Here is a 71,373-nt window from a genome sequence, read left to right as displayed (position 1 = left end):
CAGTTGAGTGACGTTGAAGCTGATGACTTCCCTGTGATTCCCAAGTCGCATCACCATTGGTGGCGTCTGCTTCACCACTTGCCCCCCTAGCAGCTCCCTGCCATCCACCGTGACAACCTGCAGGGGCAGTGTGGCCGGCAGCAACTGCACAGCGTGCCTGTCGACAAATTCCTGCCCTATAAAGTCCGCGTTGCTGCCGGAGTCGATGGTGATTGGCACGTCCATGGTGATTCCATTGGGCAGCTGGAGAGATGCTGTGAGCCTCACTACTGGTTTGGGCGGGAGGGGGTTCACTGGCTGTAAAATTTCTGGGGACTGCGTCACTAATACGTCTGGCTGGGCCCCAGTGCCTCTTCCTCCAGCCAGACATCGTCGTTTCCCTGCTGTGGTCCTCCCTGCTGCGTTGCTGCAGTCACCATTGCTGAGGCTGCAGTAAGCTTGTGGGGCCTCTGGGGACACTCTTTCGCCATATGCCCTGGCTCCTCACAGACGTAACACTTCCTGGTCCCTCTAGGAGGCTTCGCCTTCACTGCTGCCGGTGCTAGGGCTCTGGTTGCTGACTGAGCCCTTGCACCTCCAACCTCCATAGGTTCGGCTCCTCCTCCTGGCGGAGGCGTGGATTGCGCCCGCGCTGCTTCTCTGGGAAAGAAGGAGGGGCCCCCGGCTGGTTCGCGCCCTCCACGTCCTTCGTCCTTGCTCCACGGACGTCCTTCCAGCCTCACCCCCACTGCCAGTGCCCTCTGAACGACCTCCTGGGTGGTTCGGGGTCTCTCCCCCCTCGCTATCTCATCTTTAATCGAGTTGTGCAGTCCCTCCCAAAAGAGGTCTCTTACAGGAGCCGAATCTCTGTCCCATTCCAGGGCGCTGACCAAGGCGAAAAAGCGGGCATGATACTGTCTGACGCTGGCCCTCCCTTGTCTCAGCCCATGCACCTCCTTCCGTGCAAGATCAATGTCAATACTTGATAAGAAACACCCATCCATCGCTTTAATAAAGGCATCCGCATTCTGGAGCGCCGGATCGTTATCTCTCCATAAATTGCGCAACCATGCTTTCGCCTCCCCATGCAGATGGGACATGATGAACCCCACTCTCTCCTGTTCATCTCTAAAGTCTTTATGCAACAGTTGCAGTGCGCACAGTACGTCGGCTCTAAAGTTGGGATACTGTTGCAGGTTCCCATCGAAGTGAGAGAGCAGCCCGCCTGTCCGTCTCGCCAACCCAATTCCCTCCTGCCGGGGTGTTTGCTTTGCCAGTACGTCTAACCTGACCTGGAGATCCCTGCAGGCGGCAGCTGCCTCGTCCTCTCTCTTCCTGGATGCAAGAACCTCGGCGTTCAGTTGTGCCACTGCTTTTCTGAGGTCCTCTATCTGCTGCTCAGCCGTCATGTCTCCTGCCGTTCGTGAGCTCGCTAGTGGGCGCCTGTTTCTCTCCCCTCCTCGAGGCTGCAGATGCCCACAATGTGGTGACGGAGCCTACTGTCAGAGCTGCTTCCAGATCCTAGCTCACAGAGGATCACGCTAACCAGCGGTCATTAAGTAAAAGTCTTTATTGAATTACAGTTTCCATTCTCACGCTGCTGTCTGCAACTCTACGTCTACTAGCTAGATCGGCGAGGCTCCGTCTGAGTCTCCGCCCCGTGCGCACCAACTTAATATCCTAGCCTTGCTCCACCTTTTCCTCCTGACTGTCCTCCTCTGGGTCCCTCTACCCCCCGGGGCTTCTTCCTTCCGGGATTCTTCTGACGCTGACCCGGACCCTTCTGCCTCCTTGCGCCGGGCTTTAGGACCTGGTTCCCTTTCGGGGCTGCTCACTGCGCCGCCTTCCTCTGCATTTGAACTTGGCGCGCGCGCCCAACCTTCCACTTTCCTCTTAACCGTTTCTTCGCTCCCCGATGGAGGTGTGGCCACTCCTGACTCCTGCCCTCCCTCCTGTGGTGAGCTGCCAGCGCTTCCCCCCTGGCTCCTTTCCTCTTCCCTGCTTCCTGGCGGTGACGCTGGTCCCGATTTCCAGCTGCTCCCCCCTGAGTCTCCTCTGGCTCTATCTTCCTGGGGTGCCTCCCTAGACTCCCCCCTTGCCCTGGCCACTGGTGCTCCTTTCTGTGAATCCTCTGATTCACTGGAAAGACTGGGAGATCTCGGGTCGTCGTCATCACTCATCCTTTCCTCTGTCTCCTCCCCTTCGCTCTCTGTTTCCTCCCTTGCCCGTGCCTCTGCACCTAAACCCCTGACACCTACGAATACCAGAGAAGTCGTCCAGAGGGCGCTGGCGATAGGGGTGCGCCTGGAAGAACGCCCTTGGAGCAGGGATGAGGGACGTATGGCACGCACACCAGCCAAAACAACTCCCTTCCTTCCCAGAGAGACAGGGCGCGCGCAATCCACGCCTCCACTGGGGGGGGGAGAGCTGATGGAGATAGGTGGTGCCAGGGCTCAGACAGCGACCAGAGCCCAAACACCGGGAGCAGTCAAGACGAAGGCTCCTAGAGGGAGCAGGAAGTGTTACATCTGCGACAGTGCACAGCACATGGCCAAAGAGTGTCCCCAGAGGATCCAGAAGCACACTGCAGCCCCAGCAACAGTAAGGGGAGCAGTTCAGCAGGGGGAACAGCTGCAGGGAAACGACGAAGCCTGGTTGGAAGCAGAGGCACTGGGGCCCAGCCAGGTGAGTTAGTGAAGCAGTCCCCAGAGATTTTGCAGCCCACAGACCCCCTCCCACCCAAACCAGTGGTGCAACTCACCGCATCACTCCAGCTGCCAAATGGACTCACCCTGGAAGTCCCTATTACCATTGACTCTGGTAGTAATGCAGACTTTATAGGAGTGGACTTCATCAGGCTACATCGCATAGCGCTCCTACCAGCCACGATGCCCCTAAACGTCGTCACTGTCAATGGCAGGAAGCTTCTGGGTGGACAGGTGGTACAACAAACACCGCCTATGGTAATGCAAATTGGAAATCACTGCGAAGTCATCAGCTTCAACGTCACCCACCTGTCGGACACGCCCATAGTGTTGGGCATGAGTTGGCTGGATAGACACAGCCCGGCATTAGCATGGTACCAGCGGCAATAAACCTTCTGCTTCTCCTACTGCGCAGAACACTGCATCTGAACCAGCCAGGAAGAGGAGGAACAAGGGGATGAACCACAGCTACACCTGGGCATGGTGCAGGCGGTACCCAACAAGTACAGGGCGTTTTTGGAGGTCTTCTGCGAGAAGGAAGCGGACAAGCTGCCTCCCCACAGGCCCTACGACTGCGCAATTGACCTCCTACCGGGGGCGACGCTGCCGACTGGAAAACTGTATTCCATGTCTGAAGACGAACTGCAGGAAATCAGGGAGTTCATAGATCACAACTTGAAGCGGGGATTCATCCGAGAATCCAAAGCAGTGGGGGGCAGTCCCGTGTTTTTCGTGAAGAAGAAAGACATGCCCCAACGGAGATTGGTAGTTGATTACAGAATTATCAATTCCTTTTTTTATAAATTTTTTATTGGTTTTACAGCATTTTTTAAACAATACAAACAAATAAACAGACAAACAAACATGTATAAATTCATGACCTTTTTTTCATAGCCCTCGCTTCTCGGACTCCCCCATACCTCCCCTTTCTGCATCCCAATTTCCAAAATTATTTCAGCAGCTTCTAAATAATTTTAACAAATATATGTCCTATTAGTCTTTTCTTCAACTTAATCTTATGTCACTGTAATCCCTTTTTCTTTCTCGACACCTCGACATTTAACCTTCATCAATTTTATAATAGTTCTTAAGATAAATTTTGAATTTCTTCCAATCCTCTTCCACCGTCTCTTTCCTCTGATCACGGATTCTGCCAGTCATCTCAGCCAGTGTCATGTAGTCCATCACTTTCATCTGCCATTCTTCCAAGGTGGGTAGATCTTGTGTCTTCCAGTACTTTGCGATAAGTATTCTTGCTGCTGTCGTAGCATACATAAAGAAAGTTCTATCTTTCTTTAGCACCAATTGGCCGACAATGCCCAAGAGAAAGGCCTCTGGTTTCTTAGGGAAGGTACATTTAAGTACTTTTTTCATTTCATTATATATCATCTCCCAGAAGGCCTTAATCTTTGGGCACGTCCACCAAAGGTGGTAAAAAGTACCTTCAGATTCTTCGCATTTCCAACACTTATTATCAGGCAAATGGTAAATCTTTGCTAGCTTGACTGGGGTCGTGTACCACCTATAAATCATTTTCATAATATTTTCTGTCAGGGGTTCAGGAGCAGAGGCGAGGGCAAGGGAGGAAACTGAGAGCGAGGGGGAGGAGGCAGAGGAAAAGATGAGTGATGACGACGACCCGAGATCTCCGAGTCTTTCCAGTGAATCGGAAGATTCACAGAAAGGAGCGCCAGTGGCCAGAACAAGGGGGGAACCTAGGGGGACACCCCAGGAAGAAGGGTCCAGAGGGGGCTCAGAGGGGAGCAGTTGGAAATCGGGACCAGCGTCACCAACAGAGAGCAGGGGAGAAGAAGGGCGCCAGGTATCAAGCGCGGGCAGCTCACAACAGGAGGGAGGGCACGAGTCAGGAGTGGCCACACCTCCATCGGGGAGCGAAGAAATGGTCAGGCGGAAAGTGGAAGGTTGGGCGCGCGCGCCAAGTTCAAATGCACAGGAAGGTGGCGCAGTAAGCAGCCCAGAAAGGGAGCCAGGTCCTAAAGCCCGGCGCAAGGAGACAGGAGGGTCCGGGGGGTCCGCGTCAGAAGAATCCCGGAAGGAAGAGACCACGGGGGGCAGAGGGACCCAGAGAAGAACGGTCAGGCGGAAAAGGTGGAGTAAGGCTAGGTTAGTAAGCTGGTGCTCAGGGGGCGGAGACTCAGACGGAGCTTCGCCGGTCTAACCCATAAGACGTAGAACTGCACGCAGCAGCTTGAGAATGGAAACTGTAACTCAATAAAGACTTTTATAAAGTGAACGCTGGCTAGCGTGATCCTCTGTGAGCTAGGATCTGGAAGCAGCTCTGACATTTTCCTTTAAGGCATTGCATGCCGTAAATTTTATCCCGGTGTTCCACAACCATTCCCAGTCAGCAAACATAATGTTATGACCAATGTCCTGTGCCCACTTAATCATAGCTGATTTAACTATTTCATCTTGTGTATTCCATTTCAGCAGCAAATTAAACATTCTTGACAAATTCTTAGTATTGGGTTCTAACAGTTCAGTTTCTAATTTTGATTTCTCCACCTGGAAGCCAATTTTCCTATCTTGTTTATACACCTCCATTATTTGATAATAATGGAGCCAATCTCGTACTTTGGGTTTCAATTTCTCATGACTCTGTAACTTCAGTTTATCTCCATCTTGTTCCAAGATTTCCCAATACTTTGGCCATTCGGCCTCCATATTGAGCTTTTTCAGTGCCTTAGCCTCCAGGGGTGACAACCATCTAGGGGTTTTGTTTTCCAACAAGTCTTTATATCTTATCCAAACATTATATAATGCTTTTCTGACTATATGGTTTTTGAAGGCCCTATGCACTTTAATTTTATCATACCATAGATATGCATGCCATCCAAATGTATTATTGAAACCTTCTAAATCCAAGATATCTGTATTCTCGAGGAGCATCCACTCTTTCAGCCAGCAAAACGCTGCTGCTTCATAGTACAATTTCAAGTCCGGCAGGGCAAATCCCCCTCTTTCTTTTACATCTGTCAGTATTTTAAATTTTATTCTGGGCTTTTTGCCCTGCCAGACAAATTTCGAAATGTCTTTCTGCCACCTCTTGAAACAGTCCATCTTGTCAAGAATCTGCAAAGTTTGAAACAAGAATAACATTCTAGGCAATACATTCATCTTGATAACTGCAATTTGGCTGAACATTGGCAATTTTAAATTTGACCATATTTCTAGATCCTTTTTGATTTCTGACCAACATTTTTCATAATTGTCTTTATACAAGTTCAAATTTTTAGATGTCAGATGAACCCCTAGGTATTTCACCTTCTTAACCACTGTCAAACCTGTTTCATTCTGGAATTTCTCCCTCTCCATGACTGTTAAATTTTTTTCCAAAACTTTAGTCTTTTGTTTGTTCAGTTTGAATCCGGCCACCTGACCAAATTCTTGAATTATCTCCAACACTCTTTTTGTACTAGTATCTGGCTCTTGTAGAGTAAGTACCAAATCATCTGCAAAAGCTCTTAACTTATAATGTTTTGCTCCGACCTGTACACCTTTAACCTGCTGGTCATCTCTAATCATATTTAGCAACACCTCCAGAACCGAGATAAAAAGTAATGGGGAAATTGGGCACCCCTGTCGTGTCCCTTTTTCTATCTTAAATTCTTCAGTTATCACATTATTTACAATCAACTTAGCTTTTTGTTCAGAATATATCGCACCCATGCCATTCTCAAATCCTTGGCCTACCCCCATCCCATGAAGATTCTTTTTCATAAAGCTCCAAGAAATATTGTCAAAGGCTTTCTCCGCGTCCACAAATATCAGCACTGCTTTAGTGTTTATATTCACCTCCAATAGCTCCAAAATGTCTATTATATTCCTCACGTTATCTGATAAGTGCCTTTTTGGGAGAAAGCCTGCTTGGTCCTTATGAATCTTCTCCATCAGCACTCTTTTCAATCTTTTTGCCAAAATGTCTGCAAAAATTTTGTAATCCACATTGAGTAATGATATTGGGCGGTAGTTCTTAAGTTGAGTCTTTTCAGTCTCTGTCTTTGGTATGAGTGTAATATAAGCTTCTTTCCACGATTCTGGCGCCCTTTTCCCCTCTAAAATCTCGTTACAGACTTCCTTTAACGGTTGTACCAACCACTCCTTCAAAGCTTTATAGTATCTGGAAGTCAGTCCATCTGGTCCTGGAGATTTGCCCAGTTGCATGTTCTGAATGGCACCCTCTATCTCTTGTTCTGTTATTCTCTGATTTAGATCCACCTTACTTTGATGAGAGATTTTTTTGTAGTCCATATTTTTTAAGGAATTCATCTATATCCTTGTGAGTATAATTTTTTAAAGTAACTCAAGAAACAGTTTCTAATCTCGTTAGGTTTGGATATATTCTTTCCATCCACTTCTAGATTTGTAACTGTATTTAGTTTCTGTCTTTTCTTCAATTGCCTGATATAACAATGTGTCTGATATAACTTAATCTCTCTCAGAATCTCCTGGGACTTTGGTTTTGATCTCAATTTCTTCTCTCCTTCTTTTATCTTTTCCAAGATCTTTTCCTTCTTCTCATTTTGCTTTCTCTTTTTTACTGAATTTTGTTGAATTAGAAATCCTCGCATCACAGCTTTACTTGCGTCCCAGATCACACTTTTTTCTACATCAGTTCTTAGATTTATTTCAAAATAGTCCTTTAAAGTTTTTTGGGCCTTTCTGTGGATCTCCTCATCTCGAAACAGGGTGTCATTCATCCTCCATCTAAATTGACCAGCTGTTATAAATTTCATCTCCATCTTCACGGCGTTATGGTCAGAGCAAGTCTTTGGGCAGATTTCTATTTTCTTGATCTTTGGAGCCAGCCCACTAGTGATCCAGATTTGGTCGATTCTGGTCCAGGTCATCATTGCTTGAGAGAAGAAAGTTCCCTCTCTCGAGAGAGGGTTCCTTGTTCTCCAAATATCTATTAGGTCCATATTTTCAGTCATTTCAAAGAAGGTCTTCGGAAGTCTCCCTTCCTTGGAGATTATCTGTCTTTGTGCCTTGTCCATATTTGTAGAAACCACTTGTCAGGGGTTCAGGAGCAGAGGCAAGGGCAAGGGAGGAAAGAGAGAGCGAGGGGGAGGAGGCAGAAGAAAAGATGAGTGATGACGACGACCCGAGATCTCCGAGTCTTTCCAGTGAATCAGAAGATTCACAGAAAGGAGCACCAGTGGCCAGGGCAAGGGGGGAGCCTAGGGGGACACCCCAGGAAGAAGGGTCCAGAGGGGGCTCAGAGGGGAGCAGTTGGAAATCAGGACCAGCGTCACCAACAGAGAGCAGGGGAGAGGAAGGGCGCCAGGTATCAAGCGCGGGCAGCTCACAACAGGAGGGAGGGCACGAGTCAGGAGTGTCCACACCTCCATCGGGGAGCGAAGAAACGGTCAGGCGGAAAGTGGAAGGTTGGGCGCGCGCGCCAAGTTCAAATGCACAGGAAGGTGGCGCAGTAAGCAGCCCGGAAAGGGAGCCAGGTCCTAAAGCCCGGCGCAAGGAGACAGGAGGGTCCTGGGGGTCAGCATCAGAAGAATCCCGGAAGGAAGAGACCACGGGGGGCAGAGGGACCCAGAGAAGAACGGTCAGGCGGAAAAGGTGGAGTAAGGCTAGGTTAGTAAGCTGGTGCACAGGGGGCGGAGACTCAGACGGAGCTTCGCCGGTCTAACCCTTAAGACGTAGAGCTGCGCGCAGCAGCTTGAGAATGGAAACTGTAACTCAATAAAGACTTTTACAAGTGACCGCTGGCTAGCGTGATCCTCTGTGAGCTAGGATCTGGAAGCAGCTCTGACACCACTTGTCAGGGGTTTAGGAGCAGAGGCAAGGCCAAGGGAGGAAACAGAGAGCGAAGGGGAGGAGGCAGAAGAAAAGATGAGTGATGACGACGACCCGAGATCTCCTAGTCTTTCCAGTGAATCAGAGGATTCACAGAAAGGAGCACCAGTGGCCAGGGCAAGGGGGGAGTCTAGGGGGGCACCCCAGGAAGATAGAGCCAGAGGGGACTCAGGGGAGAGCAGTTGGAAATCGGGACCAGCGTCACCGCCAGGGAGCAGGGAAGAAGGAGGGAGCCAGGGGGCAAGCGCTGGCAGCTCACCACAGGAGGGAGGGCATGAGTCAGGAGTGGCCACACCTCCATCGGGGAGTGAAGAAACGGTTAAGAGGAAAGTGGAAGGCTGGGCGCGCGCGCCAAGTTCAAATGCAGAGGAAGGCGGCGCAGTAAGCAGCCCGGAAAGGGAACCAGGTCCTAAAGCCCGGCGCAAGGAGGCAGGAGGGTCCGGGTCAGCGTCAGAAGAATCCAGGAAGGAAGAAACCCCGGGGGGTAGAGGGACCCAGAGGAGGACAGTCAGGCGGAAAAAGTGGAGCAGGGCTAGGATATTAAGTTGGTGCACAAGGGGCGGAGACTCAGACGGAGCTTCGCCGATCTAGCCATTAGACGTAGAGTTGCAAGTAGCAGCTTGAGAATGGAAACTGTAACTCAATAAAGACTTTTACTTAATGACCGCTGGCTAGCGTGATCCTCTGTGAGCTAGGATCTTGAAGCAGCTCTGACAGTAAGCTCCGTCTGCCAAAAATTGTGGGCATCTACAGCCTCGAGGAGAGGAGAGAAGCAGGTGCCTACTAGCTAGCTCACAAACGGCAGACAACATGACGGCTGAGCAGCAGATAGAGGAACTCAGAAAAGCAGTGTCACAACTGACTGCCGAGGCTCTCGCATCCAGGAAGAGAGAGGAGGAGGCAGCTGCCGCCTGCAGGGATCTCCAGGTCAGGTTAGACGTGCTGACAAAGCAGACACCCCGGCAGGAGGGAATTGGGTTGGCGAGACGAACAGGCGGGCTGGTCTCTCACTTCGATGGGAACCTGCAACAGTATCCCAACTTTAGAGCAGACGTACTGTGCGCACTGCAACTGCTGCATAAAGACTTTAGAGATGAGCAAGAGAGAGTGGGATTCATCATGTCTCATTTGCATGGGGATGCTAAAGCATGGCTACGCAATTTATGGAGAGATAAGGATCCGGCGCTCCAGAATGCAGATGCCTTTATTAAAGCGATGGATGGGTGTTTTTTATCAAGCATTGACGTGGATCTTGCCCGGAAGGAGGTGCATGGGCTAAGACAAGGGAGGGCCAGCGTCAGGCAGTACCATGCCCGCTTTTTCGCCTTGGTCAGTGCCCTGGAGTGGGACAGAGATTCGGCCCCTGTAAGAGACCTCTTTTGGGAGGGGTTGCACAGCTCGATTAAAGATGAGATCGCGAGGGGGGAGAGACCCCGAACCACCCAGGAGGTCGTTCAGAGGGCACTGGCAGTGGGGGTGAGGCTGGAAGAACGCCCGTGGAGCAGGGACGAAGGGCGTGGAGGGCGCGAACCAGCCAGGGGCCCCTCCTTCCTTCCCAGAGAAGCAGCGCGGGCGCAATCCACGCCTCCGCCAGGAGGAGGAGCCGAACCTATGGAGGTTGGAGGTGCAAGGGCTCAGTCAGCAACCAGAGCCCTAGCACCGGCAGCAGTGAAAGCGAAGCCTCCTAGAGGGAACAGGAAGTGTTACGTCTGTGGGGAGCCAGGGCATATGGCGAAAGAGTGTCCCCAGAGGCTCCACAAGCTCACTGCAGCCTCGGCAATGGTGACTGCAGCAACGCAGCAAGGAGGAACACAGCAGGGAAACGAAGCAGTCTGGCTGGAGGAAGAGGCCCTGGGGCCCAGCCAGACGTGTTAGTGCCGCAGTCCCCAGAGATTTTACAGCCCGTGAACCCCCTCCCGCCCAAACCAGTGGTGAGGCTCACCGCATCTCTCCAGCTGCCCAATGGAATCACCATGGACGTGCCCATCACAGTGGACTCGGGCAGCAACGCGGACTTTATAGGGCAGGACTTTGTCGACAAGCACGCTATACAGTTGCTGCCGGCCACACTGCCCCTGCAGGTTGTCACGGTGGATGGCAGGGAGTTGCTAGGGGGGCAAGTGGTGAAGCAGACGCCGCCAATGGCGATGCGACTTGGGAATCACAAAGAAATCATCAGCTTCAATGTCACTCAACTATCGGATACGCCCATTGTATTGGGAATGAGTTGGCTGGACAAGCACAGCCCGCCGCTGGCTTGGTACCAGAGGCAGCTGGTCTTCGGCTCTTCCTTTTGTGCTGAACACTGCATCGTGCACCGGCAGGAAGGAGAGGAAGAGGAGTCACAGCTGCTGCTAGGCACGCTGCAAGCGATTCCCCACAAGTACGCAGAATTTTTGGAAGTTTTCTGCGAGAAGGAGGCGGACAGGCTACCCCCTCACAGACCATATGACTGCAAAATTGACCTGCTGCCAGGGGCGGCGCTGCCTAAAGGGAAACTGTATTCCATGTCGGAGGACGAGCTGCAGGAACTCAAAGAGTTCATCGATCATAATTTGGAGCGCGGTTTCATCCGAGAGTCCAAGGCAGCGGGGGGCAGTCCTGTATTCTTTGTTAAAAAGCGAGACACGCCCCAAAAAAGACTGGTCGTGGACTATCGCATTTTAAACAGTGTGACCAAGCCGTCGGACTTCCCCATGCCCCGAATCGACGACCTCCTGGCGAAGGTGCGGAAGGGAAAAGTGTTCACCAAATTAGACCTGCGAGGGGCGTACAACCTCATTCGCATGCGGGAGGGAGATGAGTGGAAGACGGCCATGTTCACGCCACTGGGTACCTACGAATACAGAGTTATGCCTTTTGGACTGCAAAATGGCTCCCACGTTTTTCAAGCTTTCATGCATCACGTGTTGGCGGGACTTCTCTACAAGACGTGCGTCTGTTTCTTAGATGACATCCTGATCTTTTCGGAATCGCAGCAGGAGCATGACAGGCACGTCAAGGAAGTGCTGACCAGACTAAAGCAACATAGGCTCTACGCCAAGCTGGAGAAGTGCCAATTCGACGTGACGGAGGTGGATTTTCTGGGCTACAAGTTGTCTGACAAGGGGCTCGCCATGGACAGCGCCAAGGTTCGAGCGGTATTGGACTGGAAGAGCCCACGCAACCGGAAAGAGGTCCAAAGGTTTGTCGGCTTTGCGAACTTCTATCGCAAGTTTATCAAGGGCTTCGCTATGCAGACAGCGGCCATCACAGACACGCTTAGCTCCAAGAAAAAGAAGTTCGTTTGGACAGAGGAGGCGGAGCAGTCCTTTCAGGCACTCAAGCGTCTCTTCGCGTCGGAAGAGCAGCTGCTTCACGTCAACCCCAGCAGGCCGATGAGGGTGGAGACAGACGCCTCGGACAGAGCTGTGGGGGCGGTCCTGCTGCAAAAGGACCAGCAGGGGGTGTGGCGACCGGGAGCGTTTTACTCCAGGAAGCTCAGCAAGTCCGAGCAGAACTACACCATCTGGGACAGGGAGTTGCTGGCCATTCATGCAGCGTTCAAAGCGTGGAGGCACTTCCTGATCGGCGCCAAGCACACGGTGCAGGTTTGCACGGACCACAAGAATCTGGAGCACTGGCGCACGGCACAATTCCTAAACCAGAGGCAGATACGCTGGGCTGAGTTTTTTGCGAACTTCGACTTCGGCATAGAGTATGTCCCGGGGGACACTAACATCATGGCGGACGCCCTCTCCCGTAAGCCACAGTATCTGGAGGACGCAACGCCAGCGGCAGCCATGCACATCTTCGCACCAACAGTATGGGCGTGCGCCGCGGCCACCGTGGACCTGGAGGCGGTGCGACGAGCGTTGCAGGATGACTCCTTCGCGCAAGCAAAGATGGCAGAGGTGCAAAGGGGCAAGGCTGTGGCCGACGGTTTCCAGCTACGAGATGGATTGCTCATCCGTAAAGGGGCCATCTACGTGCCGGGAGACGACCTTCGCGCCAAGGTGCTGCAGCAGCTGCACGACGCGCCCACGGCCGGGCACTTTGGCAAGGAGAAGACGGTGGAATTAGTAGCCAGGGATTTCTGGTGGCCTGGAATGAGAGGGGAGGTCGCAGACTACGTGGCGAGGTGTGACACCTGCCAGAGGGCCAAACCAGTGCACAGACCGCCGGCCGGACTGTTGGAACCGCTGCAAACTCCGGTCGAACCTTGGGAAAGGGTGGCTCTGGACTTTGTCACGGATCTGCCCAGCTCGAGGGGCAAGACGGCAGTGCTGGTGGTGGTGGACCTGTTTTCCAAGATGGCCCATTTCATTCCGTGTGCTAAGGTGGCCACGGCGGAGCAAACCGCCAAACTGTTCATAGACCACGTGTTCAAGGTTCACGGTCTGCCACGGTCTATTCTGTCCGACCGCGGGCGGCAGTTCATCTCGAATTTCTGGCAGAAGCTGATGGGCTTCCTAAACGTCAAGATCAACCTGGCGTCGGCGAGGCACCCGCAGACCAACGGGCAAGCGGAGCGGGTCAATGCCATCATGCAGCAGTACCTGAGATGCTATGCGAATCAACAGCCTGCGACGTGGGTGGATTACCTGCCGCTTGCCGAGTTCGCCTACAACAACACGAAGCACGTGTCCACGGGGGTCACGCCGTTCTTCGCCAACAACGGGAGGCACCCCAGAACCTTCCCGGGACTGGAAAGAATGGGGGAGGGGGAGCCGCAGACGGCAGATGCGTTCGCGTCGGAGCTGCAGGAAGTCCACGATCAGCTGAGGCGCCACCTGGAGCTGGCCAAACACGCATACAAGGTACAAGCGGACAGACACAGAAGGGTTGGCGAAGAGCTCCACGTGGGAGACTGGGTCTGGTTAGCAGCCCACGCAGTGCCGGCCAGGTCGTTGGCCAAGAAGAAACTAGGGCATAAACAACTGGGGCCCTACCAAGTCGAAGAGCAGGTCAACCCGGTAGCTTTCAGACTGGCACTTCCGGAGGGTTCCAGAATGCATCCGGTGTTCCACAGATCGGTGCTCACTCCCTACAAGGCACCGCACAGGTTCCAGGAACCCGGAACGGCGCCGAGTCCGGCCAGAGACACAACAGGGCACGCGGGAGTGGCACAGAAGGAGCGCATCAACGAAGTCACGGAGATTTTGGACTCCAGATGGGGGGAAGAGGGGGTAGAATACTTTCTCGCCAAGGAGGGCACCCCGGCCAGTGCGAACAGCTGGGTGCCGGGCTACGCCTTGGACGAACCTCTACTCAAAGACGAGTTTCATGCCCTCTTCCCACATAGACCTATGCCAGCAGACTTTTTCGACGACTGGCTTTTCACGCCAACGCTTTCTGCCAGCACGTTCCGGGGGTTTGACTCGGACGAGGACCCGATACGAGACGCCCGTTCCCCGGAGGGGTCACCCTCGGGATCTGCCTCAGAACCCTCGTATTGGTGGGACGATAGACCAGAGGAGCAGTGGCGCAGGAAGTGGCAGGAAGGTCCAGGACGAGCAACGCCGCCAGGAGGAAGTGAGGGAGAAACGGACATGGACGTTTTCGGGGACGACCCTGGTTTCGAGCACGGCGGCACAGAGATGGAAGCGGAGGTGACCGTCGTCGACGAGAGCAGGGAGGAAGACCCGAGAGACTTCAGATGGAGGCCCGCCACGGGAAGCGAACGATATCCGACGTTCGTCCCTTTGCAACAGCAGCACCCAGCTCCAGCACCGGAAGGAGGGGAGGGGGGAATGGGGGGCTTCGAGGGGGGGATGGATGTCAGGGGTTTAGGAGCAGAGGCAAGGCCAAGGGAGGAAACAGAGAGCGAAGGGGAGGAGGCAGAAGAAAAGATGAGTGATGACGACGACCCGAGATCTCCTAGTCTTTCCAGTGAATCAGAGGATTCACAGAAAGGAGCACCAGTGGCCAGGGCAAGGGGGGAGTCTAGGGGGGCACCCCAGGAAGATAGAGCCAGAGGGGACTCAGGGGAGAGCAGTTGGAAATCGGGACCAGCGTCACCGCCAGGGAGCAGGGAAGAAGGAGGGAGCCAGGGGGCAAGCACTGGCAGCTCACCACAGGAGGGAGGGCATGAGTCAGGAGTGGCCACACCTCCATCGGGGAGTGAAGAAACGGTTAAGAGGAAAGTGGAAGGCTGGGCACGCGCGCCAAGTTCAAATGCAGAGGAAGGCGGCGCAGTAAGCAGCCCGGAAAGGGAACCAGGTCCTAAAGCCCGGCGCAAGGAGGCAGGAGGGTCCGGGTCAGCGTCAGAAGAATCCAGGAAGGAAGAAACCCCGGGGGGTAGAGGGACCCAGAGGAGGACAGTCAGGCGGAAAAGGTGGAGCAGGGCTAGGATATTAAGTTGGTGCACAAGGGGCGGAGACTCAGACGGAGCTTCGCCGATCTAGCCATTAGACGTAGAGTTGCAAGTAGCAGCTTGAGAATGGAAACTGTAACTCAATAAAGACTTTTACTTAATGACCGCTGGCTAGCGTGATCCTCTGTGAGCTAGGATCTTCAAGCAGCTCTGACACCACTCCATTCATATCTCCCATGATTACTACATTGTAGTCCAAATAGTCCATCAGAGTTTCATGCAGCTTCTTAAAAAATTCTGCCTTCCCTTCATTTGGTGCATAGATTCCAACTATTAACAATTTTTCTCTTGTATTTGTATTTCGATTGCCAGGTATCTTCCTTGTTTGTCTTTAAACATCATTTTTGGGGCCAATTTCTCTTTTGCATAAATCACCACTCCTCTTTTCTTAACTTTATCCGATGAGATGAATTCTTGTCCTAGTCTTTTATTTATAAGTAATTTCCTGTGTACCCTGGTCACATGAGTTTCTTGTAAACAGATCAAATCCAATTGTTCTCTTTTCAAAATATGAAAGACTTGACGTCTTTTCGTGGGCATGTTCAGCCCATTACAATTCCAACTAAGGAATTGCAGGGCCATCTTGTTATTTGTCATTTACTCCTCCTACCGCTCCAAGTTGTTGCTCGTCCTCTGATGGTGGTTTAAGTCCGAATGATAAATTCAGGATGTTTACTGCTCCTTTTACCTCTGCAACTGGGTCTACCGTTCCTTTCTGCAAATCCTCGTGGTTTCTCTCCAAAAACTTCTCTTTGTCTTGAATTGTTTTTATTTTCACCTTCTTTCCCTTGTAGTTAAAAGACAGTCCTTGTGGAAACTCCCACCTAAAAAGTATGTTGTTCCTTTTCAGCAGGTAGACCAGATCTTTGTAGAAGGTTCTCACCTCTAGAATATATTTAGGGATGTCCTTGAAGATTTGTATATGAGAATTTTCAATTTCCAAGGCCTTTTGGTAATGTAGTTTTAATATTTTGTCTCTTTCTTCCTTGGATCTAAAAGTAATCAGGCAATCCCTCGGAGTCTTTATATTCTGTCTCCTGCCCAATCTGAATGCTGTTTTTATCTTGAATCCTTCCTCCTCCAATTCTTCCTGCCAAAAGTCAGAAAACTCTTGTGTGAGGAACTCCACAAGGCTGTCTCCTTCGCTTTCAGGAACTAATCTTAATTTCAAGTTTCTCTCCTTTCTCTGTAGTTCCATCAAAGACAAGGCCGCATCATGTTCATTCACTTTTTTGGAAATCGGTTCTAATTTTTCCTGTGTCTCTTCAGCAATATTTCTGGCGTCCTCTGCAATTTTACGTGTTGCGGAGTTTTCTTCAATCAGCTTGTTTATAGATTCTGTATTAGATGTCACACTTTTCGTGTTCAAGTCCAGCCTTGCTGTTAATTCTGTTAATTTTTGTGAATTTTCTGTACTCTGCTTTGTCAAAGCTTCTAAAGATTGATTTATCTTGAGCAACGCCTGTGTCATTGAATCCATGGAAACAGCTGTCACTTTTTCTTGCCCAGCTGCTCCTGTCGGTGTTAGGCTTGATATTGAGCCTCTTTTCTTTTGTTGTTGCTTTGCTTTAGCTCTAGTTGTTATCTCTTCTGCTGGGCCTCTCATGTCCCAAGGACGTTCTCACAGAAGCAGTTTCCTGATGGAAAATCCCACTGTCTTAATCCGTTACTCTGCAACTGTTACTTCTCAACCCTCTAGAGGAGCAAACCAAAATGTCCAAGAATAATCTTGGATTGCACTTACATCATGTCGTGTTCTTTGCTGTTAATGCACATTGACACAGAAATGGCAAAGTGTGTGCAATGAGACCAAAATAACAAAACACCACCTTTTCGCTTCCATATGCGTAGAAAGAAGCCGAATAAGCTTTGATTGGGCTTTTTTCAATTAACATGGTGTTATTTGGGTGTGCGCCAGAATCACACCAAAACTAAACCAAAAAGGTGTTTTGGGTTTCATCTACATAAAAAGAAGATAATAAAGCTCTTGATTGGGCTTATTTCAAGTTGGTGTTTTTGGGGTTAGAATGCACATTCAACCAAAAATCGCAGAGTGACATGTTTGTTACCAGCTCAAATCAAGCATAGGTAAACATATGGTAACATCTCAATAGAAACAGGACAAATAATCTTCTATTGCCCTTTCGGTGTTCATTCACCCACAAATAACAAAGCGAAGTGTACTAATCCTAAACAAAGCCAATCAGGTTGTTTTGGTTTCCAACTACATAGAAAGAAGAATCTTGGATTGCGCTTATTCCTTGTGTTTTTTGGTGTTTATGCACATTGACGCAGAAATCGCAAAGTGTGCGCAATGAGACCAAAATAACACAACACCATCTTTTCGCTTCTATATGCGTAGAAAGAAGCTTTGATTGGGCTTTTTAAAATTCGCATGGTGTTATTTGGATGTGCGCCAGAATCACACCAAAACCAAAGCAAAAAGTTGTTTTAGGTTCCATCTACATAAAAAGAAGATAATAAAGCTCTGATTGGGCTTATTTCAAGTTGGTGCTTTTGGGGTTAGAATGCACATTCAACCAAAAATCGCAGTGACATGTTTGTTAGCCCAAATCAAGCAAAGGTGTCTTGGTTCCATCTCAATAGAAAAAGGATGATTAAGCTTCGAATAAGCTCTTTCGGTGTTCATTCACCCACAAATAGCAAAGCGGTGTAATAAGCTCAAACAGGTTGTTTTGGCTTCAAAGTACATAGAAAGAATAATCTTGGATTGCACTTACATCATGTCGTGTTCTTTGCTGTTAATGCACTTGACACAGAAATCGCAAAGTGTGTGCAATGAGACCAAAATAACACAACACCATCTTTTCGCTTCCATATGCGTAGAAAGAAGACGAATAAGCTTTGATTGGGCTTTTTTCAATTCGCATGGTGTTATTTGGGTGTGCGCCAGAATCACACCAAAACCAAAGCAAAAAGGTGTTTTTTGTTCCATCTACGTAAAAAGAAGATAATATTGCTCTGATTGGGCTTATTTCAAGTTGGTGTTTTGGGGATTAGAATGCACATTCAACCAAAAATCGCAGACATGTTTGTTACCAGCCCAAATCAAGCATAAGTAAACATATGGTAACATCTCAATAGAAACAGGACAAATAAGCTTCGATTGCCCTTTCGGTGTTCATTCACCCACAAATAGCAAAGCGAAGTGTACTAATCCTAAACAAAGCCAATCAGGTTGTTTTGGTTTCCAACTACATAGAAAGAAGAATCTTGGATTGCGCTTATTTCTTGTGTTTTTTGGTGTTTATGCACATTGACGCAGAAATCGCAAAGTGTGTGCAATGAGACCAAAATAACACAACACCATCTTTTCGCTTCTATATGCGTAGAAAGAAGCTTTGATTGGGCTTTTTTCAATTCGCATGGTGTTATTTGGGTGTGTGCCAGAATCACACCAAAACCAAAGCAAAAAGGTGTTTTGGGTTCCATCTACATAAAAAGAAGATAATAAAGCTCTGATCGGGCTTATTTCAAGTTGGTGCTTTTGGGGTTAGAATGCACATTCAACCAAAAATCGCAGTGACATGTTTGTTAGCCCAAATCAAGCAAAGGTGTCTTGGTTCCATCTCAATAGAAAAAGGATGATTTAGTTTCGAATAAGCTCTTTCGGTGTTCATTCACCCACAAATAGCATTTGTGTAATAAGCTCAAACAGGATGTCTTGGCTTCAAAGTACATAGAAAGAATAATCTTGGATTGCACTTACATCATGTCGTGTTCTTTGCTGTTAATGCACATTGACACAGAAATGGCAAGGTGTGTGCAATGAGACCAAAATAACAAAACACCATCTTTTCGCTTCCATATGCGTAGAAAGAAGACGAATAAGCTTTGATTGGGCTTTTTTCAATTCGCATGGTGTTATTTGGGTGTGTGCCAGAATCACACCAAAACCAAAGCAAAAAGGTGTTTTGGGTTCCATCTACGTAAAAAGAAGATAATAAAGCTCTGATTGGGCTTATTTCAAGTTGGTGTTTTGGGGGTTAGAATGCACATTCAACCAAAAATCGCAGACATGTTAGTTACCAGCTCAAATCAAGAATAGGTAAACATATGGTAACATCTCAATAGAAACAGGACAAATAAGCTTCGATTGCCCTTTCGGTGTTCATTCACCCACAAATAGCAAGGCGAAGTGTACTAATCCTAAACAAAGCCAATCAGGTTGTTTTGGTTTCCAACTGCATACAAAGAAGAATCTTGGATTGCGCTTATTTCAAGTTGTGTCTTTTGGTGTTTATGCACATTGACGCAGAAATCGCAAAGTGTGTGCAATGAGACCAAAATAACACAACACCATCTTTTCGCTTCTATATGCGTAGAAAGAAGACCAATAAGCTTTGATTGGACTTTTTTCAATTCGCATGGTGTTATTTGGGTGTGCGCCAGAATCACTCCAAAACCAAAGCAAAAAGGTGTTTTGGGTTCCTTCTCCATAAAAAGAAGATGATAAATCTGTGATTGGGCTTATTTCAAGTTGGTGTTTTTGGGGTTAGAATGCACATTCACCCAGAAATCGCAGAGTGACATGTTTGTTACCAGCGGAAATCAAGCATAGGTGTTTTGGTTCCATCGCACTAGGCAAAGGACGAATAAGCTTCGAATGCTCTTTCGGTGTTCATTCACCGACAAATAGCAAAGCGGTGTAATAAGCCTAAACAAAGCCAATCAGGTTGTTTTGGTTTCAAAGTACATATGCGTAGAAAGAAGCCGAATAAGTTTTGATTGGACTTTTTCGATTCGCATGGTGTTATTTGGGTGTGCGCCAGAATCACTCCAAAACCAAAGCAAAAAGGTGTTTTGGGTTCCTTCTCCATAAAAAGAAGATGATAAAGCTCTGATTGGGCTTATTTCAAGTTGGTGTTTTTGGGGTTAGAATGCACATTCACCCAAAAATCGCAGTGACATGTTTGCTACCAGCGGAAATCAAGCATAGGTGTTCTGGTTCCATAGCAATAGGCAAAGGACGAATAAGCTTCGAATGCTCTTTCGGTGTTCATTCACCCACAAATAGCAAAGCGGTGTAAAAAGCCTAAACAAAGCCAATCAGGTTGTTTTGGTTTCAAAGTAAATAGAATTGGATTGCACTTACTTCATGTCGTGTTCTTTGCTGTTAATGCAGATTGACGCAGAAATCGCAAAGTGTGCAATGAGACCAAAATAAAACAAAACCATCTTTCCGCTTCTATATGCGTAGAAAGAAGACAAATAAGCTTTGATTGGGCTTTTTTAAATTCGCATGGTGTTATTTGCTTGTGCGCCAGAATCACACCAAAACCAAAGCAAAAAGGTGTTTTGGGTTCCATCTACGTAAAAAGAAGATAATAAAGCTCTGATTGGGCTTATTTCAAGTTGGTGTTTTGGGGATTAGAATGCACATTCAACCAAAAATTGCAGACATGTTAGTCACCAGCTCAAATCAAGCATAGGTAAACATATGGTAACATCTCAATAGAAACAGGACAAATAAGCTTCGATTGCCCCTTCGGTGTTCATTCACCCACAAATAGCAAAGCGAAGTGTACTAATCCTAAACAAAGCCAATCAGGTTGTTTTGGTTTCCAACTACATACAAAGAAGAATCTTGGATTGCGCTTATTTCAAGTTGTGTCTTTTGGTGTTTATGCACATTGACGCAGAAATCGCAGACTGTGTGCAATGAGACCAAAATAACACAACACCATCATTTCGCTTCTATATGCATAGAAAGAAGCTTTGATCGGACTTTTTTCAATTCGCATGGTGTTATTTGGGTTTGCGCCAGAATGACACCAGAACCAAAGCAAAAAGGTGTTTTGGGTTCCATCTACGTAAAAAGAAGATAATAAAGCTCTGATTGGGCTTATTTCAAGTTTTTGGGATTAGAATGCACATTCAACCAAAAATCACAGGCATGTTTGTTACCAGCTCAAATCAAGCATAAGTAAACATATGGTGACATCTCAATAGAAACAGGACGAATAAGCTTCGATTGGCCTTTCGGTGTTCATTCACACACAAATAGCAAAGCGAAGTGTACTAATCCTAAACAAAGCCAATCAGGTTGTTTTGGATTCCAACTACATAGAAAGAAGAATCTTGGATTGCGCTTATTTCTTGTGTTTTTTGGTGTTTATGCACATTGACGCCGAAATCGCAGTGTGTGCAATGAGACCAAAATAACACAACACCATCTTTTCGCTTCTATATGCGTAGAAAGAAGACCAATAAGCTTTGATTGGACTTTTTTCAATTCGCATGGTGTTATTTGGATGTGCGCCAGAATCACTCCAAAACCAAAGCAAAAAGGTGTTTTGGGTTCCTTCTCCATAAAAAGAAGATAATAAAGCTCTGATTGGGCTTATTTCAAGTTGGTGCTTTTGGGGTTAGAATGCACATTCAACCAAAAATCGCAGTGACATGTTTGTTATCAGCCCAAATCAAGCAAACGTGATTTGGTTCCATCTCAATAGAAAAAGGATGATTAAGCTTCGAATAAGCTCTTTCGGTGTTCATTAACCCACAAATAGCAAAGCGGTGTAATAAGCTCAAACAGGTTGTTTTGGCTTCAAAGTACATAGAAAGAATAATCTTGGATTGCACTTACATCATGTCATGTTCTTTGCTGTTAATGCACATTGACACAGAAATCGCAAAGTGTGTGCAATGAGACGAAAATAACACAACACCATCTTTTCGCTTCCATATGCGTAGAAAGAAGCCGAATAAGCTTTGATTGGACTTTTTTCAATTTGCATGGTGTTATTTGGATGTGCGCCAGAATCACTCCAAAACCAAAGCAAAAAGGTGTTTTGTGTTCCATCTACGTAAAAAGAAGATAATAAAGCTGTGATTGGGCTTATTTCAAGTTGGTGTTTTGGGGGTTAGAATGCACATTCAACCAAAAATCGGAGACATGTTATTTACCAGCTCAAATCCAGCATAGGTAAACATATGGTAACATCTCAAAAGAAACAGGACAAATAAGCTTCGACTGCCCTTTCGGTGTTCATTCACCCACAAATAGCAAAGCGAAGTGTGCTAATCCTAAACAAAGCCAATCAGGTTGTTTTGGTTTCCAACTACATAGAAAGAAGAATCTTGGATTGCGCTTATTTCAAGTTGTGTTTTTTGGTGTTTATGCTCATTAACGCAGAAATCGCAAAGTGTGTGCAATGAGACCAAAATAACACAACACCATCTTTTCGCTTCTATATGCGTAGAAAGAAGACGAATAAGCTTTGATTGGACTTTTTTCAATTCGCATGGTGTTATTTGGGTGTGCGCCAGAATCACACCAAAACCAAAGCAAAAAGGTGTTTTCAGTTCCATCTACGTAAAAAGAAGATAATAAAGCTCTGATTGGGCTTATTTCAAGTTGGTGTTTTTGGGGTTAGAATGCACATTCACCCAAAAATCACAGAGTGACATGTTTGTTACCAGCGGAAATCAATCATAGGTGTTTTGGTTCCATCACAATAGGCAAAGGACGAATAAGCTTCGTATGCTCTTTCGGTGTTCATTCACCCACAGATAGCACAGCGAGGTAATACGCCTAAACAAACACGTTGTTTTGTTTTCAAAGTACATAGAATTGGATTGCACATACTTCATGTCGTGTTCTTTGCTGTTAATGCACATTGACGCCGAAATCGCAAAGTGTGTGAAATGAGACCAAAATAACACAACACCATCTTTTCGCTTCTATATGCGTAGAATGAAGACGAATAAGCTTTGATTGGACTTTTTTCAATTCGCATGGTGTTATTTGGGTACGTGACAGAATGACACCAAAACCAAAGCAAAAAGGTGTTTTGCGTTCCATCTACTTAAAAAGAAGATAATAAAGCTCTGCTTGGGCTTATTTAAAGTTGGTGTTTTGGGGGTTAGAATGCACATTCAACCAAAAATCGCAGACATTTTGTGACCAGCTCAAATCAAGCAAAAGTAAACACATGGTAACATCTCAATAGAAACAGGACAAATAATCTTCGATTGCCCTTTCGCTGTTCATTCACCCACAAATAGCAAAGCGAAGTGTACTAATCCTAAACAAAGACAATCAGGTTGTTTTGGTTTCCAACTACATAGAAAGAAGAATCTTGGATTGCGCTTATTTCAAGTTGTGTCTTTTGGTGTTTATGCACATTGACGCAGAAATCGCAAAGTGTGTGCAATGAGGCCAAAATAACAAAACACCATCTTTTCGCTTCTATATGCGTAGATAGAAGACGAATAAGCTTTGATTGGGCTTTTTTCAATTGGCATGGTGTCAGAGCTGCTTCCAGATCCTAGCTCACAGAAGATCACGCTAGCCAGCGATCATTAAGTAAAAGTCTTTATTGAGTTACAGTTTCCATTCTCAAGCTGCTGCGTGCAACTCTACGTCTAGTGGCTAGATCGGCGAAGCTCCGTCTGAGTCTCCGCCCTTTGTGCACCAACTTAATATCCTAGCCCTGCTCCACCTTTTCCGCCTGACTGTTCTCCTCTGGGTCCCTCTGCCCCCCGGGGTCTCTTCCTTCCTGGATTCTTCTGACGCCGACCCCCCGGACCCTCCTGTCTCCTTGCGCCGGGCTTTAGGACCTGGCTCTCTTTCAGGGCTGCCTACTGCGTCACTTTCCTGTGCATTTGAACTTGGCGCGCGCGCCCAACCTTCCACTTTCCGTCTGACTGTTTCTTCGCTCCCCGATGGAGGTCTGCCCACTCCTGACTCATGCCCTCCCCCCTGTTGTGAGCTGCCAGCGCTTAATCCCTGGCTCCCTTCCTCTTCCCTGCTCTCTGGCGGTGACGCTGGTCCCGATTTCCAACTGCTCTCCTCTGAGTCCCCTCTGGCTCTATCTTGCTGGGGTGTCCCCCTAGGCTCCCCCCTTGCCCTGGCCACTGGTGCTCCTTTCTGTGAATCTTCCGATTCACTGGAAAGACTCGGAGATCTCGGGTCGTCGTCATCACTCATCTTTTCTTCTACCTCCTCCCCCTCGCTCTCTGTTTCCTCCCTTGCCCTTGCCTCTGCTCCTGAACCCCTGACATCCATCCCCCCCCTCGAAGCCCCCCGTTCCCCCCTCCCCTCCTTCCGGTGCGGGAGCTGGGTGCTGCTGTGTCAGAGGGACGAACGTCGGATACAGTTCGCTTCTCGTGGCGGGCCTCCATCTGAAGTCTCCCGGTTCTTCCTCCCTGCTCTCGTCGACGACGGTCACCTCCGCTTCCATCTCTGTGCCGCCGTGCTCGAAACCAGGGTCGTCCCCGAAAACGTCCATGTCCGTCTCTCCCTCACTTCCTCCTGGCGGCGTTGCTCGTCCTGGACCTTCCAGCCACTTCCTGCGCCACTGCTCCTCTGGTCTATCGTCCCACCAATACGAGGGTTCAGAGGCAGATCCCGAGGGTGACCCCTCCGGGGAACGGGCGTCTCGTATCGGGTCCTCGTCCGAGTCGAACCCCCGGAACATGCTGGCAGAAAGCGTGGGCGTGAAAAGCCAGTCGTCGAAAAAGTCTGCTGGCATTGGTCTATGTGGGAAGAGGGCATGAAACTCGTCTTTGAGCAGAGGTTCGTCCAAGGCGTAGCCCGGCACCCAGCTGTTCGCACTGGCCGGGGTGCCCTCCTTGGCGAGAAGGTATTCTACCCCCTCTTCCCCCCATCTGGAGTCCAAAATCTCCGTGACTTCGTTGATGCGCTCCTCCTGTGCCACTCCCGCGTGCCCGGTTCTTTCTCTGAGCGGACTCGGTGCCGTTCCGGGTTCCTGAAACCTGTGCGGTGCCTTGTAGGGAGTGAGCACCGATCTGTGGAACACCGGATGCATTCTGGAACCCTCCGGAAGCGCCAGCCTGAAAGCCACCGGGTTGACCTGCTCTTCGACTTGGTAGGGCCCCAGTTGCTTATGCCCCAGCTTCTTCTTGGCCAACGACCTGGCCGGCACTGCGTGGGCTGCTAACCAGACCCAGTCCCCCACATGGATCTCTTCGCCAACTCTTCTGTGTTTGTCCGCCTGCACCTTGTATGCATGTTTGGCCAGCTCCAGGTGCCGCCGCAGCTGATCGTGGACCTCCTGCAACTCCGACGCGAACGCATCTGCTGTCTGCGGCTCCCCCTCCCCCATTCTTTCCAGTCCCGGGAAGGTTCTGGGGTGCCTCCCGTTGTTGGCGAAGAACGGCGTGACCCCCGTGGACACGTGCTTCGTGTTGTTGTAGGCGAACTCAGCGAGCGGCAGGTAATCCACCCACGTCGCAGGCTGTTGATTCGCATAACATCTCAGGTACTGCTGCATGATGGCATTGACCCGCTCCGCTTGCCCGTTGGTCTGCGGGTGTCTCGCCGACGCCAGGTTGATCTTGACGTTCAGGAAGCCCATCAGCTTCTGCCAGAAATTCGAGATGAACTGCCGCCCCCGGTCGGACAGAATAGACCGTGGCAGACCGTGAACCTTGAACACGTGGTCTATGAACAGTTTGGCGGTTTGCTCCGCCGTGGCCACCTTAGCACACGGGATGAAATGTGCCATCTTGGAGAACAAGTCCACCACCACCAGCACGGCCGTCTTGCCCCTCGAGCTGGGCAGATCCGTGACAAAGTCCAGGGCCACTCTCTCCCATGGCTCGACCGGAGTTTGCAGCGGTTCCAACAGTCCGGCCGGCGGTCTGTGCACTGGTTTGGCCCTCTGGCAGGTGTCACACCTCGCCACGTAGTCCGCGACCTCCCCTCTCATTCCGGGCCACCAGAAGTCCCTGGCGACTAATTCCACCGTCTTCTCCTTGCCAAAGTGCCCGGCAGTGGGCGCGTCGTGCAGCTGCTGCAGTACCTTGGCGCGAAGTTCGTCTCCCGGCACGTAGATGGCCCCTTTACGGATGAGCAATCCATCTCTCAGCTGGAACTCGTTGGTCGCTGCCGTGCCCCTTTGCACCTCTGCCATCTTTGCTTGCGCGAAGGAGTCATCCTGCAACGCTCGTCGCACCGCCTCCAGGTCCACTGTTGCCGCAGCGCACGCCCACACTGTTGGTGCGAAGATGTGCATGGCGGCCGCTGGCGTGGCGTCCTCCAGATACTGTGGCTTACGGGAGAGAGCGTCCGCCATGATGTTGGTGTCCCCCGGGACATACTCTATTCGGAAGTCGAAGTTCGCAAAGAACTCAGCCCAACGTATCTGCCTCTGGTTCAGGAACTGTGCCGTGTGCCAGTGCTCCAGATTCTTGTGGTCCGTGCAGACCTGCACTGTGTGCTTGGCGCCGATCAGGAAGTGCCTCCACGCTTTGAACGCTGCATGAATGGCCAGCAACTCCCTGTCCCAGATGGTGTAGTTCTGTTCGGACTTGCTGAGCTTCCTGGAGTAAAACGCTCCCGGACGCCAAACCCCCTGCGGGTCTTTCTGCAGCAGGACTGCTCCCACGGCTCTGTCCGAGGCGTCTGTCTCGACCCTCATCGGCCTGCTGGGGTCGACATGCAGCAGCTGCTCTTCCGACGCGAAGAGACGTTTGAGTGCCTGAAAGGACTGCTCCGCCTGCTCTGTCCAGATGAACTTCTTTTTCTTGGAGCTAAGCGTGTCCGTGATGGCCGCTGTCTGCATAGCGAAGCCTTTGATAAACTTGCGATAGAAGTTCGCGAAGCCGACAAACCGTTGGACCTCCTTCCGGTTGCGTGGGCTTTTCCAATCCAACACCGCTCGAACCTTGGCGCTGTCCATGGCGAGCCCCTTGTCAGACAACTTGTAGCCCAGAAAATCCACCTCCGTCACGTCGAATTGGCACTTCTCCAGCTTGGCGTAGAGCCTATGCTGCTGCAGCCTGCTCAGCACTTCCTTGACGTGTCTGTCATGCTCCTGCTGCGATTCCGAAAAGATCAGGATGTCATCTAAGAAACAGACGCACGTCTTGTAGAGGAGCCCGGCCAACACGTGATGCATGAACGCTTGAAAAACGTGGGAGCCATTTTGCAATCCAAAAGGCATAACTCTATATTCGTAGGTGCCCAGTGGCGTGAACATGGCTGTCTTCCACTCATCTCCTCCCCGCATGCGAATGAGGTTGTACGCCCCTCGCAGGTCTAACTTGGTGAACACGCTGCCCTTCCGTACCTTTGCGAGGAGGTCGTCGATTCGGGGCATGGGGAAGTCTGATGGCTTGGTCACACTGTTTAAGATGCGATAGTCCACTACAAGCCTTTTTTGGGGCGTGTCCCGCTTCTTAACAAAGAATACAGGACTGCCCCCCGCTGCCTTGGACTCCCGGATGAAACCGCGCTCCAAATTATGATCTATGAACTCCTTGAGTTCCTGCAGTTCGTCCTCAGACATGGAATACAGCTTTCCTTTAGGCAGCGCCGCCCCTGGCAGCAGGTCAATTTTGCAGTCATATGGTCTGTGGGGGGGCAGCCTGTCTGCCTCCTTCTCACAGAAAACCTCCAAAAATTCTGCGTACTTGTGGGGAATCGCTTGCAGCGTGCCTAGCAGCAGCTGTGACTCCTCTTCCTCTCCTTCCTGCCGGGGCATGATGCAGTGTTCAGCACAAAAGGAAGAGCCGAAGGTCAGCTGCCTCTGGTACCAAGCCATCGTTGGGCTGTGCTTGTCCAGCCAACTCATACCCAATACAATGGGCGTGTCCGATAGTTGAGTGACGTTGAAGCTGATGATTTCCCTGTGATTCCCAAGCCGCATCACCATTGGTGGCGTCTGCTTCACCACTTGCCCCCCTAGCAGCTCCCTGCCATCCACCGTGACAACCTGCAGGGGCAGCGTGGCAGGCAGCAACTGTATAGCGTGCCGGTCGACAAAGTCCTGCCCTATAAAGTCCGCATTGCTTCCTGAGTCAATGGTGATTGGCACGTCCATGGTGATTCCATTGGGCAGCTGGAGCGATGCGGTGAGCCTCACCACTGGTTTGGGCGGGAGGGGGTCCATGGGCGGTAAAATCTCTGGGGACTGCTTCACTGACACGTCTGGCTGGGCCCCAGTGCCTCTTCCTCCAGCCAGACATCGTCGTTTCCCTGCTGTGGTACTCCTTGCTGCGTTGCTGCAGTTACCATTGCTGAGGCTGCAGTGTGCTTGTGGAGCCTCCGGGGACACTCTTTCGCCATATGCTGTGGATCCTCGCAGATATAACACTTCCTGTTCCCTCTAGGAGGCTTAGCTTTCACTGTTGCCGGTGCTAGGGCTCTGGCTGCTGACTGAGCCCTTGCACTTCCAACCTCCATAGGTTCCACCCCTCCTCCTGGTGGATGCGTGGATTGCGCACGCGCTGCTTCTCTGGGAAGGAAGGAGGAGCCCCTGGCTGGTTCGCGCCCGCCACGCCCTTCGTCCCTGCTCCACGGACGTTCTTCCAGCCGCACCCCCACCGCCAGCGCCCTCTGAACGATCTCCTGCGTGGTCCGGGGTCTCTCCCCCCTCGCAATTTCATCTTTAACCGAGCCGTGCAATCCCTCCCAAAACAGGTCTCTTACCGGAGCCGAATCTCTGTCCCATTCCAGGGCACTGACCAAAGCGAAAAAGCGGGCATGGTACTGCCTTACGCTGGCCTTTCCTTGCTTCAGTCCATGTATCTGCTGCCGAGCAAGATCCACGTCAATGCTTGATAAAAAACACCCATCCATCGCTTTAATAAAGGCATCCGCATTTTGGAGCGCCGGATCCCCATCCCTCCACAAATTGCGCAGCCATGCTTTTGCATCTCCATGCAAATGGGACATGATGAATCCCACTTTCTCTTGCTCATCTCTAAAGTCTTTTTTCAGCAGTTGCAGTGCACACATTACATCTGCTCTAAAGTTGGGGTACTGTTGCAGATTCCCATCGAAGTGAGAGACCAGACCGCCTGTTCGTCTCGCCAACCCAATTCCCTCCTGTTTGGGTGTCAGTTGCCCTTGCTTAGTGTCAGGGGTTTAGGTGCAGAGGCACGGGCAAGGGAGGAAACAGAGAGCGAAGGGGAGGAGACAGAGGAAAGGATGAGTGATGACGACGACCCGAGATCTCCCAGTCTTTCCAGTGAATCAGAGGATTCACAGAAAGGAGCACCAGTGGCCAGGGCAAGGGGGGAATCTAGAGAGGCACCCCAGGAAGATAGAGCCAGAGGAGACTCAGGGGGGAGCAGCTGGAAATCGGGACCAGCGTCACCGCCAGGAAGTAGGGAAGAGGAAAGGAGCCAGGGGGGAAGCGCTGGCAGCTCACCACAGGAGGGAGGGCAGGAGTCAGGAGTGGCCACACCTCCATCGGGGAGCGAAGAAACGGTTAAGAGGAAAGTGGAAGGTTGGGCGCGCGCGCCAAGTTCAAATGCAGAGGAAGGCGGCGCAGTGAGCAGCCCCGAAAGGGAACCAGGTCCTAAAGCCCGGCGCAAGGAGGCAGAAGGGTCCGGGTCAGCGTCAGAAGAATCCCGGAAGGAAGAAGCCCCGGGGGGTAGAGGGACCCAGAGGAGGACAGTCAGGAGGAAAAGGTGGAGCAAGGCTAGGATATTAAGTTGGTGCGCACGGGGCGGAGACTCAGACGGAGCCTCGCCGATCTAGCTAGTAGACGTAGAGTTGCAGACAGCAGCGTGAGAATGGAAACTGTAATTCAATAAAGACTTTTACTTAATGACCGCTGGCTAGCGTGATCCTCTGTGAGCTAGGATCTTGAAGCAGCTCTGACAGTAGGCTCCGTCACCACATTGTGGGCATCTGCAGCCTCGAGGAGGGGAGAGAAACAGGCGCCCACTAGCGAGCTCACGAACGGCAGGAGACATGACGGCTGAGCAGCAGATAGAGGACCTCAGAAAAGCAGTGGCACAACTGAACGCCGAGGTTCTCGCATCCAGGAAGAGAGAGGACGAGGCAGCTGCCGCCTGCAGGGATCTCCAGGTCAGGTTAGACGTACTGGCAAAGCAAACACCCCGGCAGGAGGGAATTGGGTTGGCGAGACGGACAGGCGGACTGCTCTCTCACTTCGATGGGAACCTGCAACAGTATCCCAACTTTAGAGCCGACGTACTGTGCGCACTGCAACTGTTGCATAAAGACTTTAGAGATGAACAGGAGAGAGTGGGGTTCATCATGTCCCATCTGCATGGGGAGGCGAAAGCATGGTTGCGCAATTTATGGAGAGATAACGATCCGGCGCTCCAGAATGCGGATGCCTTTATTAAAGCGATGGATGGGTGTTTCTTATCAAGTATTGACATTGATCTTGCACGGAAGGAGGTGCATGGGCTGAGACAAGGGAGGGCCAGCGTCAGACAGTATCATGCCCGCTTTTTCGCCTTGGTCAGCGCCCTGGAATGGGACAGAGATTCGGCTCCTGTAAGAGACCTCTTTTGGGAGGGACTGCACAACTCGATTAAAGATGAGATAGCGAGGGGGGAGAGACCCCGAACCACCCAGGAGGTCGTTCAGAGGGCACTGGCTGTGGGGGTGAGGCTGGAAGGACGTCCGTGGAGCAAGGACGAAGGACGTGGAGGGCGCGAACCAGCCGGGGGCCCCTCCTTCTTTCCCAGAGAAGCAGCACGGGCGCAATCCACGCCTCCGCCAGGAGGAGGAGCCGAACCTATGGAGGTTGGAGGTGCAAGGGCTCAGTCAGCAACCAGAGCCCTAGCACCGGCAGCAGTGAAGGCGAAGCCTCCTAGAGGGACCAGGAAGTGTTACGTCTGTGAGCAGCCAGGGCATATGGCGAAAGAGTGTCCCCAGAGGCCCCACAAGCTTACTGCAGCCTCAGCAATGGTGACTGCAGCAACGCAGCAGGGAGGACCACAGCAGGGAAACGACGATGTCTGGCTGGAGGAAGAGGCACTGGGGCCCAGCCAGACGTGTTAGTGACGCAGTCCCCAGAGATTTTACAGCCAGTGAACCCCCTCCCGCCCAAACCAGTAGTGAGGCTCACAGCATCTCTCCAGCTACCCACTGGAATCACCATGGACGTGCCAATCACCATCGACTCCGGCAGCAACGCGGACTTTATAGGGCAGGAATTTGTCGACAGGCACGCTGTGCAGTTGCTGCCGGCCACACTGCCCCTGCAGGTTGTCACTGTGGATGGCAGGGAGCTGCTAGGGGGGCAAGTGGTGAAGCAGACGCCACCAATGGTGATGCGACTTGGAAATCACAGGGAAGTCATCAGCTTCAACGTCACTCAACTGTCTGACACGCCCATTGTATTGGGCATGAGTTGGCTGGACAAGCACAGCCCAACGATGGCTTGGTTCCAGAGGCAGCTGGTTTTCGGCTCTTCCTTTTGTGCTGAACACTGCATCGTACCCAGGCAGGAAGGAGAGGAAGAGGAGTCACAGCTGCTGCTAGGCACGCTGCAAGCGATTCCCCACAAGTACGCAGAATTTCTGGAAGTTTTCTGCGAGAAGGAGGCGGACAGGCTACCCCCTCACAGACCATATGACTGCAAAATTGACCTGCTGCCGGGGGCGGCGCTGCCTAAAGGGAAGCTGTATTCCATGTCTGAGGACGAACTGCAGGAACTCAAAGACTTCATCGATCATAATTTGGAGCGCGGTTTCATCCGAGAGTCTAAGGCAGCGGGGGGCAGTCCTGTATTCTTTGTTAAGAAGCGAGACACGCCCCAAAAAAGACTCGTAGTGGATTACAGGATTTTGAACAGTGTGACCAAGCCGTCGGACTTCCCCATGCCCCGCATCGACGACCTCCTGGCGAAGGTACGGAAGGGAAAGGTGTTCACCAAGTTGGACCTGCGGGGGGCGTACAACCTCATTCGCATGCGGGAGGGTGATGAGTGGAAGACAGCCATGTTCACGCCACTGGGTACCTACGAATACAGAGTTATGCCTTTTGGACTGCAAAATGGCGCTCACGTTTTTCAAGCATTTATGCATCACGTGTTGGCGGGACTTCTCTACAAGACGTGCGTCTGTTTCTTGGATGACATCCTGATCTTTTCGGAGTCGCAGCAAGAACATGACAAGCACGTCAAGGAAGTGCTGGGCAGGCTAAAGCAACACAGGCTCTACGCCAAGCTGGAGAAGTGCCAATTTGACGTGCCGGAGGTGGATTTTCTGGGCTACAAGCTGTCTGACAAGGGGCTCGCCATGGACAGCGCCAAGGTTCGAGCAGTGTTGGATTGGAAGAGCCCACGCAACCGGAAGGAGGTCCAACGGTTTGTCGGCTTTGCGAACTTCTATCGCAAGTTTATCAAGGGCTTCGCGATGCAGACGGCGGCCATCACTGACACCCTTAGCTCCAAGAAGAAGAAGTTCATCTGGACAGAGCAGGCGGAGCAGTCCTTTCAGGCCCTCAAGCGTCTCTTCGCGTCGGAAGAGCAGCTGCTTCATGTCAACCCCAGCATGCCGATGAGGGTGGAGACAGACGCTTCGGACAGAGCAGTGGGGGCGGTCCTGCTGCAGAAGGACCAGCAGGGCGTGTGGCGGCCGGGAGCGTTTTACTCCAGGAAGCTCAGCAAGTCCGAGCAGAACTACACCATATGGGACAGGGAGTTGCTGGCCATTCATGCAGCGTTCAAGGCGTGGAGGCACTTTCTGATCGGCGCCAAGCACACGGTGCAGGTTTGCACGGACCACAAGAATCTGGAACACTGGCGCACGGCACAGTTCCTGAACCAGAGGCAGATACGTTGGGCTGAGTTCTTTGCGGACTTCGACTTCCGAATAGAGTATGTCCCGGGGGACACCAACATCATGGCAGACGCTCTCTCCCGCAAGCCACAGTATCTGGAGGACGCAACACCAGCGGCCGCCATGCACATCTTTGCACCGACAGTGTGGGCGTGCGCCGCGGCGACCGTGGACCTAGAGGCGGTGCGGCGAGCGTTGCAGGGGGACTCCTTCGCACAAACGAAGATGGCAGAGGTGCGAGGGGGCAAGGCAGCGGCCGACGGTTTCCAGCTACGAGATGGATTGCTCATCCGTAAAGGGGCCATCTACGTGCCGGGTGACGAACTTCGAGCCAAGGTGCTACAGCAGCTGCACGACGCACCCACGGCCGGGCACTTTGGCAAGGAGAAGACGGTGGAATTAGTAGCCAGGGATTTCTGGTGGCCTGGAATGAGAGGGGAGGTCGCAGACTACGTGGCGAGGTGTGACACTTGCCAGAGGGCAAAGACGGTGCACAAACCGCCGGCTGGACTGTTGGAGCCGCTGCAAACTCCGGTCGAACCTTGGGAAAGGGTGGCTCTGGACTTTGTCACGGATCTGCCCAGCTCAAGGGGCAAGACGGCAGTGTTGGTGGTGGTGGACCTGTTCTCCAAGATGGCGCATTTCATTCCGTGTGCTAAGGTGGCCACGGCAGAGCAAACCGCCAAACTGTTCATAGACCACGTGTTCAAGGTTCACGGTCTGCCACGGTCTATTCTGTCCGACCGCGGGCGGCAGTTCATCTCGAACTTCTGGCAGAAGCTGATGGGCTTCCTAAACGTCAAGATCAATCTGGCGTCGGCGAGACACCCGCAGACCAACGGGCAAGCGGAGCGAGCCAATGCCATCATGCAGCAGTACCTGAGATGTTATGCGAACCAACAGCCTGCGACGTGGGTGGATTACCTGCCGCTTGCAGAGTTTGCCTACAACAACACGAAGCACGTATCCACGGGCGTCACGCCGTTCTTCGCCAACAACGGGCGGCACCCTAGAACCTTCCCGGGACTGGAATGCAGGGGAGAAGGGGAGCCGCAGTCAGCAGATGCGTTCGCGTCGGAGCTGCAGGAAGTCCACGATCAGCTGCGGCGCCACCTGGAGCTGGCTAAACACGCATACAAGGTACAAGCGGACAAACACAGAAGGGTTGGCGAAGAGCTCCACGTGGGAGACTGGGTCTGGTTAGCAGCCCACGCAGTGCCGGCCAGGTCGTTGGCCAAGAAGAAACTAGGGCATAAACAACTGGGGCCCTACCAAGTCGAAGAGCAGGTCAACCCGGTGGCTTTCAGGCTGGCGCTTCCGGAGGGTTCCAGAATGCATCCGGTGTTCCACAGATCGGTGCTCACTCCCTACAAGGCACCGCACAGGTTCCAGGAACCCGGAACGGCGCCGAGTCCGCTCAGAGAAGGAACGGGGCACGCGGGAGTGGCACAGGAGGAGCGCATCAACGAAGTCACGGAGATTTTGGACTCCAGATGGGGGGAAGAGGGAGTAGAATACTTTCTCGCCAGGGAGGGCACCCCGGCCAGTGCGAACAGCTGGGTGCCGGGCTACGCTTTAGACGAACCTCTGCTCAAAGACGAGTTTCATGCCCTCTTCCCACATAGACCTATGCCAGCGGACTTTTTCGACGACTGGCTTTTCACGCCCACGCTTTCGGACAGCACGTTCAGGGGGTTCGACTCGGACGAGGAACCGACACGAGACGTCCGTTCCCCGGAGGGGTCACCCTCGGGATCTGTCTCAGAACCCTCGTATTGGTGGGACGATAGGCCGGAGGAGCAGTTCCGCAGGAAGTGGCTGGACTGTTCCGGCCGAGCAACGCCGCCTGGAGGAAGTGCGGGAGAGACGGACATGGACATTTTCGGGGACGACCCTGGTTTCGAGCACGGCGGCACAGAGATGGAAGAGGAGGTGACTGTCGTCAACGAGAGCAGGGAGGAAGACCCGGAAGAGTTCCGATGGAGGCCTGCCACGGGAAGCGACCGATATCCGACGTTCGTCCCTTTGCAACAGCAGCCCCCAGCTCCAGCACCGGAAGGAGGGGAGGGGGGACTGGGGGGCTTCGAGGGGGGGATGGATGTCAGGGGTTTAGGTGCAGAGGCACGGGCAAGGGAGGAAACAGAGAGCGAAGGGGAGGAGACAGAGGAAAGGATGAGTGATGACGACGACCCGAGATCTCCCAGTCTTTCCAGTGAATCAGAGGATTCACAGAAAGGAGCACCAGTGGCCAGGGCAAGGGGGGAATCTAGAGAGGCACCCCAGGAAGATAGAGCCAGAGGAGACTCAGGGGGGAGCAGCTGGAAATCGGGACCAGCGTCACCGCCAGGAAGTAGGGAAGAGGAAAGGAGCCAGGGGGGAAGCGCTGGCAGCTCACCACAGGAGGGAGGGCAGGAGTCAGGAGTGGCCACACCTCCATCGGGGAGCGAAGAAACGGTTAAGAGGAAAGTGGAAGGTTGGGCGCGCGCGCCAAGTTCAAATGCAGAGGAAGGCGGCGCAGTGAGCAGCCCCGAAAGGGAACCAGGTCCTAAAGCCCGGCGCAAGGAGGCAGAAGGGTCCGGGTCAGCGTCAGAAGAATCCCGGAAGGAAGAAGCCCCGGGGGGTAGAGGGACCCAGAGGAGGACAGTCAGGAGGAAAAGGTGGAGCAAGGCTAGGATATTAAGTTGGTGCGCACGGGGCGGAGACTCAGACGGAGCCTCGCCGATCTAGCTAGTAGACGTAGAGTTGCAGACAGCAGCGTGAGAATGGAAACTGTAATTCAATAAAGACTTTTACTTAATGACCGCTGGCTAGCGTGATCCTCTGTGAGCTAGGATCTTGAAGCAGCTCTGACACTTAGTAAGCATGTCCAACCTGACCTGGAGATCCCTGCAGGCGGCAGCTGCCTCCTCCTCTCTCTTCCTGGATGCGAGAGCCTCGGCATTCAGTTGTGACACTGCTTCTCTGAGTTCCGCTATCTGCTGCTCAGCCGTCATGTCGTCTGCCGTTCGTGAGCTCGCTAGTAGGCACCTGCTTCTCTCCTCACCTCGAGGCTGTAGATGCCCACAATTAAGGGACGGAGCTTACTGTCAGAGCTGCTTCCAGATCCTAGCTCACAGAGGATCACGCTAGCCAGCGATCATTAAGTAAAAGTCTTTATTGAGTTACAGTTTCCATTCTCAAGCTACTGCGTGCAACTCTACGTCTAGTGGCTAGATCGGCGAAGCTCCGTCTGAGTCTCCGCCCTTTGTGCACCAACTTAATATCCTAGCCCTGCTCCACCTTTTCCGCCTGACTGTTCTCCTCTGGGTCCCTCTGCCCCCCGGGGTCTCTTCCTTCCTGGATTCTTCTGACGCCGACCCCCCGGACCCTCCTGTCTCCTTGCGCCGGGCTTTAGGACCTGGCTCTCTTTCAGGGCTGCCTACTGCGTCACTTTCCTGTGCATTTGAAATTGGCGCGCGCGCCCAACATTCCACTTTCCGTCTGACCGTTTCTCCGCTCCCCGATGGAGGTGTGGCCACTCCTGACTCATGCCCTCCCCCCTGTTGTGAGCTGCCAGTGCTTAATCCCTGGCTCCCTTCCTCTTCCCTGCTCTCTGGCGGTGACGCTGGTCCCGATTTCCAACTGCTCTCCTCTGAGTCCCCTCTGGCTCTATCTTGCTGGGGTGTCCCCCTAGGCTCCCCCCTTGCCCTGGCCACTGGTGCTCCTTTCTGTGAATCTTCCGATTCACTGGAAAGACTCGGAGATCTCGGGTCGTCGTCATCACTCATCTTTTCTTCTGCCTCCTCCCCCTCGCTCTCTGTTTCCTCCCTTGCCCTTGCCTCTGCTCCTGAACCCCTGACACATGGTGTTATTTGGATGTGCGCCAGTATCACACCAAAACCAAAGCAAAAAGGTGTTTTAGGTTCCATCTACATAAAAAGAAGATAATAAAGCTCTGATTGGGCTTATTTCAAGTTGGTGTTTTTGGGGTTTGAATACACATTCAACCAAAAATCACAGACATGTTTGTTACCAGCTCAAAACAAGCATAGGTAAACATATGGTAACATCTCAATAGAAACAGGACAAATAAGCTTCGATTGCCCTTTCGGTGTTCATTCACCCACAAATAGCAAAGCGAAGTGTGCTAATCCTAAACAAAGCCAATCAGGTTGTTTTCGTTTCCAACTACATAGAAAGAAGAATCTTGGATTGCGCTTATTTCAAGTTGTGTTTTTTGGTGTTTATGCTCATTAACGCAGAAATCGCAAAGTGTGTGCAATGAGACCAAAATAACACAACACCATCTTTTCGCTTCTATATGCGTAGAAAGAAGACGAATAAGCTTTGATTGGACTTTTTTCAATTCGCATGGTGTTATTTGGGTGTGCGCCAGAATCACACCAAAACCAAAGCAAAAAGGTGTTTTCAGTTCCATCTACGTAAAAAGAAGATAATAAAGCTCTGATTGGGCTTATTTCAAGTTGGTGTTTTTGGGGTTAGAATGCACATTCACCCAAAAATCACAGAGTGACATGTTTTTTACCAGCGGAAAACAATCATAGGTGTTTTGGTTCCATCACAATAGGCAAAGGACGAATAAGCTTCGTATGCTCTTTCGGTGTTCATTCACCCACAAATAGCAAAGCGAAGTGTACTAATCCTAAACAAAGACAATCAGGTTGTTTTGGTTTCCAACTACATAGAAAGAAGAATCTTGGATTGCGCTTATTTCAAGTTGTGTTTTTTGGTGTTTATGCACATTGACGCAGAAATCGCAAAGTGTGTGCAATGAGGCCAAAATAACAAAACACCATCTTTTCGCTTCTATATGCGTAGATAGAAGACGAATAATGTCAGGGGTTCAGGAGCAGAGGCAAGGGCAAGGGAGGAAACAGAGAGCGAGGGGGAGGAGGCAGAAGAAAAGATGAGTGATGACGACGACCCGAGATCTCCGAGTCTTTCCAGTGAATCAGAGCATTCACAGAAAGGAGCACCAGTGCCTGGGATCAAGCGCTGGCAGCTCACAACAGGGGGGAGGGCACGAGTCAGGAGTGGCCACACCTCCATCGGGGAGCGAAGAAACGGTCAGACGGAAAGTGGAAGGTTGGGCGCGCGCGCCAAGTTCAAATGCACAGGAAAGTGACGCAGTAGGCAGCCCGGAAAGGGAGCCAGGTCCTAAAGCCCGGCGCAAGGAGACAGGAGGGTCCGGGGGGTCGGCGTCAGAAGAATCCCAGAAGGAAGAGACCCCGGGGGGCAGAGGGACCCAGAGGAGAACAGTCAGGCGGAAAAGGTGGAGCAGGGCTAGGATATTAAGTTGGTGCACAAGGGGCGGAGACTCAGACGGAGCTTCGCCGATCTAACCACTAGACGTAGAGTTGCACGCAGCAGCTTGAGAATGGAAACTGTAACTCAATAAAGACTTTTACTTAATGATCGCTGGCTAGCGTGATCCTCTGTGAGCTAGGATCTGGAAGCAGCTCTGACAGTAAGCTCCGTCACCTAATTGTGGGCATCTACGGCCTCAAGGAGAGGAGAGAAAGTGGGTGCCTACTAGCGAGCTCACGAACGGCAGACAACATGACGGCTGAGCAGCAGATAGCGGAACTCAGAGAAGCAGTGTCACAACTGAATGCCGAGGCTCTTGCATCCAGGAAGAGAGAGGAGGAGGCAGCTGCCGCCTACAGGGATCTCCAGGTCAGGTTGGAAATGCTTACGAAGCAAGGGCAACTGACACCCAAACAGGAGGGAATTGGGTTGGGGAGACGAACAGGCGGTCTGGTCTCTCACTTCGATGGGAACCTGCAACAGTACCCCAACTTTAGAGCAGATGTAATGTGTGCACTGCAACTGCTGAACAAAGACTTTAGAGATGAGCAAGAGAAAGTGGGATTCATCATGTCCCATTTGCATGGAGATGCTAAAGCATGGCTGCGCAATTTGTGGAGGGATAAGGATCCGGCGCTCCAAAATGCGGATGCCTTTATTAAAGCGATGGATGGGTGCTTTTTATCAAGCATTGACGTGGATCTTGCTCGGCAGCAGATACATGGACTGAAGCAAGGGAGGGCCAGCGTAAGGCAGTACCATGCCCGCTTTTTCGCTTTAGTCAGTGCCCTGGAATGGGACAGAGATTCGGCTCCTGTAAGAGACCTGTTTTGGGAGGGATTGCACGGCTCGGTTAAAGATGAAATTGCGAGGGGGGAGAAACCCCGGACCACGCAGGAGATCGTTCAGAGGGCGCTGGCGGTGGGGGTGCAGCTGGAAGAACGTCCGTGGAGCAGGGATGAAGGGCGTGGAGGGAACGAACCAGCCAGGGGCTCCTCCTTCCTTCCCAGAGAAGCAGCGCGTGCGCAATCCAAGCCTCCGCCAGGAGGGGGGGCGGAACCTATGGAGGTTGGAAGTGCAAGGGCTCAGTCAGCAGCCAGAGCCCTAGCACCGGCAGCAGTGAAAGCGAAGCCTCCTAGAGGGAACAGGAAGTGTTACATCTGCGATGATCCACAGCATATGGTGAAAGAGTGTCCCCGGAGGCTCCACAAGCACACTGCAGCCTCAGCAATGGTAACTGCAGCAACGCAGCAGGGAAACGACGGAGTCTGGCTGGAGGAAGAGGCACTGGGGCCCAGCCAGACGTGTCAGTGAAGCAGTCCCCAGAGATTTTACAGCCCATGGACCCCCTCCCGCCCAAACCAGTAGTGAGGCTCACCGCATCGCTCCAGCTGCCCAATGGAATCACCATGGACGTGCCAATCACCATTGACTCAGGAAGCAATGCGGACTTTATAGGGCAGGACTTTGTCGACCGGCACGCTATACAGTTGCTGCCTGCCACGCTGCCCCTGCAGGTTGTCACGGTGGATGGCAGGGAGCTGCTAGGGGGGCAAGTGGTGCAGCAGACGCCACCAATGGTGATGCGACTTGGGAATCACAGGGAAATCATCAGCTTCAACGTCACTCAACTATCGGACACGCCCATTGTATTGGGTATGAGTTGGCTGGACAAGCACAGCCCAACGCTGGCTTGGTACCAGAGGCAGCTGACCTTCGGCTCTTCCTTTTGTGCTGAACACTGCATCGTGACCCGGCAGGAAGGAGAGGAAGAGGAGTCACAGCTGCTGCTAGGCACGCTGCAAGCGGTTCCCCACAAGTACGCAGAATTTTTGGAGGTTTTCTGCGAGAAGGAGGCAGACAGGCTACCCCCCCACAGACCATATGACTGCAAAATTGACCTGCTGCCGGGGGCGGCGCTGCCCAAAGGGAAGCTGTTTTCCATGTCTGAGGACGAACTGCAGGAACTCAAAGAGTTCATAGATCATAATTTGGAGCGCGGTTTCATCCGAGAGTCCAAGGCGGCGGGGGGCAGTCCTGTATTCTTTGTTAAGAAGCGGGACATGCCCCAAAAGAGGCTTGTGGTGGACTATCGCATCTTAAACAGTGTGACCAAGCCATCGGACTTCCCCATGCCCCGAATCGACGACCTCCTCGCAAAGGTACGGAAGGGCAGCGTGTTCACCAAGTTGGACCTGCGAGGGGCGTACAACCTCATTCGCATGCGGGAAGGAGATGAGTGGAAGACAGCCATGTTCACGCCTGTCAGAGCTGCTTGAAGATCCTAGCTCACAGAGGATCACGCTAGCCAGCGATCATTAAGTAAAAGTCTTTATTGAATTGCAGTTTCCATTCTCACGCTGCTGCGCGCAACTCTACGTCTAGTAGCTAGATCGGCGAAGCTCCGTCTGAGTCTCCGCCCCTTGTGCACCAACTTAATATCCTAGCCCTGCTCCACCTTTTCCGCCTGACTGTCCTCCTCTGGGTCCCTCTACCCCCCGGGGTTTCTTCCTTCCTGGATTCTTCTGACGCTGACCCGGACCCTCCTGCCTCCTTGCGCCGGGCTTTAGGACCTGGTTCCCTTTCCGGGCTGCTTACTGCGCCGCCTTCCTCTGCATTTGAACTTGGCGCGCGCGCCCAACCTTCCACATTCCTCTTAACCTTTTCTTCGCTCCCCGATGGAGGTGTGGCCACTCCTGACTCATGCCCTCCCTCCTGTGGTGAGCTGCCAGCGCTTGCCCCCTGGCTCCCTTCTTCTTCCCTGCTCCCTGGCGGTGACGCTGGTCCCGATTTCCAACTGCTCTCCCCTGAGTCCCCTCTGGCTCTATCTTCCTGGGGTGCCCCCCTAGACTCCCCCCTTGCCCTGGCCACTGGTGCTCCTTTCTGTGAATCCTCTGATTCACTGGAAAGACTAGGAGATCTCGGGTCGTCGTCATCACTCATCTTTTCTTCTGCCTCCTCCCCTTCGCTCTCTGTTTCCTCCCTTGGCCTTGCCTCTGCTCCTAAATCCCTGACATCCATCCCCCCCTCGAAGCCCCCCATTCCCCCCTCCCCTCCTTCCGGTGCTGGAGCTGGGTGCTGCTGTTGCAAAGGGACGAACGTCGGATATCGTTCGCTTCCCGTGGCGGGCCTCCATCTGAAGTCTCGCGGGTCTTCCTCCCTGCTCTCGTCGACGACGGTCACCTCCGCTTCCATCTCTGTGCCGCCGTGCTCGAAACCAGGGTCGTCCCCGAAAACGTCCATGTCCGTTTCTCCCTCACTTCCTCCTGGCGGCGTTGCTCGTCCTGGGCCTTCCAGCCACCTTCTGCGGAACTGCTCCTCTGGTCTATCGTCCCACCAATACGAGGGTTCTGATGCAGATCCCGAGGGTGACCCCTCCGGGGAACGGACGTCTTGTGTCGGGTCCTCTTCCGAGTCGAACCCCCGGAAAGTGCTGGCCGAAAGCGTGGGCGTGAAAAGCCAGTCGTCGAAAAAGTCTGCTGGCATAGGTCTATGTGGGAAGAGGGCATGAAACTCGTCTTTGAGTAGAGGTTCGTCCAAGGCGTAGCCCGGCACCCAGCTGTTCGCACTGGCCGGGGTGCCCTCCTTGGCGAGAAAGTATTCTACCCCCTCTTCCCCCCATCTGGAGTCCAAAATCTCCGTGACTTCGTTGATGCGCTCCTTCTGTGCCACTCCCGCGTGCCCTGTTGTGTCTCTGGCCGGACTCGGCGCCGTTCCGGGTTCCTGGAACCTGTGCGGTGCCTTGTAGGGAGTGAGCACCGATCTGTGGAACACCGGATGCATTCTGGAACCCTCCGGAAGTGCCAGTCTGAAAGCTACCGGGTTGACCTGCTCTTCGACTTGGTAGGGCCCCAGTTGTTTATGCCCTAGTTTCTTCTTGGCCAACGACCTGGCCGGCACTGCGTGGGCTGCTAACCAGACCCAGTCTCCCACGTGGAGCTCTTCGCCAACCCTTCTGTGTCTGTCCGCTTGTACCTTGTATGCGTGTTTGGCCAGCTCCAGGTGGCGCCTCAGCTGATCGTGGACTTCCTGCAGCTCCGACGCGAACGCATCTGCCGTCTGCGGCTCCCCCTCCCCCATTCTTTCCAGTCCCGGGAAGGTTCTGGGGTGCCTCCCGTTGTTGGCGAAGAACGGCGTGACCCCCGTGGACACGTGCTTCGTGTTGTTGTAGGCGAACTCGGCAAGCGGCAGGTAATCCACCCACGTCGCAGGCTGTTGATTCGCATAGCATCTCAGGTACTGCTGCATGATGGCATTGACCCGCTCCGCTTGCCCGTTGGTCTGCGGGTGTCTCGCCGACGCCAGGTTGATCTTGACGTTCAGGAAGCCCATCAGCTTCTGCCAGAAATTCGAGATGAACTGCCGCCCGCGGTCGGACAGAATGGACCGTGGCAGACCGTGAACCTTGAACACGTGGTCTATGAACAGTTTGGCGGTTTGCTCCGCCGTGGCCACCTTAGCACACGGAATGAAATGGGCCATCTTGGAAAACAGGTCCACCACCACCAGCACTGCCGTCTTGCCCCTCGAGCTGGGCAGATCTGTGACAAAGTCCAGAGCCACCCTTTCCCAAGGTTCGACCGGAGTTTGCAGCGGTTCCAACAGTCCGGCCGGCGGTCTGTGCACTGGTTTGGCCCTCTGGCAGGTGTCACACCTCGCCACGTAGTCTGCGACCTCCCCTCTCATTCCAGGCCACCAGAAATCCCTGGCTACTAATTCCACCGTCTTCTCCTTGCCAAAGTGCCCGGCCGTGGGCGCGTCGTGCAGCTGCTGCAGCACCTTGGCGCGAAGGTCGTCTCCCGGCACGTAGATGGCCCCTTTACGGATGAGCAATCCATCTCGTAGCTGGAAACCGTCGGCCACAGCCTTGCCCCTTTGCACCTCTGCCATCTTTGCTTGCGCGAAGGAGTCATCCTGCAACGCTCGTCGCACCGCCTCCAGGTCCACGGTGGCCGCGGCGCACGCCCATACTGTTGGTGCGAAGATGTGCATGGCTGCCGCTGGCGTTGCGTCCTCCAGATACTGTGGCTTACGGGAGAGGGCGTCCGCCATGATGTTAGTGTCCCCCGGGACATACTCTATGCGGAAGTCGAAGTTCGCAAAAAACTCAGCCCAGCGTATCTGCCTCTGGTTTAGGAACTGTGCCGTGCGCCAGTGCTCCAGATTCTTGTGGTCCGTGCAAACCTGCACCGTGTGCTTGGCGCCGATCAGGAAGTGCCGCCACGCTTTGAACGCTGCATGAATGGCCAGCAACTCCCTGTCCCAGATGGTGTAGTTCTGCTCGGACTTGCTGAGCTTCCTGGAGTAAAACGCTCCCGGTCGCCACACCCCCTGCTGGTCCTTTTGCAGCAGGACCGCCCCCACGGCTCTGTCCGAGGCGTCTGTCTCCACCCTCATCGGCCTGCTGGGGTTGACGTGAAGCAGCTGCTCTTCCGACGCGAAGAGACGCTTGAGTGCCTGAAAGGACTGCTCCGCCTCCTCCGTCCAAACGAACTTCTTTTTCTTGGAGCTAAGCGTGTCTGTGATGGCCGCTGTCTGCATAGCGAAGCCCTTGATAAACTTGCGATAGTCCACGACCAGTCTTTTTTGGGGCGTGTCTCGCTTTTTAACAAAGAATACAGGACTGCCCCCCGCTGCCTTGGACTCTCGGATGAAACCGCGCTCCAAATTATGATCGATGAACTCTTTGAGTTCCTGCAGCTCGTCCTCCGACATGGAATACAGTTTCCCTTTAGGCAGCGCCGCCCCCGGCAGCAGGTCAATTTTGCAGTCATATGGTCTGTGAGGGGGTAGCCTGTCCGCCTCCTTCTCGCAGAAAACTTCCAAAAATTCTGCGTACTTGTGGGGAATCGCTTGCAGCGTGCCTAGCAGCAGCTGTGACTCCTCTTCCTCTCCTTCCTGCCGGTGCACGATGCAGTGTTCAGCACAAAAGGAAGAGCCGAAGACCAGCTGCCTCTGGTACCAAGCCAGCGTTGGGCTGTGCTTGTCCAGCCAACTCATTCCCAATACAATGGGCGTATCCGATAGTTGAGTGACATTGAAGCTGATGATTTCTTTGTGATTCCCAAGTCGCATCGCCATTGGCGGCGTCTGCTTCACCACTTGCCCCCCTAGCAACTCCCTGCCATCCACCGTGACAACCTGCAGGGGCAGTGTGGCCGGCAGCAACTGTATAGCGTGCTTGTCGACAAAGTCCTGCCCTATAAAGTCCGCGTTGCTGCCCGAGTCCACTGTGATGGGCACGTCCATGGTGATTCCATTGGGCAGCTGGAGAGATGCGGTGAGCCTCACCACTGGTTTGGGCGGGAGGGGGTTCACGGGCTGTAAAATCTCTGGGGACTGCGGCACTAACACGTCTGGCTGGGCCCCAGGGCCTCTTCCTCCAGCCAGACTGCTTCGTTTCCCTGCTGTGTTCCTCCTTGCTGCGTTGCTGCAGTCACCATTGCCGAGGCTGCAGTGAGCTTGTGGAGCCTCTGGGGACACTCTTTCGCCATATGCCCTGGCTCCTCACAGACGTAACACTTCCTGTTCCCTCTAGGAGGCTTCGCTTTCACTGCTGCCGGTGCTAGGGCTCTGGTTGCTGACTGAGCCCTTGCACCTCCAACCTCCATAGGTTCGGCTCCTCCTCCTGGCGGAGGCGTGGATTGCGCCCGCGCTGCTTCTCTGGGAAGGAAGGAGGGGCCCCTGGCTGGTTCGCGCCCTCCACGCCCTTCGTCCCTGCTCCACGGGCGTTCTTCCAGCCTCACCCCCACTGCCAGTGCCCTCTGAACGACCTCCTGGGTGGTTCGGGGTCTCTCCCCCCTCGCGATCTCATCTTTAATCGAGCTGTGCAACCCCTCCCAAAAGAGGTCTCTTACAGGGGCCGAATCTCTGTCCCATTCCAGGGCACTGACCAAGGCGAAAAAGCGGGCATGGTACTGCCTGACGCTGGCCCTCCCTTGTCTTAGCCCATGCACCTCCTTCCGGGCAAGATCCACGTCAATGCTTGATAAAAAACACCCATCCATCGCTTTAATAAAGGCATCTGCATTCTGGAGCGCCGGATCCTTATCTCTCCATAAATTGCGTAGCCATGCTTTAGCATCCCCATGCAAATGAGACATGATGAATCCCACTCTCTCTTGCTCATCTCTAAAGTCTTTATGCAGCAGTTGCAGTGCGCACAGTACGTCTGCTCTAAAGTTGGGATACTGTTGCAGGTTCCCATCGAAGTGAGAGACCAGCCCGCCTGTGCGTCTCGCCAACCCAATTCCCTCCTGCCGGGGTGTCTGCTTTGTCAGCACATCTAACCTGACCTGGAGATCCCTGCAGGCGGCAGCTGCCTCCTCCTCTCTCTTCCTGGATGCGAGAGCCTCGGCATTCAGTTGTGCCACTGCTTTTCTGAGTTCCTCTATCTGCTGCTCAGCCGTCATGTCGTCTGCCGTTCGTGAGCTCGCTAGTGGGCACCTGCTTCTCTCCCCTCCTCGAGGTTGTAGATGCCCACAATTGAGTGAGACGGAGCTTACTGTCAGTCAGAGCTGCTTGAAGATCCTAGCTCACAGAGGATCACGCTAGCCAGCGATCATTAAGTAAAAGTCTTTATTGAATTGCAGTTTCCATTCTCACGCTGCTGCGCGCAACTCTACGTCTAGTAGCTAGATCGGCGAAGCTCCGTCTGAGTCTCCGCCCCTTGTGCACCAACTTAATATCCTAGCCCTGCTCCACCTTTTCCGCCTGACTGTCCTCCTCTGGGTCCCTCTACCCCCCGGGGTTTCTTCCTTCCTGGATTCTTCTGACGCTGACCCGGACCCTCCTGCCTCCTTGCGCCGGGCTTTAGGACCTGGTTCCCTTTCCGGGCTGCTTACTGCGCCGCCTTCCTCTGCATTTGAACTTGGCGCGCGCGCCCAACCTTCCACATTCCTCTTAACCTTTTCTTCGCTCCCCGATGGAGGTGTGGCCACTCCTGACTCATGCCCTCCCTCCTGTGGTGAGCTGCCAGCGCTTGCCCCCTGGCTCCCTTCTTCTTCCCTGCTCCCTGGCGGTGACGCTGGTCCCGATTTCCAACTGCTCTCCCCTGAGTCCCCTCTGGCTCTATCTTCCTGGGGTGCCCCCCTAGACTCCCCCCTTGCCCTGGCCACTGGTGCTCCTTTCTGTGAATCCTCTGATTCACTGGAAAGACTAGGAGATCTCGGGTCGTCGTCATCACTCATCTTTTCTTCTGCCTCCTCCCCTTCGCTCTCTGTTTCCTCCCTTGGCCTTGCCTCTGCTCCTAAATCCCTGACAACGCCCCTGGGCACCTACGAATATAGAGTTATGCCTTTTGGATTGCAAAATGGCTCCCACGTTTTTCAAGCGTTCATGCATCACGTGTTGGCGGGGCTCCTCTACAAGACGTGTGTCTGTTTCTTGGATGACATCCTGATCTTTTCGGAATCGCAGCAGGAGCATGACGGACACGTCAAGGAAGTGCTGAGCAGGCTACAGCAGCATAGGCTTTACGCCAAGCTGGAGAAGTGCCAATTCGACGTGACGGAGGTGGATTTCCTGGGCTACAAGTTGTCTGACAAGGGGCTCGCCATGGACAGCGCCAAGGTTCGAGCAGTGTTGGATTGGAAAAGCCCACGCAAACGGAAGGAGGTCCAACGGTTTGTCGGCTTCGCGAACTTCTATCGCAAGTTTATCAAAGGCTTTGCCATGCAGACAGCGGCCATCACGGACACGCTCAGCTCCAAGAAAAAGAAGTTCATCTGGACAGAGCAGGCGGAGCAGTCTTTTCAGGCACTCAAGCGTCTCTTCGCGTCGGAAGAGCAGCTGCTTCATGTCAACCCCAGCAGGCCGATGAGGGTGGAGACAGACGCCTCAGACAGAGCCGTGGGAGCAGTCCTGCTGCAGAAAGACCCGCAGGGGGTTTGGCGGCCGGGAGCGTTTTACTCCAGGAAGCTCAGCAAGTCCGAACAGAACTACACCATCTGGGACAGGGAGTTGCTGGCCATTCATGCAGCGTTCAAAGCGTGGAGGCACTTCCTGATCGGCGCCAAGCACACAGTGCAGGTCTGCACGGACCACAAGAATCTGGAGCACTGGCGCACGGCACAGTTCCTGAACCAGAGGCAGATACGTTGGGCTGAGTTCTTTGCGAACTTCGACTTCCGAATAGAATATGTCCCGGGGGACACCAACATCATGGCGGATGCTCTCTCCCGTAAGCCGCAGTATCTGGAGGAGGCAACGCCAGCGGCCGCCATGCACATCTTCGCACCAACAGTGTGGGCGTGCGCTGCGGCAACAGTTGACCTGGAGGCGGTGAGACGAGCGTTGCAGGATGACTCCTTCGCGCAAGCAAAGATGGCAGAGGTGCACAGGGGCACGGCAGCGACCGACGAGTTCCAGCTGCGAGATGGATTGCTCATCCGTAAAGGGGCCATCTACGTGCCGGGAGACGAACTTCGCGCCAAGGTACTGCAGCAGCTGCACGACGCGCCCACTGCCGGGCACTTTGGCAAGGAGAAGACGGTGGAATTAGTCTCCAGAGACTTCTGGTGGCCCGGAATGAGAGGGGAGGTCGCGGACTACGTAGCGAGGTGTGACACCTGCCAGAGAGCCAAACCGGTGCACAGACCGCCGGCCGGACTGTTGGAACCGCTGCAAACTCCGGTCGAACCATGGGAGAGAGTGGCCCTGGACTTTGTCACGGATTTGCCCAGCTCGAGGGGCAAGACGGCCGTGCTGGTGGTGGTGGACTTGTTCTCCAAGATGGCACATTTCATTCCGTGTGCGAAGGTGGCCACGGCGGAACAAACCGCCAAACTGTTCATAGACCACGTGTTCAAGGTTCACGGTCTGCCGCGGTCTATTCTGTCCGACCGAGGGCGACAGTTCATTTCGAACTTCTGGCAGAAGCTGATGGGCTTCCTGAACATCAAGATCAACCTGGCGTTGGCTAGACACCCGCAGACCAACGGGCAAGCGGAGCGGGTCAATGCCATCATGCAGCAGTACCTGCGATGTTATGCGAATCAACAGCCTGCGACGTGGGTGGATTACCTGCCTCTCGCCGAGTTCGCCTACAACAACACTGTCAGGGGTTTAGGAGCAGAGGCAAGGGCAAGGGAGGAAACAGAGAGCGAAGGGGAGGAGGCAGAAGAAAAGATGAGTGATGACGACGACCCGAGATCTCCGAGTCTTTCCAGTGAATCAGAGGATTCACAGAAAGGAGCACCAGTGGCCAGGGCAAGGGGGGAGTTTAGGGGGGCACCCCAGGAAGATAGAGCCAGAGGGGACTCAGAGGAGAGCAGTTGGAAATCGGGACCAGCGTCACCGCTAGGGAGCAGGTAGGAGGAAGGGAGCCAGGGGGCAAGCGCTGGCAGCTCACCACAGGAGGGAGGGCATGAGTCAGGAGTGGCCACACCTCCATCGGGGAGCGAAGAAACGGTTAAGCGGAAAGTGGAAGGTTGGGCGCGCGCGCCAAGTTCAAATGCAGAGGAAGGCGGCGCAGTAAGCAGCCCGGAAAGGGAGCCAGGTCCTAAAGCCCGGCGCAAGGAGGCAGGAGGGTCCGGGTCAGCGTCAGAAGAATCCCGGAAGGAAGAAACCCCGGGGGGCAGAGGGACCCAGAGGAGAACAGTCAGGCGGAAAAGGTGGAGCAGGGCTAGGATATTAAGTTGGTGCACAAGGGGCGGAGAATCAGACGGGGCTTCGCCGATCTAGCTACTAGACGTAGAGTTGCACGCAGCAGCTTGAGAATGGAAACTGTAACTCAATAAAGACTTTTACTTAATGATCGCTGGCTAGCGTGATCCTCTGTGAGCTAGGATCTGGAAGCAGCTCTGACAGTAAGCTCCGTCCCTTAATTGTGGGCATCTACAGCCTTGAGGTGAGGAGAGAAGCAGGTGCCTACCAGCGAGCTCACGAACGGCAGACGACATGACGGCTGAGCAGCAGATAGAGGAACTCAGAAAAGCAGTGTCACAACTGAATGCAGAGGCTCTCGCATCCCGGAAGAGAGAGGAGGAGGCAGCTGCCGCCTGCAGGGATCTCCAAGTCAGGTTAGACGTGCTTACAAAGCAGACACCCAGACAGGAGGGAATTGGGTTGGCGAGACGAACAGGCGGTCTGGTCTCTCACTTCGATGGGAACCTGCAACAGTATCCCAACTTTAGAGCAGATGTACTGTGCGCACTGCAACTGCTGAATAAAGACTTTAGAGATGAGCAAGAGAAGGTGGGATTCATCATGTCCCTTTTGCATGGGGATGCTAAAGCATGGCTGCGCAATCTATGGAGAGATAAGGATCCGGCGCTCCAAGATGCGGATGCCTTTATTAAAGCGATGGATGGGTGTTTTTTATCAAGCATTGACGTGGATCTTGCCCGGAAGGAGGTGCATGGACTAAGGCAAGGGAGGGCCAGCATAAGGCAATATCATGCCCGCTTTTTCGCTTTGGTCAGTGCCCTGGAATGGGACAGAGATTCGGCCCCTGTGAGAGACCTCTTTTGGGAGGGGCTGCACAGCTCGATTAAAGATGAAATCGCGAGGGGGGAGAGACCCCGGACCACACAGGAGGTCGTTCACAGGGCACTGGCAGTGGGGGTGCGGCTGGAAGAACGTCCGTGGAGCAGGGACGAAGGGCGTGGAGGGCGCGAACCAGCCAGGGGCCCCTCCTTCCTTCCCAGAGACGCAGCGCGGGCGCAATCCACGCCTCCACCAGGAGGAGGAGCGGAACCTATGGAGGTTGGAGGTGCAAGGGCTCAGTCAGCAACCAGAGCCCTAGCACCGGCAGCAGTGAAAGCGAAGCCTCCTAGAGGGAACAGGAAGTGTTACGTCTGTGAGGAGCCAGGGCACATGGCGAAAGAGTGTCCCCAGAGGCCCCACAAGCTCACTGCAGCCTCAGCAATGGTGACTGCAGCGACGCAGCAAGGTGGACCACAGCAGGGAAACGACGCAGTCTGGCTGGAGGAAGAGGCACTGGGGCCCAGCCAGACGTGTTAGTGACGCAGTCCCCAGAGATTTTACAGCCCGTGAACCCCCTCCCGCCCAAACCAGTAGTGAGGCTCACCGCATCTCTCCAGCTGCCCAATGGAATCACCATGGACGTGCCAATCACCGTGGACTCGGGCAGCAATGCGGACTTTATAGGGCAGGACTTTGTCGACAAACACGCTATACAGTTGCTGCCGGCCACACTGCCCCTGCAGGTTGTCACGGTGGATGGCAGGGAGCTGCTAGGGGGGCAAGTGGTGAAGCAGACGCCACCGATGGTGATGCGCCTTGGGAATCACAAAGAAGTCATCAGCTTCAATGTCACTCAACTATCGGATACGCCCATTGTATTGGGAATGAGTTGGCTGGACAAGCACAGCCCAACGCTGGCTTGGTACCAGAGGCAGCTGACCTTCGGCTCTTCCTTTTGTGCTGAACACTGCATCGTGCCCTGGCAGGAAGGAGAGGAAGAGGAGTCACAGCTGCTGCTAGGCACGCTGCAAGCGATTCCCCACAAGTACGCAGAATTTTTGGAAGTTTTCTGCGAAAAGGAGGCGGACAGACTACCCCCTCACAGACCATATGACTGCAAAATTGACCTGCTACCGGGGGCGGCGCTGCCTAAAGGGAAACTGTATTCCATGTCAGAGGACGAACTGCAAGAACTCAAGGAGTTCATAGAGCATAATTTGGAGCGCGGTTTCATCCGAGAGTCCAAGGCAGCGGGGGGCAGTCCTGTATTCTTTGTTAAAAAGCGAGACACGCCCCAAAAAAGACTGGTCGTGGACTATCGCATTTTAAACAGTGGGACCAAGCCATCGGACTTCCCCATGCCCCGAATCGACGACCTCCTAGCGAAGGTGCGGAAGGGAAAAGTGTTCACCAAGTTGGACCTGCGAGGGGCGTACAACCTCATTCGCATGCGGGAAGGAGATGAGTGGAAGACGGCCATGTTCACGCCACTGGGGACCTACGAATATAGAGTTATGCCTTTTGGATTGCAAAATGGCTCCCACGTTTTTCAAGCTTTCATGCATCACGTGTTGGCGGGACTTCTCTACAAGATGTGCGTCTGTTTCTTAGATGACATCCTGATCTTTTCGGAATCGCAGCAGGAGCATGACGGGCACGTCAAGGAAGTGCTGAGCAGGCTAAAGCAACATAGGCTCTACGCCAAGCTGGAGAAGTGCCAATTTGACGTGACGGAGGTGGACTTTCTGGGCTACAAGCTGTCTGACAAGGGGCTCGCCATGGACAGCGCCAAGGTTCGAGCGGTGTTGGATTGGAAGAGTCCACGCAAACGGAAGGAGGTCCAACGGTTTGTCGGCTTCGCGAACTTCTATCGCAAGTTTATCAAAGGCTTCGCTATGCAGACAGCGGCCATCACAGACACGCTTAGCTCCAAGAAAAAGAAGTTCGTTTGGACGGAGCAGGCGGAGCAGTCCTTTCAGGCACTCAAGCGTCTCTTCGCGTCGGAAGAGCAGCTGCTTCATGTCAACCCCAGCAGGCCGATGAGGGTGGAGACAGACGCCTCGGACAGAGCCGTGGGGGTGGTCCTGCTGCAGAAGGACCAGCAGGGGGTGTGGCGACCGGGAGCGTTTTACTCCAGGAAGCTCAGCAAGTCCGAGCAGAACTACACCATCTGGGACAGGGAGTTGCTGGCCATTCATGCAGCGTTCAAAGCGTGGCGGCACTTCCTGATCGGCGCCAAGCACACGGTGCAGGTTTGCACGGACCACAAGAATCTGGAGCACTGGCGCACGGCACAGTTCCTAAACCAGAGGCAGATACGTTGGGCTGAGTTCTTTGCGAACTTCGACTTCCGCATAGAGTATGTCCCGGGGGACACCAACATCATGGCGGACGCCCTCTCCCGTAAGCCACAGTATCTGGAGGACGCAACGCCAGCGGCCGCCATGCACATCTTCGCACCAACAGTGTGGGCGTGCGCCGCGGCCACCGTGGACCTGGAGGCGGTGCGACGAGCGTTGCAGGATGACTCCTTCGCGCAAGCAAAGATGGCAGAGGTGCAAAGGGGCAAGGCTGCGGCCGACGGTTTCCAGCTACGAGATGGAATGCTCATCCGTAAAGGGGCCATCTACGTGCCGGGAGACGACCTTCGCGCCAAGGTGCTGCAGCAGCTGCACGACGCGCCCACGGCCGGGCACTTTGGCAAGGAGAAGACGGTGGAATTAGTAGCCAGGGATTTCTGGTGGCCTGGAATGAGAGGGGAGGTCGCAGACTACGTGGCGAGGTGTGACACCTGCCAGAGGGCCAAGCCAGTGCACAGACCGCCGGCCGGACTGTTGGAACCGCTGCAAACTCCGGTCGAACCTTGGGAAAGGGTGGCTCTGGACTTTGTCACAGATCTGCCCAGCTCGAGAGGCAAGACGGCAGTGCTGGTGGTGGTGGACCTGTTTTCCAAGATGGCACATTTCATTCCGTGTGCGAAGGTGGCCACGGCGGAGCAAACCGCCAAACTGTTCATAGACCACGTGTTCAAGGTTAACGGTCTGCCACGGTCTATTCTGTCCGACCGGGGGCGGCAGTTCATCTCGAATTTCTGGCAGAAGCTGATGGGCTTCCTGAACGTCAAGATCAACCTGGCGTCGGCGAGACACCCGCAGACCAACGGACAAGCGGAGCGGGTCAATGCCATCATGCAGCAGTACCTGAGATGTTATGCAAATCAACAGCCTGCGACGTGGGTGGATTACCTGCCGCTTGCCGAGTTCGCCTACAACAACACGAAGCACGTGTCCACGGGGGTCACGCCGTTCTTCGCCAACAATGGGAGGCACCCCAGAACCTTCCCGGGACTGGAAAGAATGGGGGAGGGGGAGCCGCAGACAGCAGATGCGTTCGCGTCGGAGCTGCAGGAAGTCCACGATCAGCTGAGGCGCCACCTGGAGCTGGCCAAACACGCATACAAGGTACAAGCGGACAAGCACAGAAGGGTTGGCGAAGAGCTCCACGTGGGAGACTGGGTCTGGTTAGCAGCCCACGCAGTGCCGGCCAGGTCGTTGGCCAAGAAGAAACTAGGGCATAAACAACTGGGGCCCTACCAAGTCGAAGAGCAGGTCAACCCGGTAGCTTTCAGACTGGCACTTCCGGAGGGTTCCAGAATGCATCCGGTGTTCCACAGATCGGTGCTCACTCCCTACAAGGCACCGCACAGGTTCCAGGAACCCGGAACGGCGCCGAGTCCGGTCAGAGACAGAACAGGGCACGCGGGAGTGGCACAGAAGGAGCGCATCAACGAAGTCACGGAGATTTTGGACTCCAGATGGGGGGAAGAGGGGGTAGAATACTTTCTCGCCAAGGAGGGCACCCCGGCCAGTGCGAACAGCTGGGTGCCGGGCTACGCCTTGGATGAACCTCTACTCAAAGACGAGTTTCACGCCCTCTTCCCACATAGACCAATGCCAGCAGACTTTTTCGACGACTGGCTTTTCACGCCCACGCTTTCGGCCAGCACTTTCCGGGGGTTCGACTCGGACGAGGACCCGACACAAGACGTCCGTTCCCCGGAGGGGTCACCCTCGGGATCTGCCTCAGAACCCTCGTATTGGTGGGACGATAAACCAGAGGAGCAGTTCCGCAGAAAGTGGCTGGAATGCCCAGGACGAGCAACGCCGCCAGGAGGAAGTGAGGGAGAGACGGACATGGACGTTTTCGGGGACGACCCTGGTTTCGAGCACGGCGGCACAGAGATGGAAGCGGAGGTGACCGTCGTCGACGGGAGCAGGGAGGAAGACCCGGGAGCGTTCAGATGGAGGCCCGCCACGGGAAGCGACCGATATCCGACGTTCGTCCCTTTGCAACAGCAGCACCCAGCTCCAGCACCGGAAGGAGGGGAGGGGGGAATGGGGGGCTTCGAGGGGGGGATGGATGTCAGGGGTTTAGGAGCAGAGGCAAGGGCAAGGGAGGAAACAGAGAGCGAAGGGGAGGAGGCAGAAGAAAAGATGAGTGATGACAACGACCCGAGATCTCCGAGTCTTTCCAGTGAATCAGAGGATTCACAGAAAGGAGCACCAGTGGCTAGGGCAAGGGGGGAGTTTAGGGGGGCACCCCAGGAAGATAGAGCCAGAGGGGACTCAGAGGAGAGCAGTTGGAAATCGGGACCAGCGTCACCGCTAGGGAGCAGGGAGGAGGAAGGGAGCAAGGGGGCAAGCGCTGGCAGCTCACCACAGGAGGGAGGGCATGAGTCAGGAGTGGCCACACCTCCATCGGGGAGCGAAGAAACGGTTAAGCGGAAAGTGGAAGGTTGGGCGCGCGCGCCAAGTTCAAATGCAGAGGAAGGCGGCGCAGTAAGCAGCCCGGAAAGGGAGCCAGGTCCTAAAGCCCGGCGCAAGGAGGCAGGAGGGTCCGGGTCAGCGTCAGAAGAATCCCGGAAGGAAGAAACCCCGGGGGGCAGAGGGACCCAGAGGAGAACAGTCAGGCGGGGAAGGTGGAGCAGGGCTAGGATATTAAGTTGGTGCACAAGGGGCGGAGAATCAGACGGAGCTTCGCCGATCTAGCTACTAGACGTAGAGTTGCACGCAGCAGCTTGAGAATGGAAACTGTAACTCAATAAAGACTTTTACTTAATGATCGCTGGCTAGCGTGATCCTCTGTGAGCTAGGATCTTCGAGCAGCTCTGACAAACACGAAGCACGTGTCCACGGGGGTCACGCCGTTCTTCGCCAACAACGGGAGGCACCCCAGAACCTTCCCGGGACTTGAAAGAATGGGGGAGGGGGAGCCGCAGACAGCAGATGCGTTCGCGTCGGAGTTGCAGGAGGTCCACGATCAACTGCGGCGGCACCTGGAGCTGGCCAAACACGCATACAAGGTACAAGCGGACAAACACAGAAGGGTTGGAGAAGAGATCCATGTGGGAGACTGGGTCTGGTTAGCAGCCCACGCAGTGCCGGCCAGGTCGTTGGCGAAGAAGAAACTAGGGCATAAGCAACTGGGGCCCTACCAAGTCGAAGAGCAGGTCAACCCGGTGGCTTTCAGGCTGGCGCTTCCGGAGGGCTCCAGGATGCATCCGGTGTTCCACAGATCGGTACTCACTCACTACAAAGCCCCGCACAGGTTTCAGGAACCAGGAACGGCACCGAGTCCGCTCAGAGAGAGAACCGGGCACGCGGGAGTGGCACAGGAGGAGCGCATCAACGAAGTCACGGAGATTTTGGACTCCAGATGGGGGGAAGAGGGGGTAGAATACCTTCTCGCCAAGGAGGGCACCCCGGCCAGTGCCAACAGCTGGGTGCCGGGCTACGCTTTCGATGAACCTCTGCTCAAAGAAGAGTTTCATGCCCTCTTCCCGCATAGGCCAATGCCAGAAGACTTTTTCGACGACTGGCTTTTCACGCCCACGCTTTCAGCCAGCACGTTCCGGGGGTTCGACTCGGAGGAGGAACCGACACGAGACGCCCGTTCCCCGGAGGGGTCACCCTCGGGATCTGCCTCAGAACCCTCGTATTGGTGGGACGATAGACCAGAGGAGCAGTGGCGCAGAAAGTGGCTGGAGGGTCCAGGACGAGCAACGCCGCCAGAAGGAAGCGAGGGAGAGACGGACATGGACGTTTTCGGGGACGACCCGGGTTTCGAGCACGGCGGCACAGAGATGGAAGCGGAGGTGACCGTCGTCGACGAGAGCAGGGAGGAAGAACCGGAAGACTTCAGATGGAGGCACGCCACGGGAAGCGAACTGTATCCGACATTCGTCCCCCTGACACAGCAGCACCCAGCTCCCGCACCGGAAGGAGGGGAGGGGGGAAGAGGGGGCTTCGAGGGGGGGATGGATGTCAGGGGTTCAGGAGCAGAGGCAAGGGCAAGGGAGGAAACAGAGAGCGAGGGGGAGGAGGCAGAAGAAAAGATGAGTGATGACGATGACCCGAGATCTCCGAGTCTTTCCAGTGAATCAGAAGATTCACAGAAAGGAGCACCAGTGAAAGTGACGCACAGGAAAGTGACGCAGTAGGCAGCCCGGAAAGGGAGCCAGGTCCAAAAGCCCGGCGCAAGGAGACAGGAGGGTCCGGGGGGTCGGCGTCAGAAGAATCCCGGAAGGAAGAGACCCCGGGGGGCAGAGGGACCCAGAGGAGAACAGTCAGGCGGAAAAGGTGGAGCAGGGCTAGGATATTAAGTTGGTGCACAAGGGGCGGAGACTCAGACGGAGCTTCGCCGATCTAACCACTAGACGTAGAGTTGCACGCAGCAGCTTGAGAATGGAAACTGTAACTCAATAAAGACTTTTACTTAATGATCGCTGGCTAGCGTGATCCTCTGTGAGCTCGGATCTGGAAGCAGCTCTGACAAATAAGCTTTGATTGGGCTTTTTTCAATTGGCATGGTGTTATTTGGATGTGCGCCAGAATCACACCAAAACCAAAGCAAAAAGGTGTTTTAGGTTCCATCTACATAAAAAGAAGATAATAAAGCTCTGATTGGGCTTATTTCAAGTTGGTGTTTTGGGGTTTGAATACACATTCAACCAAAAATCACAGACATGTTTGTTACCAGCTCAAAACAATCATAGGTAAACATATGGTAACATCTCAATAGAAACAGGACAAATAAGCTTCGATTGCCTTGGCGCCGATCAGGAAGTGTCTCCACGCCTTGAAGGCTGCATGAATGGCAAGCAACTCCCTGTCCCAGATGGTGTAGTTCTGCTCCGACTTGCTGAGCTTTCTGGAGTAGAACGCTCCCGGCCTCCAGACCCCCTGTGGGTCCCTCTGCAGCAGGACAGCTCCCACTGCTCTATCGGACGCGTCCGTCTCTACCCGCATCGGTCTGCTGGGGTCGATATGCAGCAGTTGCTCTTCCGACGCGAAGAGACGCTTGAGTGCCTGAAAGGACTGCTCCGCCTGCTCCGTCCAGATGAATTTCTTTTTCTTGGAGCTTAGCGTGTCCGTAATAGCCGCCGTCTGCATCGCGAACCCTTTGATAAACTTGCGATAGAAGTTGGCGAAGCCGACAAACCGCTGGACCTCCTTCCGGTTGCGCGGGCTCTTCCAATCCAACACCGCCCGAACCTTGGCGCTGTCCATGGCTAGCCCCTTGTCCGACAACTTGTAACCCAAGAAATCCACCTCCGTCGTGTCGAACTGGCACTTCTCCAGTTTGGCGTACAGTCTATGCTGCTGCAACCTCTCCAGCACCTCCCGAACGTCTTGGTCATGCGCTTGCTGCGACTCGGAGAATATCAGGATGTCATCCAGAAAGCAGACGCACTTCTTGTAGAGGAGTCCCGCCAACACATGATGCATGAAAGCTTGAAAACAGTGAGAACCGTTTTGCAATCCAAACGGCATCACTCTGTACTCGTAGGTGCCCAGAGGCGTGAACATGGCTGTCTTCCACTCATCGCCCTCCCTCATGCGGATGAGATTGTACGCCCCTCGCAGGTCCAACTTGGTAAACACGCGTCCCTTGCGCACCGTCGCCAGTAGGTCGTCAATCCTGGGCATGGGGAAATCAGAGGGCTTGGTCATCTTGTTCAAGAGGCGAAAATCCACCACCAGCCTTTTTTGGGGCGTGTCCTTCTTCTTCACAAAGAAAACAGGACTGCCCCCTACTGCTCTGGACTCCCGGATGAAACCGCGCTCCAAATTGTGATCTATGAACTGTTTGAGTTCCTGTAGTTCATCCTCAGACATGGAATACAGCTTCCCCTTCGGTAGCGTCGCCCCTGGTAGGAGGTCAATCTTGCAGTCATATTGCCTGTGCGGTGGTAACTTGTCTGCCTCCTTCTCGCAGAAGACCTCCAGAAAGTCTGCGTATTTGTGGGGGACTGCTTGCAACGTTCCCAACTGCAGTTGTGATTCCTCCTCCTCTCTCTCCTGTCCGGGCAGGATGCAGTGTTCTGCGCAGTAAGAGGAGCCGAAGATCAGCTGTCGCTGGTACCAAGCCAGTGTCGGACTGTGCCTGTCCAGCCAACTCATGCCCAACACAATGGGTGTGTCCGACAGTCGGGTGACGTTAAAACTGATGACTTCCCTGTGGTTGCCAAGGCGCATCACCATTGGCGGCGTTTGCTTCACCACCTGCCCCTTTCCTTCCGTCTCTGGGTCTCTTCTTTCCTACTCTCTTCTGACGCGGACCCCCCTGACCCTTCCGCCTCCTTGCGGCGGGCTTTGGGACCTGGCTCACTCTCTGGGCTGCTTACTGCGCCAGTTTCCGCTACATTTGAACTTGGCGCGCACGCCCAACTCTCAACCTTCCTCTTGATCGTTTCGTCGCTCCCCGAGGTGGGCGTGACTACTCCTGACTCATGCCCTCCCTCCTTCTGAAAGCCTCCGGAACCCGATATCTGGTCCCCTTTCTCCCCGCTGCTCCCGGCTGGGTACGTGGGTCCCGATCTCCAACTGCTGCTCTCTGATTCCTCTCTGGACCCTTCCTCCTGAGGTGTCCCCCTGCTTTCCCCCCTTGCTCTGACCGCTGGCGCTCCCTTCTGGGAATCCTCGGACTCACTGGATAAGCTCGGCGATCTCGGTTCGTCATCCCCACTCATCTTTCCTTCGTATTCCTCCCCCTCGCTCTCTGTCTCCTCCCTTCTCTGCGTCTCTGCTCCTGAACCCCTGACAGTGTGCAATGAGACCAAAATAACACAACACCATCTTTTCGCTTCTATATGCGTAGAATGAAGACGAATAAGCTTTGATTGGACTTTTTTCAATTCGCATGGTGTTATTTGAGTACGTGACAGAATGACACCAAAACCAAAGCGAAAAGGTGTTTTGCGTTCCATCTACGTAAAAAGAAGATAATAAAGCTCTGATTGGGCTTATTTAAAGTTGGTTTTTTAGGGGTTAGAATGCACATTCAACCAAAAATCGCAGACATTTTGTGACCAGCTCAAATCAAGCAAAAGTAAACACATGGTAACATCTCAATAGAAACAGGACAAATAATCTTCGATTGCCCTTTCGCTGTTCATTCACCCACAAATAGCAAAGCGAAGTGTACTAATCCTAAACAAAGACAATCAGGTTGTTTTGGTTTCCAACTACATAGAAAGAAGAATCTTGGATTGCGCTTATTTCAAGTTGTGTTTTTTGGTGTTTATGCTCATTAACGCAGAAATCGCAAAGTGTGTGCAATGAGACCAAAATAACACAACACCATCTTTTCGCTTCTATATGCGTAGAAAGAAGACGAATAAGCTTTGATTGGACTTTTTTCAATTCGCATGGTGTTATTTGGGTGTGCGCCAGAATCACACCAAAACCAAAGCAAAAAGGTGTTTTGGGTTCCTTCTCCATAAAAAGAAGATAATAAAGCTCTGATTGGGCTTATTTCAAATTGGTGCTTTTGGGGTTAGAATGCACATTCAACCAAAAATCGCAGTGACATGTTTGTTATCAGCCCAAATCAAGCAAACGTGTCTTGGTTCCATCTCAATAGAAAAAGGATGATTAAGCTTCGAATAAGCTCTTTCGGTGTTCATTCACCCACAAATAGCAAAGCGGTGTAATAAGCTCAAACAGGTTGTTTTGGCTTCAAAGTACATAGAAAGAATAATCTTGGATTGCACTTACATCATGTCGTGTTCTTTGCTGTTAATGCACATTGACACAGAAATCGCAAAGTGTGTGCAATGAGACGAAAATAACACAACACCATCTTTTCGCTTCCATATGCGTAGAAAGAAGCCGAATAAGCTTTGATTGGACTTTTTTCAATTTGCATGGTGTTATTTGGGTGTGCGCCAGAATCACTCCAAAACCAAAGCAAAAAGGTGTTTTGTGTTCCATCTACGTAAAAAGAAGATAATAAAGCTGTGATTGGGCTTATTTCAAGTTGGTGTTTTGGGGGTTAGAATGCACATTCAACCAAAAATCGCAGACATTTTGTGACCAGCTCAAATCAAGCAAAAGTAAACACATGGTAACATCTCAATAGAAACAGGACAAATAAGCTTCGATTGCCCTTTCGGTGTTCATTCACCCACAAATAGCAAAGCGAAGTGTGCTAATCCTAAACAAAGCCAATCAGGTTGTTTTGGTTTCCAACTACATAGAAAGAAGAATCTTGGATTGCGCTTATTTCAAGTTGTGTTTTTTGGTGTTTATGCTCATTAACGCAGAAATCGCAAAGTGTGTGCAATGAGACGAAAATAACACAACACCATCTTTTCGCTTCTATATGCGTAGAAAGAAGACGAATAAGCTTTGATTGGACTTTTTTCAATTCGCATGGTGTTATTTGGGTACGTGACAGAATGACACCAAAACCAAAGCAAAAAGGTGTTTTGCGTTCCATCTACGTAAAAAGAAGATAATAAAGCTCTGATTGGGCTTATTTAAAGTTGGTTTTTTAGGGGTTAGAATGCACATTCAACCAAAAATCGCAGACATTTTGTGACCAGCTCAAATCAAGCAAAAGTAAACACATGGTAACATCTCAATAGAAACAGGACAAATAATCTTCGATTGCCCTTTCGCTGTTCATTCACCCACAAATAGCAAAGCGAAGTGTACTAATCCTAAACAAAGACAATCAGGTTGTTTTGGTTTCCAACTACATAGAAAGAAGAATCTTGGATTGCGCTTATTTCAAGTTGTGTTTTTTGGTGTTTATGCTCATTATCGCAGAAATCGCAAAGTGTGTGCAATGAGACGAAAATAACACAACACCATCTTTTCGCTTCTATATGCGTAGAAAGAAGACGAATAAGCTTTGATTGGACTTTTTTCAATTCGCATGGTGTTATTTGGGTGTGCGCCAGAATCACACCAAAACCAAAGCAAAAAGGTGTTTTGGGTTCCTTCTCCATAAAAAGAAGATAATAAAGCTCTGATTGGGCTTATTTCAAATTGGTGCTTTTGGGGTTAGAATGCACATTCAACCAAAAATCGCAGTGACATGTTTGTTATCAGCCCAAATCAAGCAAACGTGTCTTGGTTCCATCTCAATAGAAAAAGGATGATTAAGCTTCGAATAAGCTCTTTCGGTGTTCATTCACCCACAAATAGCAAAGCGGTGTAATAAGCTCAAACAGGTTGTTTTGGCTTCAAAGTACATAGAAAGAATAATCTTGGATTGCACTTACATCATGTCGTGTTCTTTGCTGTTAATGCACATTGACACAGAAATCGCAAAGTGTGTGCAATGAGACGAAAATAACACCATCTTTTCGCTTCCATATGCGTAGAAAGAAGCCGAATAAGCTTTGATTGGACTTTTTTCAATTTGCATGGTGTTATTTGGGTGTGCGCCAGAATCACTCCAAAACCAAAGCAAAAAGGTGTTTTGTGTTCCATCTACGTAAAAAGAAGATAATAAAGCTGTGATTGGGCTTATTTCAAGTTGGTGTTTTGGGGGTTAGAATGCACATTCAACCAAAAATCGCAGACATTTTGTGACCAGCTCAAATCCAGCATAGGTAAACATATGGTAACATCTCAATAGAAACAGGACAAATAAGCTTCGATTTCCCTTTCGGTGTTCATTCACCCACAAATAGCAAAGCGAAGTGTGCTAATCCTAAACAAAGCCAATCAGGTTGTTTTGGTTTCCAACTACATAGAAAGAAGAATCTTGGATTGCGCTTATTTCAAGTTGTGTTTTTTGGTGTTTATGCTCATTAACGCAGAAATCGCAAAGTGTGTGCAATGAGACCAAAATAACACAACACCATCTTTTCGCTTCTATATGCGTAGAAAGAAGACGAATAAGCTTTGATTCGACTTTTTTCAATTCGCATGGTGTTATTTGGGTACGTGACAGAATGACACCAAAACCAAAGCAAAAAGGTGTTTTGCGTTCCATCTACGTAAAAAGAAGATAATAAAGCTCTGATTGGGCTTATTTCAAGTTGGTGTTTTTGGGGTTAAAATGCACATTCACCCAAAAATCACAGAGTGACATGTTTGTTACCAGCGGAAATCAATCATAGGTGTTTTGGTTCCATCACAATAGGCAAAGGACGAATAAGCTTCGTATGCTCTTTCGGTGTTCATTCACCCACAGATAGCACAGCGAGGTAATAAGCCTAAACAAAGCCAAACACGTTGTTTTGGTTTCAAAGTACATAGAATTGGATTGCACATACTTCATGTCGTGTTCTTTGCTGTTAATGCACATTGACGCCGAAATCGCAAAGTGTGTGCAATGAGACCAAAATAACACAACACCATCTTTTCGCTTCTATATGCGTAGAATGAAGACGAATAAGCTTTGATTGGACTTTTTTCAATTCGCATGGTGTTATTTGGGTACGTGACAGAATGACACCAAAAGCAAAGCAAAAAGGTGTTTTGCGTTCCATCTACGTAAAAAGAAGATAATAAAGCTCTGATTGGGCTTATTTAAAGTTGGTGTTTTGGGGGTTAGAATGCACATTCAACCAAAAATCGCAGACATTTTGTGACCAGCTCAAATCAAGCAAAAGTAAACACATGGTAACATCTCAATAGAAACAGGACAAATAATCTTCGATTGCCCTTTCGCTGTTCATTCACCCACAAATAGCAAAGCGAAGTGGGTAAACAAAGACAATCAGGTTGTTTTGGTTTCCAACTACATAGAAAGAAGAATCTTGGATTGCGCTTATTTCAAGTTGTGTCTTTTGGTGTTTATGCACATTGACGCAGAAATCGCAAAGTGTGTGCAATGAGGCCAAAATAACAAAACACCATCTTTTCGCTTCTATATGCGTAGATAGAAGACGAATAAGCTTTGATTGGACTTTTTTCAATTGGCATGGTGTTATTTGGATGTGCGCCAGAATCACACCAAAACCAAAGCAAAAAGGTGTTCTAGGTTCCATCTACATAAAAAGAAGATAATAAAGCTCTGACTGGGCTTATTTCAAGTTGGTGTTTTTGGGGTTTGAATACACATTCAACCAAAAATCACAGACATGTTTGTTACCAGCTCAAAACAAGGATAGGTAAACATATGGTAACATCCCAATAGAAACAGGACAAATAAGCTTCGATTGCCCTTTCGGTGTTCATTCACCCACAAATAGCAAAGCGAAGTGTGCTAATCCTAAATAAAGCCAATCAGGTTGTTTTGGTTTCCAACTACATAGAAAGAAGAATCTTGGATTGCGCTTATTTCAAGTTGTGTTTTTTGGTGTTTATGCTCATTAACGCAGAAATCGCAAAGTGTGTGCAATGAGACCAAAATAACACAACACCATCTTTTCGCTTCTATATGCGTAGAAAGAAGACGAATAAGCTTTGATTGGACTTTTTTCAATTCGCATGGTGTTATTTGGGTGTGCGCCAGAATCACACCAAAACCAAAGCAAAAAGGTGTTTACAGTTCCATCTACGTAAAAAGAAGATAATAAAGATCTGATTGGGCTTATTTCAAGTTGGTGTTTTTGGGGTTAGAATGCACATTCACCCAAAAATCACAGAGTGACATGTTTGTTACCAGCGGAAATCAATCATAGGTGTTTTGGTTCCATCACAATAGGCAAAGGACGAATAAGCTTCGTAAGCTCTTTCGGTGTTCATTCACCCAGAGATAGCACAGCGAGGTAATAAGCCTAAACAAAGCCAAACACGTTTGTCAGAGCTGCTTCCAGATCCTAGCTCACAGAGGATCACGCTAGCCAGCCATCATTAAGTAAAAGTCTTTATTGAGTTACAGTTTCCATTCTCAAGCTGCTGCGTGCAACTCTACGTCTAGTGGCTAGATCGGCGAAGCTCCGTCTGAGTCTCCGCCCCTTGTGCACCAGCCCTGCTCCACCTTTTCCGCCTGACTGTTCTCCTCTGGGTCCCTCTGCCCCCCGGGGTCTCTTCCTTCCGGGATTTTTCTGACGCCGACCCCCCGGAACCTCCTGTCTCCTTGCGCCAGGCTTTAGGACCTGGCTCCCTTTCCGGGCTGCCTACTGCGTCACTTTCCTGTGCATTTGAACTTGGCGCGCGCGCCCAACCTTCCACTTTCCGTCTGACCGTTTCTTCGCTCCCCGATGGAGGTGTGGCCACTCCTGACTCGTGCCCTCCCCCCTGTTGTGAGCTGCCAGCGCTAGATCCCTGGCGCCCTTCCTCTGCCCTGCTCTCTGGCGGTGACGCTGGTCCCAATTTCCAACTGCTCTCCTCGGAGTCCCCTCTGGCTCTATCTTCCTGGGGTGTCCCCCTAGGCTCCCCCCTTGCCCTGGCCACTGGTGCTCCTTTTTGTGAATCTTCCGATTCACTGGAAAGACTCGGAGATCTCGGGTCGTCGGCATCACTCATCTTTTCTTCTGCCTCCTCCCCCTCGCTCTCTGTTTCCTCCCTTGCCCTTGCCTCTGCTCCTGAACCCCTGACATCCATCCCCCCCTCAAAGCCCCTCTTCCCCCCTCCCCTCCTTCCGGTGCGGGAGCTGGGTGCTGCTGTGTCAGGGGGACGAATGTCGGATACAGTTCGCTTCTCGTGGCGGGCCTCCATCTGAAGTCTTCCGGTTCTTCCTCCCTGCTCTCGTCAACGACGGTCACCTCCGCTTCCATCTCTGTGCCGCCGTGCTCGAAACCTGGGTCGTCCCCGAAAACGTCCATGTACGTCTCTCCCTCGCTTCCTTCTGGCGGCGTTGCTCGTCCTGGACCCTCCAGCCACTTTCTGCGCCACTGCTCCTCTGGTCTATCGTCCCACCAATACGAGGGTTCTGAGGCAGATCCCGAGGGTGACCCCTCCGGGGAACGGGCGTCTCGTATCGGTTCCTCCTCCGAGTCGAACCCCCGGAACGTGCTGGCTGAAAGCGTAGGCGTGAAAAGCCAGTCGTCGAAAAAGTCTTCTGGTATTGGCCTATGAGGGAAGAGGGCATGAAACTCTTCTTTGAGCAGAGGTTCGTCCAAAGCGTAGCCCGGCACCCAGCTATTCGCACTGGCCGGGGTGCCCTCCTTGGCGAGAAGGTATTCTACCCCCTCTTCCCCCCATCTGGAGTCCAAAATCTCCGTGACTTCGTTGATGCGCTCCTCCTGTGCCACTCCCGCGTGCCCGGTTCTTTCTCTGAGCGGACTCGGTGCCGTTCCTGGTTCCTGAAACCTGTGCGGTGCCTTGTAGGGAGTGAGCACCGATCTGTGGAACACCGGATGCATTCTGGAACCCTCCGGAAGCGCCAGCCTGAAAGCCACCGGGTTGACCTGCTCTTCGACTTGGTAGGGCCCCAGTTGCTTATGTCCTAGTTTCTTCTTGGCCAACAACCTGGCCGGCACTGCGTGGGCTCCTAACCAGACCCAGTCTCCCACATGGATCTCTTCGCCAACCCTTCTGTGTTTGTCCGCTTGTACCTTGTATGCGTGTTTGGCCAGCTCCAGGTGCCGCCGCAGCTGATCGTGGACCTCCTACAACTCCGACGCGAACGCATCTGCTGTCTGCGGCTCCCCCTCCCCCATTCTTTCCAGTCCCGGGAAGGTTCTGGGGTGCCTCCCGTTGTTGGCGAAGAACGGCGTGACCCCCGTGGACACGTGCTTCGTGTTGTTGTAGGCGAACTCGGCGAGAGGCAGGTAATCCACCCACGTCGCAGGCTGTTGATTCGGATAACATCTCAGGTACTGCTGCATGATGGCATTGACCCGCTCCGCTTGCCCGTTGGTCTGCGGGTGTCTAGCCGACGCCAGGTTGATCTTGACGTTCAGGAAGCCCATCAGCTTCTGCCAGAAATTCGAGAGGAACTGTCGCCCTCGGTCGGACAGAATAGACCGTGGCAGACCGTGAACCTTGAACACGTGGTCTATGAACAGTTTGGCGGTTTGTTACGCCGTGGCCACCTTCGCACACGGAATGAAATGTGCCATCTTGGAGAACAAGTCCACCACCACCAGCACGGCCGTCTTGCCCCTCGAGCTGGGCAGATCCGTGACAAAGTCCAGGGCCACTCTCTCCCATGGTTCGACCGGAGTTTGCAGCGGTTCCAAGAGTCCGGCCGGCGGTCTGTGCACTGGTTTGGCCCTCTGGCAGGTGTCACACCTCGCTACGTAGTCCGCGACTTCCCCTCTCATTCCGGGCCACCAGAAGTCTCTGGCGACTAATTCCACCGTCTTTTCCTTGCCAAAGTGCCCGGCAGTGGGCGCGTCGTGCAGCTGCTGCAGTACCTTGGCGCGAAGTTCGTCTCCCGGCACGTAGATGGCCCCTTTACGGATGAGCAATCCATCTCGCAGCTGGAACTCGTCGGTCGCTGCCGTGCCCCTGTGCACCTCTGCCATCTTCGCTTGCGCGAAGGAGTCATCCTGCAACGCTCGCCGCACCGCCTCCAGGTCCACTGTTGCCGCAGCACACGCCCACACTGTTGGTGCGAAGATGTGCATGGCGGCCGCTGGCTTGGCGTCCTCCAGATATTGTGGCTTACGAGAGAGAGCGTCCGCCATGATGTTGGTGTCCCCCGGGACATACTCTATTCGGAAGTCGAAGTTCGCAAAGAACTCAGCCCAACGTATCTGCCTCTGGTTCAGGAACTGTGCCGTGCGCCAGTGCTCCAGATTCTTGTGGTCCGTGCAGACCTGCACTGTGTGCTTGGCGCCGATCAGGAAGTGCCTCCACGCTTTGAACGCTGCATGAATGGCCAGCAACTCCCTGTCCCAGATGGTGTAGTTCTGTTCGGACTTGCTGAGCTTCCTGGAGTAAAACGCTCCCGGCCTCCAAACCCCCTGCGGGTCTTTCTGCAGCAGGACTGCTCCCAACGGCTCTGTCCGAAGCGTCTGTCTCCACCCTCATCGGCCTGCTGGGGTTGACATGAAGCAGCTGCTCTTCCGACGCGAAGAGACGCTTGAGTGCCTGAAAGGACTGCTCCGCCTGCTCTGTCCAGATGAACTTCTTTTTCTTGGAGCTGAGCGTGTCCGTGATGGCCGCTCTCTGCATGGCAAAGCCTTTGATAAACTTGCGATAGAAGTTCGCGAAGCCGACAAACCGTTGGACCTCCTTCCGGTTGCGTGGACTCTTCCAATCCAACACCGCTCGAACCTTGGCGCTGTCCATGGCGAGCCCCTTGTCAGACAGCTTGTAGCCCAGAAAGTCCACCTCCGTCACGTCAAATTGGCACTTCTCCAGCTTGGCGTAAAGCCTATGCTGCTGTAGTCTGCTCAGCACTTCCTTGACGTGTCTGTCATGTTCCTGCTGCGATTCCGAAAAGATCAGGATGTCATCCAAGAAACAGACGCACGTCTTGTAGAGGAGCCCGGCCAACACGTGATGCATGAACGCTTGAAAAACGTGGGAACCATTTTGCAATCCAAAAGGCATAACTCTATATTCGTAGGTGCCCAGGGGCGTGAACATGGCTGTATTCCACTCATCTCCTTCCCGCATGCGAATGAGGTTGTACGCCCCTCACAGGTCCAACTTGGTGAACACGCTGCCCTTCCGTACCTTTGCGAGGAGGTCGTCGATTCGAGGCATGGGGAAGTCCGATGGCTGGGTCACACTGTTTAAGATGCGATAGTCCACCACAAGCCTTTTTTGGCGCGTGTCCCGCTTCTTAACAAAGAATACAGGACTGCCCCCCGCTGCCTTGGACTCTCGGATGAAACCGCGCTCCAAATTATGATCTATGAACTCTTTGAGTTCCTGCAGTTCGTCCTCAGACATGGAAAACAGCTTCCCTTTGGGCAGCGCCGCCCCCGGCAGCAGGTCAATTTTGCAGTCATATGGTCTGTGGGGGGGTAGCCTGTCTGCCTCCTTCTCGCAGAAAACCTCCAAAAATTCTGCGTACTTGTGGGGAACCGCTTGCAGCGTGCCTAGCTGCAGCTGTGACTCCTCTTCCTCTCCTTCCTGACGGGGCACGATGCAGTGTTCAGCACAAAAGGAAGAGCCGAAGGTCAGCTGCCTCTGGTACCAAGCCAGCGTTGGGCTGTGCTTGTCCAGCCACCTCATGCCCAATACAATGGGCGTGTCCGATAGTTGAGTGACGTTGAAGCTGATATTTCCCTGTGATTCCCAAGTCGCATCACCATTGGTGGCGTCTGCTTCACCACTTGCCCCCCTAGCAGCTCCCTGCCATCCACCGTGACAACCTGCAGGGGCAGCGTGGCAGACAGCAACTGTATAGCGTGCCGGTCGACAAAGTCCTGCCCTATAAAGTCCGCATTGCTTCCTGAGTCAATGGTGATTGGCATGTCCATGGTGATTCCATTGGGCAGCTGGAGCGATGCGGTGAGCCTCACTACTGGTTTGGGCGGGAGGAGGTCCATGGGCTGTAAAATCTCTGGGGACTTCTTCACTGACACGTCTGGCTGGGCCCCAGTGCCTCTTCCTCCAGCCAGACTCCGTCGTTTCCCTGCTGCGTTGCTGCAGTTACCATTGCTGAGGCTGCAGTGTGCTGGTGGAGCCTCCGGGGACACTCTTTCGCCATATGCTGCGGATCATCGCAGATGTAACACTTCCTGTTCCCTCTAGGAGGCTTCGCTTTCACTGCTGCCGGTGCTAGGGCTCTGGCTGCTGACTGAGCCCTTGCACTTCCAACCTCCATAGGTTCGGTCCCTCCTCCAGGCGGAGGCGTGGATTGCGCACGCGCTGCTTCTCTGGGAAGGAAGGAGGAGCCCCTGGCTGGTTCGCGCCCTCCACGCCCTTCGGCCCTGCTCCACGGACGTTCTTCCAGCCGCACCCCCACCGCCAGCGCCCTCTGAACGATCTCCTGCGTGGTCCGGGGTCTCTCCCCCCTCGCAATTTCATCTTTAACCGAGCCGTGCAATCCCTCCCAAAACAGGTCTCTTACCGGAGCCGAATCTCTGTCCCATTCCAGGGCACTGACCAAAGCGAAAAAGCGGGCATGGTACTGCCTTACGCTAGCCCTCCCTTGCTTCAGTCCATGTATCTGCTGCCGAGCAAGATCCACGTCAATGCTTGATAAAAAGCACCCATCCATCGCTTTAATAAAGGCATCCGCATTTTGGAGCGCCGGATCCTTATCCCTCCACAAATTGCGCAGCCATGCTTTAGCATCTCCATGCAAATGGGACATGATGAATCCCACTTTCTCTTGTTCATCTCTAAAGTCTTTGTTCAGCAGTTGCAGTGCACACATTACATCTGCTCTAAAGTTGGGGTACTGTTGCAGATTCCCATCGAAGTGAGAGACCAGACCGCCTGTTCGTCTCGCCAACCCAATTCCCTCCTGTTTGGGTGTCAGTTGCCCTTGCTTCGTAAGCATGTCCAACCTGACCTGGAGATCCCTGTAGGCGGCAGCTGCCTCCTCCTCTCTCTTCCTGGATGCGAGAGCCTCGGCATTCAGTTGTGACACTGCTTCTCTGAGTTCCGCTATCTGCTGCTCAGCCGTCATGTTGTCTGCCGTTCGTGAGCTCGCTAGTAGGCACCCGCTTTCTCTCCTCTCCTTGAGGCCGTAGATGCCCACAATTGGGGACGGAGCTTACTGTCAGAGCTGCTTCCAGATCCTAGCTCACAGAGGATCACGCTAGCCAGCGATCATTAAGTAAAAGTCTTTATTGAGTTACAGTTTCCATTCTCAAGCTGCTGCGTGCAACTCTACGTCTAGTGGTTAGATCGGCGAAGCTCCGTCTGAGTCTCCGCCCCTTGTGCACCAACTTAATATCCTAGCCCTGCTCCACCTTTTCCGCCTGACTGTTCTCCTCTGGGTCCCTCTGCCCCCCGGGGTCTCTTCCTTCTGGGATTCTTCTGACGCCGACCCCCCGGAACCTCCTCTCTCCTTGCGCCGGGCTTTAGGACCTGGCTCCCTTTCCGGGCTGCCTACTGCGTCACTTTCCTGTGCATTTGAACTTGGCGCGCGCGCCCAACCTTCCACTTTCCGTTTGACCGTTTCTTCGCTCCCCGATGGAGGTGTGGCCACTCCTGACTCGTGCCCTCCCCCCTGTTGTGAGCTGCCAGCGCTAGATCCCTGGCGCCCTTCCTCTTCCCTGCTCTCTGGCGGTGACGCTGGTCCCGATTTCCAACTGCTCTCCTCTGAGTCCCCTCTGGCTCTATCTTCCTGGGGTGTCCCCCTAGGCTCCCCCCTTGCCCTGGCCACTGGTGCTCCTTTCTGTGAATCTTCTGATTCACTGGAAAGACTCGGAGATCTCGGGTCGTCGTCATCACTCATCTTTTCTTCTGCCTCCTCCCCCTCGCTCTCTGTTTCCTCCCTTGCCCTTGCCTCTGCTCCTGAACCCCTGACAACGTTGTTTTGGTTTCAAAGTACATAGAATTGGATTGCACATACTTCATGTCGTGTTCTTTGCTGTTAATGCACATTGACGCCTGTCAGAGCTGCTTCAAGATCCTAGCTCACAGAGGATCACGCTAGCCAGCGGTCATTAAGTAAAAGTCTTTATTGAGTTACAGTTTCCATTCTCAAGCTGCTACTTGCAACTCTACGTCTAATGGCTAGATCGGCGAAGCTCCGTCTGAGTCTCCGCCCCTTGTGACCAACTTAATATCCTAGCCCTGCTCCACCTTTTCCGCCTGACTGTCCTCCTCTGGGTCCCTCTACCCCCCGGGGTTTCTTCCTTCCTGGATTCTTCTGACGCTGACCCGGACCCTCCTGCCTCCTTGCGCCGGGCTTTAGGACCTGGTTCCCTTTCCGGGCTGCTTACTGCGCCGCCTTCCTCTGCATTTGAACTTGGCGCGCGCGCCCAGCCTTCCACTTTCCTCTTAACCGTTTCTTCGCTCCCCGATGGAGGTGTGGCCACTCCTGACTCATGCCCTCCCTCCTGTGGTGAGCTGCCAGCGCTTGCCCCCTGGCTCCCTCCTTCTTCCCTGCTCCCTGGCGGTGACGCTGGTCCCGATTTCCAACTGCTCTCCCCTGAGTCCCCTCTGGCTCTATCTTCCTGGGGTGCCCCCCTAGACTCCCCCCTTGCCCTGGCCACTGGTGCTCCTTTCTGTGAATCCTCTGATTCACTGGAAAGACTAGGAGATCTCGGGTCGTCGTCATCACTCATCTTTTCTTCTGCCTCCTCCCCTTCGCTCTCTGTTTCCTCCCTTGGCCTTGCCTCTGCTCCTAAACCCCTGACAACGCCGAAATCGCAAAGTGTGTGCAATGAGACCAAAATAACACAACACCATCTTTTCGCTTCTATATGCGTAGAATGAAGACGAATAAGCTTTGATTGGACTTTTTTCAATTCGCATGGTGTTATTTGGGTACGTGACAGAATGACACCAAAACCAAAGCGAAAAGGTGTTTTGCGTTCCATCTACGTATAAAGAAGATAATAAAGCTCTGATTGGGCTTATTTAAAGTTGGTGTTTTGGGGGTTAGAATGCACATTCAACCAAAAATCGCAGACATTTTGTGACCAGCTCAAATCAAGCAAAAGTAAACACATGGTAACATCTCAATAGAAACAGGACAAATAATCTTCGATTGCCCTTTCGCTGTTCATTCACCCACAAATAGCAAAGCGAAGTGTACTAATCCTAAACAAAGACAATCAGGTTGTTTTGGTTTCCAACTACATAGAAAGAAGAATCTTGGATTGCACTTATTTCAAGATGTGTCTTTTGGTGTTTATGCACATTGACGCCGAAATCGCAAAGTGTGTGCAATGAGGCCAAAATAACAAAACACCATCTTTTCGCTTCTATATGCGTAGATAGAAGACGAATAAGCTTTGATTGGGCTTTTTTCAATTGGCATGGTGTTATTTGGGTGTGCGCCAGAATCACACCAAAACCAAAGCAAAAAGTGTTTTAGGTTCCATCTACATAAAAAGAAGATAATAAAGCTCTGATTGGGCTTATTTCAAGTTGGTGTTTTTCGGGTTTGAATACACATTCAACCAAAAATCACAGACATGTTTGTTACCAGCTCAAAACAAGGATAGGT

Source organism: Podarcis bocagei (assembly GCF_964188305.1).
Source record: "Podarcis bocagei genome assembly, chromosome: Z".
In the NCBI taxonomy this organism is placed as follows: domain Eukaryota; kingdom Metazoa; phylum Chordata; class Lepidosauria; order Squamata; family Lacertidae; genus Podarcis; species Podarcis bocagei.
This window is presented reverse-complemented; position numbering follows the sequence as displayed.